General features: G+C 39.7%; 6 protein-coding genes across 6 annotated transcripts; 5 read left to right on the top strand and 1 right to left on the bottom strand.

Moving 5' to 3' along the window:
- The first annotated feature begins 33,764 nt into the window (after positions 1-33,764).
- Positions 33,765-34,604, top strand: LOC123987893. The gene has a single exon (XM_046286210.1). The coding sequence runs from the start codon at positions 33,765-33,767 to the stop codon at positions 34,602-34,604; it is 840 nt and encodes a 279-aa protein (XP_046142166.1).
- A 237-nt stretch (positions 34,605-34,841) lies between these two features.
- On the top strand, positions 34,842-39,116 carry LOC114881864. The gene is made up of 2 exons (XM_046286209.1): positions 34,842-35,013; positions 35,164-39,116. Exons 1-2 carry the CDS (start codon positions 34,842-34,844, stop codon positions 39,114-39,116), a joined length of 4,125 nt encoding a protein of 1,374 aa, XP_046142165.1.
- Positions 39,117-52,645: 13,529 nt separating this feature from the next.
- On the top strand, positions 52,646-53,038 carry LOC123987891 (high mobility group nucleosome-binding domain-containing protein 5-like). The gene has a single exon (XM_046286207.1). The coding sequence runs from the start codon at positions 52,646-52,648 to the stop codon at positions 53,036-53,038; it is 393 nt and encodes a 130-aa protein (XP_046142163.1).
- A 1,987-nt stretch (positions 53,039-55,025) lies between these two features.
- LOC123987857 lies at positions 55,026-56,656 on the top strand. Its single transcript, XM_046286072.1, has 2 exons — positions 55,026-55,388; positions 55,457-56,656. The coding sequence occupies exons 1-2, from the start codon at positions 55,200-55,202 to the stop codon at positions 55,868-55,870; spliced, it is 603 nt and encodes a 200-aa protein (XP_046142028.1). The 5' UTR covers positions 55,026-55,199; the 3' UTR covers positions 55,871-56,656.
- A 255-nt stretch (positions 56,657-56,911) lies between these two features.
- On the bottom strand, positions 56,912-58,449 carry LOC114881448. Its single transcript, XM_029198250.2, has 3 exons — positions 58,319-58,449; positions 58,020-58,216; positions 56,912-57,894 (listed from the first exon to the last, which is right to left on the bottom strand). The coding sequence occupies exons 1-3, from the start codon at positions 58,447-58,449 to the stop codon at positions 56,912-56,914; spliced, it is 1,311 nt and encodes a 436-aa protein (XP_029054083.2).
- Positions 58,450-62,180: 3,731 nt separating this feature from the next.
- LOC123987890 (secreted RxLR effector protein 161-like) lies at positions 62,181-62,582 on the top strand. The gene has a single exon (XM_046286206.1). The coding sequence runs from the start codon at positions 62,181-62,183 to the stop codon at positions 62,580-62,582; it is 402 nt and encodes a 133-aa protein (XP_046142162.1).
- The last annotated feature ends 9,507 nt before the right edge of the window (positions 62,583-72,089 follow it).

The raw sequence follows: 72,089 nt of genomic DNA, 5'->3' as shown, positions 1-72,089 counted from the left end.
AAATATTAGATCCAGAGTCATACAAAGCAACTGTCGGATTTTTATTGATAGAGATTCTTATTTTGATAAGTAGAGTTACTAATCGTTTTTTGAGTGTTCACTATTATCTACAGCATCTTGGATTTCTAGGTTATTTATTACTTTTATGTTATTTTTTTTATTTTGCATATTTTTATCTTTGTTTCTGCATATGTTTTCTGGATGAAATCTATTTTTATCCGACTTCGAAAAGGAGGAGGATACTCAATTTGATGTGTATACATATATATATATATATTTTTTTTATGTATGTTCACCGATTACGCCGAGACGGATGGACCAATCGGAATGAAACCTTTTGCATCTGGTAGAGTATGTCTCCCGATTGGTCCCGTTATAAAAACATTTTACATTTTTTCACTCCGAACGCTTTTTATTGCAAAAAAACGTACTATTTCATGTACGCGCGGCGTACGGTCGCCGATTACTGCGAGGCGGATGGACCAATCGGAACGAAACTTTTTGCGTCTTATAGAGTATAACTCCCCATTGGTCCTGTAAACAAAATATTTTGCATTTTTTCATTCCTAACGACTTTTTTTTCTAAATGTATGTTGGCCGATTATTCCGAGACGGATGAACTAATCGGAACGAAACCTTTTGGATCTTCTAAAGTATATGTCCCGATTGGTCCCGTTAAAAAAATATTTTATATTTTTTCATTCCGAACGCTTTTTATTGCAGAAAAACGTACTATTTCATGTACGTGCGTCGTACGTTCGCCGATTACGCCTAGACGGATAGACCAATCGGAATGAAACTTCTTGCATCTTGTAGAGTATATCTCCCGCTTGGTCCCGTCAGAAAGGCATTTTGCATTTTTACATTGCTAACGATTTTTTTGCAAGAACATAACGCTTGATTTACATTTTTCACCGATTACCGCGAGACGGATGGACCAGTCGGATCGAAAATTTTGCATCTTGTAGAGTATATCCTCCAATTGTTCCTGCAAAAAAATTTTTGTATTTTTTCATTCCTAACGACTTTTATCGCAAAATACGTAATACTTCATTTATATCTTCCGGCGTTTATGCTGCAGGGAATGTACCGATAGCGATGAAACCTTTCACATTTAGTAGGAGGTATATCCGCGATGATCCCACTTGCAAAAATTTATGAAATTTGTTGTTTATTAACAACTTAAATTCGGTCAATTTTTTTTCAGTTTATGGTTATTAGCTAAGCAACAGAAATCTAAAATCACTTTACACTATCCTACAAATACTACTGGTTCCACTAAAAAGTGTGAAATAAAATAATTTTTAACAAAAAAAACATCCGACTTCGAAATGCACTAAAAAGTGTAAAATAATTTCTATTTCATTTATACCAATATTCCATAGTTATTAATAATATCTACTTAATCGTTAAATAGGATACCAAATACATTTCAAAGTTTTTGGAGGCAGCGCAAAATTAAAAATACCTGAATATACGATGCTGCCAATAACGATTTGATTGCGGTATGGCAAGCTTGGTTATTTAATAAGTCGTAAGAAAAAAAATTCGAAACGATATAGGTACGGCAGAAAACACTCATAATTGTAACGATTGTATCAGAAGTTGGTAGCACTTCTGATGTACATGTATACTGCATTTCACGAGAGACCACTGTTGTGAACCTCGCCTGTATGTATGTGTGCAATATCGTGTGAATTTAACTGCAGGCTTGTAATCGCAAGTGCTGAATGAAATGTAATATGGCGACGATGCCATACGAGTATGACTGCAGCATGTCTGCGTTATGTTATATCAATGCCCATAAATTAAGAGCCAAAATTCAAAGGAATAAACAAACAATAGATAAGACATTGTAAAACTTTCAACACGGGTAATCGTGCTGGGGGAGAGTTGGAAATCCGGAGAAATAAGACTGTCACACTTGAAATTTCTAAGAAACTAATTTATTGCGGGCCGTATCTAATTCGTTACTCTTAACGAATATCATGTTGGTTCTTGAAACTGTCGAAGTCTCTTCGACATCCTGCTTATTTACAGAGGGTCGTAAATTTTCTTAAGGGTTGAGTTCCGATAACGGTGCCTTCTCGTCCGCGTATTTCGCCTTCCGCTTCCGGTATTCCGCGTCTTTACGACAAGCCTTTCCCTGCCCTCAAAGTTCCCTTCTGTGTTCCTCCCTCGACGCGTAACTTAAAGAACTTTCCGGTGAACCTTTCCCGACCCTTGAGATTCCCCTCCCACGACAAGCCTCCTCGCGTACTCTCCCGCATAGTTATTGTTACAGCAGACCCCGGTTGAGTCGCGTAACCCGTCCCCTGTAGACACCTGCCACAGGACGATACCGCCGATACGTTCACACTCTCCGTGTCGCACGTTACAGGTCGTTTTCTCCGCACTCTCCCTCAATATCTTCCTTTTCCTTTATTTGCCACAGCGAGTAGCTGGCGCCCAACGAATTTTGATCATTGTGAAGAAAACTAACGTTGTAAATTATAGAGTACACCCACGTAATTGCGGGTCACAATATACAAAAATGAAATATTGCTCGTTTCGTACTTACCACCTGCTTCAATCACTGTTCGTCTGAAACTGAGCAAGAATCTGTGACTTCTAAAGGGATAAAGTTGGTTGGGCACATTCCAGGATCGCACAAATTGTTCTCTATGTTTACATTCCTGTTAGTATGTATATAGTAGTGTAATGACCCGCTAGGAAGAGTCAGCACCTTTTTTCCGTTTCACTTTTATAATTATAATCAAATTTTTATGTTTAAGTTTTGTACAAAATGTTTTATTTAATTTTCATTGTTAATATTCAGTATCAAGTTTAATTTGTATTGTATAGTTTTTGTAATAAATAATTTTCATTAATCGATAACTCAGTCTATTGAATAAGTCGATAAGCGTAGAGTCAGTAAGTCGGCCGATAAAACAGAATATCGATGAATTATCGACGTGCGACCACGTGTGCGCCTGCGCAACCCCGAGGATCTCGCGGTGGTGTGAGAACCTAGAGTAGGGAGGCCGCGTAGAATAAGGAGCAGGGATACTCGGCCGTCACGTGATGGGGAATTCCAGAAATCTAGAGGAACCCTATAATGAAAAAAAGCGCCAAGTCAGCAGAATCTGACTATAAATAGAGGCGTTCCACACGGTATCAGAGCAGATCTTCTCTGACTTCGGTCAAGAGCAGGCAACACTCTGGAAGTAGAGGAAAGCTGGCGCTGAATTGCTTAGGCAAACATATAGCGCGAGAATAGCTTTATCCTTCTCTTCCGGTGGTGACGTACGAAACTTCGGATCTGTGACACCCTCCCTACTCATGGTACGCAACGTGTTATTCAAATGTTTCTACTAAGCCATACTTAAGTATAAAGAGCTAGCGAGGAGCGGAGCTCCTTGAAACGGCCTGTATTTAACACAGCTCTGGCCAGCCCAGAAACCAATTGCGACCTGTAGGAAAAGTCCGCTCGTGTCTGAGGGTACCGTACAAGCCACTGGAGTATAGTTTCCAGTACTAAGCGTAGTTGGCAATTGTACAGAGTGTTGGCTGTATTCGAAGATTAAGCCGCGATATTAATTATTAATCATTAATTATTAATTACTAAATACTAATTCTAATTTTATATATACTAATTACTAATCATGCACTTTCTACTGTATTTATGTAACTGTTCACCTCAAATACGCAAAAAACAAACGGCGTACAGTCAATGATAGAAATATTCATACCCTCTTAATGGCAGTCAACAAATGTACAAAGTATAAGTATGTACAGTGAGTGTAAAAAGTGTCTAAACACCGTTCAAAACAGAATACCACATTTAAAATTGGACCAAATGACGACGTTTTTTATTGATAAGTTATACAAATTAATTTATTAAGATATGTTTTTGTCGTTTTAAAAAATTACAATTTATTGAAATCATGAAAGAAAATAGTAAAGGGTAATTTTTCATCTCTTTTATGTGAGCCTATAATGAAAATTTAAAGTATGTCTTTCGTAGATTCAAATAAGTTATGGGTATGCAGAACATTTCGTCGAGATCGGTCAATGCACTTAGAAGTTACAAGTAATTAAAATTTCTGAAAATCGCAACCTTTCATTTAAGAACGTGACTAGTTATGTTCTTAGATGAAAAGTCGTGATTTTTGGAAATTTTAATTACTTGTAACTGCTAAATATGTATTGTATGCGTCTACTAAGTTGAGACTCGAGGTGTGAAACGCTTCTCCTACTCCTCACCTCGAACCCTCGTCTAGTAGTAGTAGTAGTAGTTTCTACTAGTAGTTGTAACCTAGAGAGCGAATAGCGAGAATGCGTGTGGGTCAACTGTATAAGTGTGGGTGTCTTAGCCTGGCCCATTTGGCTTCGACCAATCCTTAGGAGTCTCAACTTAGTGAACGCGTACAGTACATTGACCGATCTCGATGAAATTTTCAGCATACACATAACACACTTAAATTTACAAATGTCATATTTTTAATTTTCATTGCAAACTCACAATCAGATAAAAAAGTTAAAAAATTTCCTTCTACTATTTTCTTTCACGATTTCAACAAATTGTAATTTTTTAAAACGACAAAAACACATATCTTAGAAAACTAATTTGTATAACTTCTCAAAAAACCTCAAGTCATTTGGTCCAATTTTAAATAAGGTATTCTGTTTCAAACGGTATCCAAACACTTTTTTATTACACTCACTGTACAACCTGTCGGAATACGTTTTCGATCAAACGCAATGTATCGCGATGTACTTTGATAATCCGACTTGCCACCGTAGTAAAAGAGTTGAAGATTATTCAGTTCGAAAAATAATGTAATAGTTATAAAATTATACACTGGGCATTAAACAATCTACATTTGAGCCCAATGAAGAATTTATTGGCAATTATGAAAAATTTAATGTATATAAGAAAACCTGTAAACAAAAATGAGCTTCGTGATGCAAATAAGGCATCGTGAGATAAAATCATAGCAATATAAATATGTGAATCAATGCCAAGACGCATAAAAATGCGTGTTGAAATGTAATTAAATATTAGGTAATGCAAATATTAATTAAATTGCAAGTATTTGTGAATTTATGTTATATTAGATCCACTTAACATTGCCATGAGTTTTGTACTTATATCGCATTGCAACTATGGGTAGACCTACAAAACATGCATCCCGTATGAGGAAGTATCGTGCAAATGAATCAAACGACGCCATGCCATTACGTCTGTATATAAATTGCAAAAGAAATACAGAGGCACGGTGTCATGAAACTATTAACGAACGCCATTTGAGATTATCTGCAATGCGGAAATATATGCGTTCAAAATTATCGCGTGAAACGATAGACGAGAAGAAACGTCGGCTAACCATAATTGATAATCGTTTAAAGAACGAATCTGTCGAGGAACGGTCAAATCGATTGAGATTAATCCATAGACGCTTAGCGAACGAATCTGTTGAGGAACGATCACATAGGCTTAGATTAATCAGTAGGCGTCTAGCAAACGAATCTGCTGAGGAACGGTCACGTAGATTGAGATTAATACACAGGCGTTTAGCGAACGAATCTGCTGAAGAACGATCACGTAGGCTGAGGTTAATCTATAGACGCTTATCCAATCAATGTATTGAAGAACGTGTACATCTAACGCTCATAAAAAATCGTAATCGTGAAGTATTATTAAGTGAAAATACCGAATCAAAAAATACACGTTTAGGAAATATGCGCGAACTAGCTAAAAACCGAAGGAAAGAACGTTTCCTCCAGGAAGACTACTTTGAATCGGCTATTAATATTTTTACTGATGTACCGTGTGCAATGTGTTACAAGAGTTTATATCCGCAGCAACGTTACACTTTACACGCGCAGCCTTTGTCTGGTCTAATTCCTGCAAATTTAATGGCATCAGAGAAGATAACAACATGTTCTCGTTGCCTAATTCATCTTAAAAAACACAAAGTTCCATCACAGGCATTCTGGAATAAAATGGAACTAATGTCTATACCTCAGGAGATAGCAGATTTATCGGAAATCGATAAACAAATGTGCAGAATAATGCCGTTTCTTAAAATCATAAAAATTTAAAATCGCTTCAGTCAGGATTGGTGCAAAGGTCAGGTAATCCTATTTGCCCGCGATGTGTTCGAAGTAGCCGAGCAACTTCCAGTCCAATTAAACCAAACCGATTGTAGTGGAAAGCTACGAAAATTTGGAGCGACAGCGACAATTTAAAATAGATATCGGAAAACTTCGGGTAGCCTTACAATGGCTATTACAAAATAATGCTTTGTACAAAGATGTACAACCATGTTTTTCTAACATTACCAATACTGTTTTACGAAATAGCTCATATCATTGAACAGCCGGCTATTGTAACAAAGGAAATTGAAGTTGCACAAAGAAATACTGAACCAAACAGTAGATTTGTAAATGTTGGTCATAATGTAGCTATTTTACAAGGCTCGTTTCATCAAGCTAGCGATCGCTTCAGTATTGAATCTCGTGGTAAGCAGTATACTGGCATAACTGCAGTTGCATGTGTTGCGTTTCATTCCCTTGATCCTAGTACGTGGTGTACTAGTGATGTCGATTATATGGTTATAGTAGGAGATAAATATTATCGTGATTGCATTTGTAACGACCCAGAGTGAGTACGTCACTGCACCGACTTGTAGGGAGAGCGGTTCCCTTAGAAGGCGACTCGTAATCAATGTGTTAAGGATTTTAGGTTCGTGTGGTGTGCGGTTAAGGAGTGAAATCCAAACACTAATGTGCTAGAAACTGAATGAAAATATGTTTATTCAAGAATAAAAGGTAAGTGAATATTGAAATATAATACAAAATCGCTAGTATCACAATAAGTGCGGCTAGAAATAGGAATACAGTAAGAAATTATAATTAGTTCGCCCTAGATTGGGAATACAATTGAAAAATATGTAATTAGTAATTAATATGTAAGTAAAAATTAATAATTGTAATTAATCGATAGCGCTAACGCGAATGCGGCGTGGTCTTCTTATACAGTCAACACTCTGTTTGTTTTCAACAATAATTATGGAAACTAAACTCCAGAGGTTTGTGCTAGACCATTGGAATCAAGTTAACCCTTCCTACAGGTCGCAATCGGTTTCTGGTTATACCAGAGCCGTGTTAAACGCAGGCCGTTTAAGGAGCTCCGCTCCTCGCTAGCTCTTTACACTTGAGTGTTGGCTTAGCGTAACACCTGTGTAACACGTTGCGCACCGCGAATAGGAGGTCCACTGATCCGTAGTCCTGCACGCCACCAGTGGAATAGTAGAAATTAGCTATAGCTCGCGCTCTATCGCTGCCTAGACAGTTCAGCGCAAGCTCTTCTCTACTAACCAGAGTGTTGTCTGTTTCAGACCGAGGTCTGAGAAGATCTGCCCTGAAACTGTGCGGAACGCCTCTATTTATACTCAGATTTTGCTGAGTCGGCACTTTTTTTCCGCATAGAGTTCTTGGGGTAGCTGGGTTTTTCCCGTCACGTGGTGGTCCAGCATCCCCATTCTAGAATACTACCCCACCGTATGGTTACTGGGGTTGCGCTCGCGCGTGCGCGGTCGGACGTCGATAATTTATCGGTAAACTGTTTTACCGTCCGACTTATCGACTAAACTTTTATCGATCAATTCAACAAACTCGGTTATCGACGAAAAATGAAAATGTTTATTACAAAAATTTATACATATTAACAATAAAATAAAATAGAACACCTTGTATGAAATATAAAAATTAATCAGAATAAAAAGAATGAAAACAAAAAGACATTGCTCTTGATTATCGGGTCGTTACAACTTCCCCCGCGCGTTTGTCTCTTGTCCTCAAGAGACAAATGTTTTTTCTTTTTAGATTGCACAGAGCGCAGCAACACTTCTCTTCGCTGTTTCTTGGAGAAGCTGACAGGACTCCGAAATATCGCATGACTTGTCCATGATTACGTCTTGGGTCCGTCTTCTCCGAATTTCCATAAATTTTCCAGTTGAACTCTGGTATGTTCATTAAAACCAACCTCCACTGTGGTGGTGATGGTGGTGGTGGTGGTGTTGGTGGTGGTGTTTCCTTTATCAACACTTCTTCTTGCGCTGTCATCTTTGAAATTTTTTGCACAAAAGAAATAATTAATGAATGAAATAAATTATTCGGAGTATAATTTTACCTCTCTAAACTCTTTTAAAGCTCTTTTTAGCTTTCTTAATCGTTCGCGTCTTCCTGCGCGACGCACCATTTTCGCTCTCTGCGAGTTGAATTTAGCTGCGCGTGCGTAGCATCGCTCTCTATATCTTTCTCTCTCGCTCTTTGTTTCTGTCTCTCTCTATCTTTTCTTTTACCAATATGGCTGACTTGCGAGTCTGCGCATTAATACTTCGAACGAAATAAAAATGTTCCGATCGAATTGAAATCGTACATGGTTTGTAGGATTTTGGAATGAATGATTTAGGATTTTGGAATGAAGTATTCTTGTTAAATTTAGAAAAAAAAAAGAAATTTATTCGTAATAAATTATAGAAAGGAAATATAAACGGAATAAAATAATTTTGGAAGAGATAAAAGGAAAAAATTAATAAATTAATAAATTAAGAAATTAAGCAGACTGGAGACTATCCATGAATGTGTCCAGATTAAATGTTGCTTGGCCCTCCTCTGGCACTATATATCCTTCTTTAAAGATCTCTAATGTGTCCTGGTCCATATCGGCTATGTTTTGTAAGCAGCTTGAACAGGCTAAAGCTGATTGTAGTTCCGCAAACTGTACTCCGCAGGACACACAGGCCAATTGTTTAAGTGCTTCATCTCTTTGGATGACATGATGTGTGCCTACGTGTAACCAATATTTTCTTAATGTCGGATCCACGAACTGCACACAATTTGGACACATACGCCCCATTTTTAAATTAATGACATATTCGAATACGATTGTATTGTCTCTAATTCATAAAGCATTTACTATCTCCTCCGGTTGTTGGACCATTGTACTGTAAACGAGAATTATTGTTTTATTGTAAGACATTAAGAACCTTAAATCTCATTGTCTATGCTTACTCTTTCTTTTATCAATCTCTTTCTTCACTTCCTTTCCTAATTCTCTTTAATTTCAACAATTTCTTTGCAATAGTTCTGACTGCGCGTGCTTGCTTTTTGGCGTTCCTTTGCAATATGGCGGCAGGTTCGAAATTTTGCATGTGCGCATGCGCATCTTCCGAAAATTATATAGATTGCCATATCGATTTTTATTTTTGATCTATGTTGTAAATTGGTCAATAGGCCCTCTTTAGTCTATCTATGTGAACTATCCTAGTCTTTTTGAGACCTATTTGCAATTCTATGTTATTTTTTTCTATGTTTCTTAATACTTTGTACGGTCCTGTATATTCTTTTTGTAGTTTACTTTTTCTTGGTGGGTTTAATAACATAACTTCTTCTCCTGTTTTATAATTAATTGGTCGTATTTTTCTATCGTAGTAGTATTTCTGTCTGTATTTTGATTGTTCTAGATTTGTTTTTGCTGTTTGCCTAATTTTATGTAAATTTTGTAATAGTTTGTCTACATAATCTGGGTATGTATCTAAACTGTCAGTAGGTGTAAATTTTGATGGTAGTCTTGCTTTTTTTCCATATACCAGTTCATGAGGTGTGAATTTTGTCCCCTCATGAACGCTTGTATTGTATGAAAACATTGCTTGTTGTAGCCATTCGTCCCAGTGTTCTTGTTTAGAGATGTAGTGTTTCAAGTACTCAACTAGAACGTGATGGCTTCTTTCCAGGGACCCGTTTGACTGAGGATGGAAGGATGATGTACGGTACGTCTGGATGTGGAAGATTTTAGCTAGCTTCTTAATAAGTGAGGATGTGAAGCATGTTCCCTGATCGGTGAGGATAGCTTTAGGACTGCCGAATTGGCATATGAACGAGTTGGTGAATGTTCTTGCGACGTCCTCTGATGTAGCTGACACAAGTGGAACTGCGACGGAGTACTTGGTCAAGTTGTCTTGTATGGTGAGGATGTAACTGTATCCTTTTTGCGTCATAGGTAAGGGTCCAAGAATATCTAAAGACACCTTATCGAATGCGTCTGAAGGAGTGTCTGTGATAACCATAGGCTCCTTATTCTTCATCCTTACTAGCTTGGTTCTTTGGCAGCTGATGCATGATCTGATATAATCGGTAATTTCTCTTTTCATGTTTTTCCAATAATACTTGTTCCTGATCCTGAGGTAAGTTTTTCTAATTCCTTTGTGTCCTGCAACTGTGCTTTCATGATTTTCTTTAATTATACTTCTTCTTTCATCCTTAGGTGGAGTTTGGATTGTCCCTTTGCAGATGATGATGTTGATGTTTGAATCTGCAAAGATTACTTGAAGAATTGCTCTTAATCCTTGCTTGTCTGGCATGCTGCATTCCTGGATTCCTTTTTGAACTAACACGTGATGAAGAGCTTTAATTTTGTGTGGTAAATTTTCTTTATAATCTATTAATACTCCAAAAATTAATTTATTTTTAATTTTATATTCTGTGATACTGTCTTGTGGTTTAGAAATTTTAATCTTTTCATTTTCTATTAACTGTTTTGATTGGTAATCTTCAGGTTGTCCTTCTTTATTAATGAATATTACTGCTGTACCTCTTTTCATCCATAACTGGTCTTCGGTTTCTTCTATTTTGAATATGACTGGTTTATTGCTAATTATTTTTGGTTTAATTTGTTTAATTGTAGACGGTTGTTCGGTTTTTCCTTTTTTAATTTTGATAGGTGTGATAGGAGCTGATAATGTGTCACTTGAGGTTTCTTTTTCTACTTTTCTTTTTATTATAGGAGACCTTTCTCTTGTGCTTGAAGAGGAATCGATTCTGGGTGGTTCTCTGAAGATATGTTTAGGTAATATCGTTTCTTCATTGTATTCTTCTATCTCATCTCCAATTATTACTGGTTCTCTTTCTACGAGTCGTTTCTGCGGGATGATGTATTTTTTATCTTGTGGAGGTTGATGTACTTCCACAATGACTTGTTGTTCGTTAGGTTTTCTCCTCTTCCTGATTTCTTCAGAGGAGTATATTTTTGGATTTTCGTTTGTTCTTTTTCTTGGTTTTGGTGGTTCTTCAGATATATCAGTTTCGTAATATTGAGACTCGTCTGAACTTGTATAGTCTTCTTTTATCCTTTTTCTTGCTGTTCTTCCTCTTTGAGATGGGCTTCTCTCTCGTATGTTATCTTTTCAGTATCTTTTCCTTATTTCAACATCTGTGGAGTCATCTCGTGGTCGTGTTAATTGTTTGTGGCTGATTTTCCTTTTCTTAATTTCTCGTGAACTGGACGAGGTTGTTGGCCTTGGTCTTCTTGGATACTGATGCCATTCTTTCTTCTTTTTATGATTTTCAGACTCAGTTGTAGTTGTTGATCTAGGTCTGGTTGGATATTGATGTGCTTCTTTTTTCCTTTTAAATTCCCTAGATTCTGACGTCGTTGTTTGCCTAGGGCGAGTGGGATATTGATGCCACTCCTTCCTTTTTTTGTGCTTGCCTGATTCTGAGGTGGTTGTTGTTTGTCTGGGGCGAGTGGGATATTGATGCCACTCTTTCCTTTTCTTACGCTTCTTCTTTGACCCAGACGTAGATGAGTGCAGCCTTTTCGCATTTATTTGTAGAGCATTTATATCTTCGACAGGATTTCTAGATAGAGCATCAGCGTTCATGTTTTGTCTCCCTGGTTTGTATTTAATTTCGTAATCGTATTCGCTCAATCTTAGTTTCCATCTCATGAGTCTTGATGTTGGATCTGAGAGACTGTTTAACCAGATTAAAGGTTTGTGATCTGTGATTAAATAGAATTTTCTGCCGAAAATATATGGTCTGAAATGATTTATTGCGAATATTACAGCAAGTAGTTCCCTTTCTGTTGCGGAGTATTGTGTTTCCGGCTTATTCATTACTCTTGATGCGTATGCTACTGGCTGATCTTTTCCTATCTCTCCTTGACTTAGGACCGCTCCTACTGCTGTTCCGGATGCGTCAGTGGTTATATTAAATGGTCTCTCAAAGTCAGGATATTGTAGGATTGGCTTTTCGCATAATACGTTTCTTAAGAATTCGAAAGCTTGCTGTTGCTGGTTGGACCATTCGAATTTTTGCTCCTTCTTCGTCAAGTCAGACAATGGTTTAGCTATTTTAGAGAAGTCTTTAATGAAACGTCTATAATATCCGCACAATCCTAGGAACTGTCTGATATTTTTGACAGTCTTCGGAACGGGAAATTTTTGGACCGCTTCAACCTTTGCTGGGTCAGGTTTTACACCGTCTTCTGTAATTATATGGCCCAGGTATGCCACCTCTTTCTTTAAAAATTGGCATTTGTCAGGTTGTAAGCATAAATTTGCTTCTCCAAGCTTCGTCATCATCCTGTTGACCTTTATCTCGTGTTCTTTTAGTGAGCTTGCATAAATTACGATGTCATCGATGAACACGAATAGTTCCAGTCCTTGTAGTCCGTCTAGGACGTTGTTCATCAGACGCTGGAATGTGGCTGCAGCATTTTTTAAACCAAAAGGCATTCTGTTGAATTCGAAATGCCCGAATGGTGTTGAAAATGCTGTCTTGTGCTTGTCTTCCGGATGCATAGGTGTTTGATGAAAACTAGATTTTAAATCAAACACGGAGAAGTATTTTGCGCTTCCCACTTGATCCAGGATATCGGTGATGTTGGGTAGCGGATAGGCATCGCTGATCGTTTTTTCATTTAATTTTCTAAAATCAATCACTAATCTCCAGCATTTATTTCTTTGTGAATCTTGTTTCTTTGGTACTATCCACAAGGGGGAGTTAAATGGTGATGATGAATGTTTAATGATTCCTTTTTCTAGGAGATCATTTACTTGGTGATTAATTTCATCTTTCAACGCATGAGGATATCTGTACTGCTTAACATTTACAGGCACCTCATCCGTCGTGATGATCCTGTGGTAGATTTTATTTGTTACTGGGAGTTTATCTCCGTCTATATAAAACCTGTCAGCGTGCTCTTTTACTATATCCTCTACATTGGTGAGTTCTTCTTGATTTAAATGACCTGTTTGTAATATTTTAAGAATTTGCTGAGCTCTTTTAGGTTCTTGATCGAATGTTTCTTCGTTCTGTGGTGCCTCTTCATACTGTTGCAGCTCTACTGCTGGCATTTCGATTTCGATGTCTTCTGCTCCAACGTTGATCGCATATAGAAATGCTATACCATCACGATTCGTAACTACAGCGTTTCCCATATATATTTGTGGGTGAAGCTGTAATTTTGGGACAAAACCAGTCTTGATTTCAGTGTTTGATACTCTTATAGGTATCATGGTTTTTGTCCTAGATGGTATTACCACTGCTGGTTGCTTGAATGGTATTATATTGTTATTTATGATTAGTATAGATTTGGCGTAATTGATGCTGGCTCCACTGCTTTTGAAATACTCTGTTCCTAAAATTCCGTCTTGTTCTATTGGTAGTTCTTCAATGATGTGGAATACGGATTCAGTTTCTAGTATCTTTACTTTGATGTATCCTGTAGTGTAAATAGAGCTTTTAGTGATTCCATTTAATTGAAAAATTACATCTGTGTTTATAATAATTTCGTTTGATATTGCTTATTTTTTAATTATATTAATGTCTGATCCTGTGTCGACCATGAATAATGCTTTTTGATCACTGAAGCTTTCGCTTAATAGTTCGACACTAGGAGACTTACATATTTCTCCTAAGTTTAGGTACAAGTTTGCCTTTTTACGTACCTGTTGTACTTGAGGAGTCTGTTGGGGTCTCTGGCTCTTGATACGTTCTTGATATGCCTTTTTCCGACATTCCTGAACTGTATGGCCAATGTTTTGGCAGAATTCACAAATTGGAGGTCTTGTTCGTGTCCAATTTTGACCTTGTCTCTGCGTAGGTTGATTCCTATAGGTTTGAGCTGGCTGCACAAAGTCCTGGGGGACTCCCGGTCTTGCTGGTTGGTCCTTAAACCAGCAAGTTTCCAAGGTGTGCCCGGACCTTTGGCAGTGTTGGCAGTGTTTTGCTGGCCAGCGGGCCCTCGACATTGATTGCCTTTGGAACCGCTGACTGCAGCATACACTGGCGTTATGCCCGTATCCATAGCAGTTGTCGCATTGTTCGGCCGTAGTGCACCCCTGTGATAGCTTAGCTTTGGTCTGGCTTTCTATATTTTCTGCCTCGGCTACAATTGCTGCACTGATTGCTTCGTCAAGGCTGTTGAAGTTCTGATTTTTCATTCGGTTATATACTTCCTGTTTTAAACCGGTGAGGAAAGCTTTAATTGTATTAGTTTCCGACGATCGGTTATATCCTTCGATGTTATCTGGGAATTCTAACTCGTTGCAGCTTTTAATTTGTAGTAGAAGTCCTGAGACGCGGCTGCCGTAGTCCACGACTGCCTCAGTTGGACCCTGTGCGATCCTTGCCATGTCGCCGCATAGCTGCATCGAAGTGAAGAGTGGTGCGAACCGTGATTTTATTACGGCAATCAGTTCCTCGATGGTGTCGTAGTCTCCGTTTAGTACCACTCTTGCTGCTTGTCCGTAGAATTTGTTCTTGATTAATTGTACCAATCCATACTCAGCATTAGGAGAGATTATATTCTTCGCTTTGAAACAGCTCTTTGCAAACTGATAGACTGGTATGTTGCGGCCGTTGAATGCTGGTACGATGTCTGCTGCATCGCGAATACTGATCGGTCGGCTTCCTTCAGTCGATCCGTTGGCTGATCCGCTGGCTGATGCGCTGGCTGGTTGATCGGCTATTCCGTTTGGCATCTTGATTCTTGCTTATTGATATAGTATATATGTATGTGTATTATGTATTATATATCTGTTTTTTTTTTTTATATTTTCTCTCTTTTTTTTTATAATTCTTGTTTTTTTTTTGTTTTTTTTTTTACTTTTTATTTGTATTTGTCTGTTTCTAGGCTAACCATTAATGTCCGCAGAGATACGATTTCTCCTTACCACTCGAACAATCCCACCGCTGTCACCAAATTTTTATTTATTATAACTACGTGTAACGACCCAGAGTGAGTACGTCACTGCACCGACTTGTAGGGAGAGCGGTTCCCTTAGAAGGCGACTCGTAATCAATGTGTTAAGGATTTTAGGTTCGTGTGGTGTGCGGTTAAGGAGTGAAATCCAAACACTAATGTGCTAGAAACTGAATGAAAATATGTTTATTCAAGAATAAAAGGTAAGTGAATATTGAAATATAATACAAAATCGCTAGTATCACAATAAGTGCGGCTAGAAATAGGAATACAGTAAGAAATTATAATTAGTTCGCCCTAGATTGGGAATACAATTGAAAAATATGTAATTAGTAATTAATATGTAAGTAAAAATTAATAATTGTAATTAATCGATAGCGCTAACGCGAATGCGGCGTGGTCTTCTTATACAGTCAACACTCTGTTTGTTTTCAACAATAATTATGGAAACTAAACTCCAGAGGTTTGTGCTAGACCATTGGAATCAAGTTAACCCTTCCTACAGGTCGCAATCGGTTTCTGGTTATACCAGAGCCGTGTTAAACGCAGGCCGTTTAAGGAGCTCCGCTCCTCGCTAGCTCTTTACACTTGAGTGTTGGCTTAGCGTAACACCTGTGTAACACGTTGCGCACCGCGAATAGGAGGTCCACTGATCCGTAGTCCTGCACGCCACCAGTGGAATAGTAGAAATTAGCTATAGCTCGCGCTCTATCGCTGCCTAGACAGTTCAGCGCAAGCTCTTCTCTACTAACCAGAGTGTTGTCTGTTTCAGACCGAGGTCTGAGAAGATCTGCCCTGAAACTGTGCGGAACGCCTCTATTTATACTCAGATTTTGCTGAGTCGGCACTTTTTTTCCGCATAGAGTTCTTGGGGTAGCTGGGTTTTTCCCGTCACGTGGTGGTCCAGCATCCCCATTCTAGAATACTACCCCACCGTATGGTTACTGGGGTTGCGCTCGCGCGTGCGCGGTCGGACGTCGATAATTTATCGGTAAACTGTTTTACCGTCCGACTTATCGACTAAACTTTTATCGATCAATTCAACAAACTCGGTTATCGACGAAAAATGAAAATGTTTATTACAAAAATTTATACATATTAACAATAAAATAAAATAGAACACCTTGTATGAAATATAAAAATTAATCAGAATAAAAAGAATGAAAACAAAAAGACATTGCTCTTGATTATCGGGTCGTTACACATTGAAGCGCGAAGTAATCCTAACCCCAACGAAATCAATGTAAACTATTTAGCCGTAACTGAATTATTGCCGCATCTAATATTTAATAATAGGCGAGTCAATATTAACATTGACTATGAAATGTCTGTAAATGGTCACATTGATATTGATAACGGTGATGATGGATTTCCAAATTTAAAAAATGGTTTGATTACGTTTTTTCAACGGTATATGTACGGTGGTGACCGACCGAACGATGTCCGTCACTGCGCCGCGAATGATTGTCGGCGGATCTTACGCGTCTTTCCAAGGTTGTAGGACTTGAAAGAGCCTGAGGGCTAACAGTCTGTCACGACGCTTGTTTTGCCAAATAATATTGAAACACTGTTTATTCTACGATTCCGATCATCATGAACGTTGACCGATTAATACGTCTGACTGAAAAATTTGTGGAAGTGTGATTTCGCGTTCGAACGTCGCCATTTTAAAGTCTCGATTTTTCTCGTTCAGCGGGGAGACCACACTGATTGGCTTTTTCCGAAAAAGCAAACTTTCCAATCAGCGTATCCCTCAAGTACCGAGTCTGCCCTTCCTTACGCCCTTAGCTCGATTTCGTCTAGGAGAGGGTGGAGTGGTACCTGAGGTACTGGAGGAGCTCGAAAATTCGACAACGCCGGGGTTTTTTCATCCAGGTTGGCCTTCGAAGGCCCCGTACCGTTAAATGACCGCTGTCGAAATACCCTTCAGAAAGACTCAATTTATGACGTGTTTTAGCCATTGAGACCGAAACGAAAAATAAAACTCTAACTCCATTGTTGCAAAAATGGAAACTACTATTGCCGGCAATATTACAAGGTTTACTCAAAAATAGCTGTACCGTCGCGAAACCGTCATAAATTAACTTTCGAAATCCTCGTACCACGTGTTCCTCGGAACGGAACATACGGAATTCTTACTGCGAATCTTACATCAATAGCCGTATCATGCAGCAACCAGTCGGAGACCACCTGCTATTGGTTGTTTGATTCCCATGCAAGAGGTCTAAAAGGATATAAAGCACCGTTACGGGGCGCCTCATACTGTATGAAATTTACTACTATTGATGTTTTACACGCTACCTTGCGTCGTAATTTGTATGCGAAAGATGGCAACAATAATGTGTTAAATATCTACTCATTGACACCTCTAACAATAGCACCCGAAAGGAATAGATCTCCTGAAGTAGAAAGGATACAACAACCATCTGTTGCGACCGCTCGTAGAGAATCCGTCGAAACACGAATTATTTTCGAAACAAGCATGTTACGTTCGATTGACGAAGGTGTGCCCAACATCGATAATATCGTCTCTGTCAGTAATAATAATAATAACGCAAAAAATGACCCGATACAACTGGCGAATATACATAGAAAAACAGCGCCCCCTTTGAACCTAGAGAGGGAGAGAAGAATTGAAGAACTGTGTTGGTTCTTTCTGTTTCCGGATGGAACAAATGGATTTAGAGAGTATTGAGACATCCCAATAACACCATTAGATTACTTCCAAGCACGTATTCTGAGCAATGACAAACGGTTCCAATGAACAGATTATCTGTTTTCGCATTATCTGTGGCTGAATATTACAGCGCAAAAGTTAGCATTTCAGTGTCATGTAGAATGTGCCAGAGGGATTAGTAGACAACATATATCTCACAATGAGAAACATAAGAGGATCGGCATCATACTGGAAACGCTGCTGTTCGGAATTAATCGCCATGGTCCGAAGTCTTGGACCGCCCACATGGTTTGCTACGTTCTCTTGTAATGATCTAAACTGGCCAGATATGTTGAAGGCATTACTACTATCCGAAGGCTAATCAACGACCGAACTTGAAAACCTAACGTTTGCAGAACAACTACAGTTGGTTCAGGGACACCCGGTAGTTATCGCAAGACAATTTACGTTACGCGTAAACGCGTTAATGTAGTATTTAAAAAACTCGCATTGCTTAGCTGGCGTTTTTACCGATTTTTCGTATAGAATTGAATTTCAAAATAGGGGAAGTTCACATTTGCACATGCTTATCTGATGTGCAAACATACCTGATTTCCTAACTAACGAAGGCCAAAACGTTATTGAGAAAATTGTATCTTGTTCATTGGAAGTAGAAAATCACGATAGGAACAATATAGTTCAAAAAGTTCAAATTCATAAACATTCTCATACATGTTACAAAGATCGTAATAATCGTTCTTGTCGATTTGGATTCCCCAGACTGATAAGTGAAAGAACGATGTGCTTAGGTCCAGATGACACACTTGCCAACAACGGGCGTTTCTGCGTACTTAAGAGAACCGCAAATGAAGTTATGGTGAATAATTACAACTCAACTCTTTTAAAGCTTTGGGAAGCAAACATGGATATTCAACCATGCGAAAATGTTACAGCCGTCGCATATTATATTGCCAAATACGCAAGTAAATGCGAGTCGCACGACATAGGAAATATTATTAAAGAAGCCGTTTTACGAGCGAAACGCCGGAACGATACCATCCGGAATCAACTATTTTCGGTATCTGTGACAATTCTATCTCAACGTATGGTCAATGCTATCGAATGTGCTTATCGATTATGCCATCTGCCTGTTAAAATGAGCTCGCGAAAAGCTGTATTTATAAACAGCTGTCGACCTGAGCAGAGATATAGAATTCTGCGATTTGAAGAAAATGGAACATCATTTTTCAATAACATATTCGATTGTTACGTAAAGAGACCAGACAATCTAGAGGATTTGAGCTTAGCTGAATTTGCTGTCCGATATGAAACAGTTTGCAGTGGTATGTGGACAGAAGAGGATGGAGAGGCCGAACTTAGAAATGACGATGAATAAATATCAAGGTCGAAATTTATAAAATTAAAGGACAATACCCGAATGCGAATAAGAAATAAACCAGCTGTACTTCGCCACCGATATTATACCCTGAACAGTGACAGAGAAGGATATTTCTATAACTTACTAGTGTGTCACATTCCATTTCGTGATGAAAGTACACTTATGTCCGAAAACGAATCTTCGGAACAATGTTTTCTTCGACGGCAACACGAGTTGAAACCTATGATGGACAACGCAACTATCGAACAATTTACTCACGCAGAGCAAATTATTGAAGCGGCGCTCGCCCAGGCTGCTGCTTTAAATGTTGTACACGAAGAAGAAACCAATGAACATTTAAGAGATCCAGTGAGAATTCATGCTGACGAAACAATACATTACGATCAAGTTGATTTATATGAAGATCAACAACAAGAAACAATTGCAATGCCAGAAGACGTGTTCCTTAACAGTATTCGATGTCTTAATATTCAACAGAAAAACTTATTGAAATCAGATTCTGCAGTAATTGAGAAAGATATTAAAGAAAATGATAATGAAAATACGGAACAAATGTTGCTTTTTATTACCGGAGGAGCTGGTAACGGTAAGTCGTTTATTTTAAAATTACTTGTTGAACATGTTAAACGCTGCTATAATCCTACAGTTGAGACGATGATAAAACCATCTTTCATTGAAGCAGCTTCTTTGACTGGCGTCGCCGCCCGTCAAATATTCGGGAAAACTCTGCATTCCATGTTCTCCTTGCCTATTGAAAAAGGTACTGCAATGACGTATCGGCGACTGACAGGACAAAGGCTCGAACAGGAGAGACGAAAGTGGCGTCACACAAGGTGGTTGATTATTGACGAGATATCAATGGTATCTTATGAGAATTTACGAATAATTCATTTAAGATTGCAAGAATTCAAAAGCAATGATAAACTATTTGGCGGCGTAAATGTACTTCTCTTCAGCGATATCATGCAGTTGCCCCTAGTAAAAGGACACTGTGTTTTGAACAGCCACATTGGTGTACTGCAGAAATTAATTTATGACACCAATTTTCATTCTGCGAACTAACCATTAATATGGGACAAAGAGATGACGTTGAGTTTATCGACTTACTGAATAACCTTCGGTTTGGAGAAGTGACAACTTCTCAACTACAAATACTATGCGAACGAAGAAGAGTTCCCCTAACCGGAGAGTTCGAGGATGGTGCAGCAGTAAGAATATTCCCAACGATAAAATTAGTGGATGAATATAACACAAAAATGACAGATGAATTAGCAAAATCACGTCGAATGTACGTCATTGAATCAATAGATGAGTCCCGTGAGGCAGCTACATATGGAAAAAGGCCACCAGAAAATGTCATACCTGTAAATGTAAATAATTGTGGCGGATTGTTACATACAATAACATTAACTGAGGGATCGCGAATCATGCTGCGACGAAACCTATCAATTTCTGATGGTTTGATAAACGGCGCAATGGGAATAGTAAAGAAAACATGGCGGGCACTTCGATGAGATCAACTAGAACAGGGAGAATTGCCGGATTCAGTACTTATAAAATTTGACGACGAATCCATTGGAAATAGATTCAAAGATATTGATAGTAACATTCCAATATCTCCAGTTTCAGCAATGTTTCAAGCGACAAAAGGTTATGGATACGTCGAGCGCAGAATGTTACCACTTATTCTAAGTTGGGCAGTAACGGTGCGCAAATTACAAGGGACTACATTGAACAAAGCTGTAATTGATCTTGGCAAAAAGAATTTTGCAAAAGGCCGAATTTGCGTAGCACTTAGTCGTGTTAAAAGTTTAGATGGTCTAGTTCTATCTGATTTAGCACCAAACAAAGTCCTCGTTAAACCTCATGACGAGAGAGCACTCGCAGGAATGCAAAGATTGCGACAGTTACTTTTGCAAGGAAACAGTCCAAATCAGCTTCCAGTGCCTGATATGTGAAGAAGCAAACCAAGCCTTTTTTTTATTTGTTTTATTATCAGCGACCAATTAGTAAAGAAACTGATGAAGTTTACTTGCAGGGACAAGTTTGAAAAATCGCGCTCGCTACATTCGTTGCAGAATAATCCTAAAGAATAGGTTTTTTTGCAATAACGATAGTTATTAACAATAAGAAGTTACATACACTTTTGCAAATGGAATTATGGTGGAAAGATATACGAGATGTGAAAAGTTTCATCGCAATCGGTGTATTCCTTATAGAGTAGCGGTATAGAATCGGATTTTGCAATAACAATAGTTATTATTATATGTACATGCATACTGAATTTCGGTCGACGCGAAATGTGTATAGAAACAGTAGAGAATCGGCGACTCCCTGCTGACTCATACAACGGTACAGACACGTAAGCATACGTACAATTGAGTGGTGTAGTAACAATAGTTTTGCACGAATATCTCGGAAACTAAAGCGTTTCGTTTATTATGCATAATGAAAAAGTTGTTCAGAATCATGCCCCCGACAACATATTAAAGGGTCATTGAAATCGTCCTATGTCGAGATTAAAAACTTCTCGTATTTTGCAATAACAATGAAAAAATGAAAAATTTTTTTAATGGGACCAACCGGAAGACATACCCTACAAGATGCAAAAGGTTTCGTTCCGATTGGTCCATCCATCTCGGAGTAATTGGTGAACACACACAGAAAAAAAAAAATATATATATATATGTATATACTGATCGAATTGAGTAACCTCATCCTTTTCGAAGTCGGTGAAAAATGGAACCATTCTAGCGGGTCCTCGGAGAAAGCCGGTAGGTTATTTGCCGTCGTTAAACGGTTCACCAAATGTGAACTTCCCGCTCCGCCAAGCAACGCATCGCGTACAGCGCTTAACGTTCTCTCAATTGCCGCGGATAATCGATCGGCCGGATCAGTACAATGTTCAGCACTTACATTTGGTGAATGCCTTACTGATAACGCAGTGCTGTTGATCCATCGGTGTGCTGCATTGCCGTAGTCGGTCGCCAGGAGGTCCTCTGCTTCGCTGGTGAAGTCTGCGCTGTCGCCTGCTGCGTGCGGTACCGAATTCCCTGCTGCCAGCTATGTGAACCTGGCACCCGACTTTTAAAAAATTAACTTTTTTTTCGGAAAATGGTAGTATATCGTTTGTAGTTGATTGTAGTAAAAATATTTTCGTTTGTAGTTGGATCAATTAATAAATAAACAAAATTGAAAAATTGACCCGCACCCGACATTGAGATATTTCAAATCGGTTTTTTCCATGTGATAGAGAATCGTTTGTAGTTGATTGTAGTAAAAAAAGTTTTGTTTGTAGTTGAACAGTTTAAAAGTTATGAGCAATTGTTTAACCGCGTCAGAGGTAACTTCGTCAATTTTCAAGATTTTTGAAATCGGTCTTTTCCATGCGATTCAGAGTTGTTTGTAGTTGTTTGTAGTGATTTCCCTTTCGTTTGTAGTTGAATAGTTTAAAAGTTACAGCCAATTGTTTATCCGCCTAAGAGGTAACTTCATCAATTTTCATTATTTTTAAAATCGATCTTTTCCATGTGATAGAGAATCGTTTGTAGTTGATTGTAGTAAAAAAGGTTTCCTTTCGTTTGTAGTTGAACAGTTTAAAAGTTATGAGCAATTGTTTATCCGCCTAAGAGGTAACTTCATCAATTTTCATTAATGAAAGGGAAATCACTACAAACAACTCCAAACGACTCTGAATCACATGGAAAAGACCGATTTCGAAAATCTTGAAAATTGACGAAGTTACCTCTTACGCGGTTAAACAATTGCTCATAACTTTTAAACTATTCAACTACAAACGAAACTTTTTTACTACAATCAACTACAAACGATTCTCTATCACATGGAAAACCCGATTTGAAATATCTCAATGTCGGGTGCGGGTCAATTTTTCAATTTTGTTTATTTATTAATTGATCCAACTACAAACGAAAATATTTTTACTACAATCAACTACAACTAGCCCCTACTGCCTGCTGCTGTTTGTGGCTGGTACCGTTGTCGCTGCCTCCTGACGGCCCCGGTTGTCGCCAGTTCCGGGTAGCTCCCATCATCAGGCGCCCCCACCGGGCGTTGGGCATAGGAGGAGATGCCTGGTTGCGGCGTCGCCGGTTGTGCCGCAGGTCTTCTTCCTCGAACCATTATTTCGAAACACCCTTAACACCTTGCGAATTCTCGTAGCACAGTCACCCTTTGCGAGTCCTCGACGCACACTTAACATGCGTATCCTTTATCTAATAACTTGTCTCAGTTTTTCCGGTATGTTAGTTCCCGGATTTCGGCACCAAAAATGGTACAGTAACAATTGTCTCCAATAATATACAACACGAATGAACACCAAGGTGACTTTTTATTTAATCTCCGTTTCAAGAACAATATCCGGCTAGCGAAAGGAGTTGTACAGATTTCTTCCCGTGACATGCATGCATTCGTGCTTTTCGGGGGGGGGGGTCTCCTGATTTTTTAGCGCGGACCTCCAAGATCGGAAAATATGCACGCACCAATCAGAGCCACTCACGCGCCTGATTGGCGCGGCAACAACCGCGATTTCGCGCACCGTACCGATCTATAATGCCGAACCGTTGCGACTCTTTTTTTTCTATCGGAACCCCAACACGCTGAGTATTCCCAAATCCTGTGGCATGCCCACGAATCTCTTTCGATCGCCAGTGATCTCGCAGACAGCCTTCCGGCCACAGTACGAGCTAGCTCATCTGTGTCCGGTTCTTACCTCTCCTGAGCAGCTTGTGCTCCCGGTGCTATGGTAAGGGTCACCACTCCCGGGTAGTTTTATACTCCCAGTATTACGGTGAGATTTGCCACTCCCGAGCAGTTTTGTACTCTTGGTGCTACGGCAAACACAGGTTTGCACACACAATGAGGTACACACTCAAAGCCAAATACGTACCACCGCTTGATGCATCTATTGAAACCCTAAAATTTATGTATGAAATATTTTTTCCTAAAATGTCTTGTTCTCGAGATATTTCACCGGTCGCGGACTTTTTCCTGACCCTGCATACTATCCTGCATTAATCCCCACATGTGTTTTCGAAATATTTAAGTCCGTCCTAAAGGGGTTTGGGATTATTGTCGTCGTGGGGGCGGGAATGTTTGGGGGACGAAGCCCCCCAAAACAATAGAGGAGATCCCAGTTGCAATTTATTCACTCTTGGAAATATTGACAGTAAAGCGCGTTATTCTTTCAAATATCTCGAAAACTAAAAGAGTTCGACTATTATATGTATAGGAAAAAGTTGTTCAGAATGACGACCTTGACAACATATTTCAAGGTGATCGAAATCGGAGGTGGCTCCCTTATTCTAAATATTTACCGCGTCCACTACTAAATATTTAGAAAACGTGCCGTCTAAAACTTTCATTAATCAGTGTTTATAAAACGTGCCCGATATGGGCTAACCGAAATTTCGTTCTGAGAAAAAGATAACGTTGGAGCACTTGGAAGTAAGGGGCGTCGTCCTGCCTCAATAAAACAGTCGTCAACGTACCTCGGTCGCGATCGGTCGAATAGTTTTTCTTTTCTCTACCACTTAGTCGGAGTTCAGTAGTGTTTGCCGCGATTAGTTTTCTACCATGAAGTCGAGTGCTTTTCCGCGATCACGTCAATTTTCTACCCAAAAAAACACCAACGCGCCCAGGACCTTAGCGGTCCCTGAACACAAACGCAAGGTTTTGCCGGCCACAACCAACAAAACATAACGCCCGGGGCCTTGCCTGGTCCACTGATTACAAACCCAGGGTCCCGCCGGCAACCAACAAACGTCTCCCTGCGCAGGGAATCCAACGGATCCCTAGTTCCAGCTCTTCATACACGGACGTCTCCTCGCGCGGAAGTCTCCAACGATGTCCTTGCGACTGGATAACTTTCTAGCGGTGTCCTTGCGACTCGATGACCTCTCCATGCAGGAGTCTCCGACAGGGGCTGCTTCCCGAAACACCACAACACGCGATTAACAAATCGCTATAGAACGTCGAACGTTCGTATACACTATATCATCCATATCACACGCGACACACTCACACACACAAATCAAACTTCAAGGGTTTTTTACGCCTTCGGGCTTTTTCCCTTGCATTTTCAAAATAATCTCTTATTTTAACACCATACTAATCTCGATTGATTATTTATCAAACTGTAACAACCCGCTAAGAAGAGTCAGCACCTTTTTTCGTTTCGCTTTTATTATTATAATCAATTTTTATGTTTAAGTTTCGTACAAAATGTTTTATTTAATTTTCATCATTAATATTCAATATTTAATTTAATATGTATAATGATTTTTGTAATAAATATTTTTCATTTTTGTCGATAAGCGTATAGTCGGTAAGTCAGACGATAAATTATCGACATCTGATCACGTGTGCGCCAGCGCAACCCCGATGATCTCGCGGTGGGGTAAAGTTCTAGAGTAGGGATACCGCATAAATTAAGGAGCAGGGATGCTCGGCCGTCACGTGATGGGGAATTCCAGCTACCTAAAGGAATTCTATGTGAAAAAAAATGCCAAGTCAGCATAATCTGACTATAAATAGAGGCGTTCCACACGCTGTCAGTGCAGATCTTCTCTGACCACGGTCAGGAGCAGGCAACACTCTGAAAAGTAGAGGAAAGCTTGTGCTGAATTGCTTAGGCAACAATAGAGCGCGAGTAATAGCTTCATCCTTTTCTTCCATTGGTGACGTACAATACTACGGATCTGTGGACAACCCACTCACGGTACGCAACGTGTTAACCAGGTGTTTTACTAAGCCAATACTCGAGTATAAAGAGCTAGCGAGAAGCGGAGCTCCTCTGGCTAGCCCAGAAACCGATTGCGATCCGTAGGAAAAGTCCGCTCGCGTCCGAAGGTACTGTACAAGCCATTGGAAAATAGTTTCCAGTATTTAGAATAATTGGCAAATTGTACAGTGTTGACTGTGATAGAAGACTAAGCCGCGTTCGCGTTAGCGTTGTTATTATCAATTATAATTAATTATCATTTATTACTAATTATTAATTTCTATTTACATATATTAATTACTAATCATATACTTTTACTATATTTCATTATCTAGGGCGAATTTATTATAATTTCTTATTGTATTCCTATTCTAGCCGCACCTATTGTTATATCAGCGATCTTATTTTATATTATACTCAGAACTATCATAAATCAATTATCAAACACTTACCTTTTTGAATAAATAAGCTACTATTAGTTCTAGCACATTAATGTTTGGATTTTACTCCTCAACCGCACACCACACGAACCTATAATCCCTGATTCATTATTACGAGTCGCCTTCTAAGGGAACCGCTCTTTCTACAAGTCGGTGCAGTGACGTACCTATCGTTGGGTCGTTACAAAACCGACATCGACAGATCCTAAACATCCCTTCGAAACGTCCGGTAATTACGGTCCTTTCCCAAATCATTACCCTGATCGTTCTCAAGTGTTTAGTAAACTCGAGATCTAAAATCAAAGGGGGGAAAGGATTTAAAAGAGCTGACATCGAGAGGACGAACACTCTTGTTCAAACCTTGGACGAAGCAAGATCTAACCTCTAACTTTCTAAAGATTTTATTCAACAAAAAGATTGGAACTGTTCATGTTGAAGAGTTTCGATCGTACAAATACTAATACATAACATTGTAGATATTTTGTTTATTTCCTTCAATATAATCTCCAAAGAACTCAATACAATGTTTACATCGATTACATAATTGTTTAAAGGAGTTTGGGAACTGTTCTACTGTAATTTCTTTTAATTGCCTTGTAACAGTTGGTTGAATATCAAACATATTTGGAAATCGTTTACCCTTCTATTACAACTTTAATTGTGGGAATAAAAAAAAGTCTTGGGGGCCAAATCAGGAGAGTAAGGAGAGTGGTTAAGCACAGGAATTCCTTTTTTAATTAAAAAAGTTGTTATGGTTACTGATGTGTGTGCAGGTGCACTGTGACAGCATGATAAAGCAGGACGCGGAAAACACTCCTGTACGTTGCGAAAACGAACTATCGTCTGATGTTCACTAGCAGACGCTGCAGATCATATTACGACGTATCTATTTCGACCATTCGCATAACATTGTTGCCGCCCCGTATGTCAGCAGAAATTCAGCCTTATTATTTTCCTGCGGCACTGTGCGCCTGGTTTATCAAGCATGCAGTCATGTTAGATTTCTTCAACACACAGTAATCGAAATGTATGGGAGCACGCAGTGTGAAAACAGAAAAGTTGGATTTGTTTTAATTTTTGTGTATCCAACACAGCGTGTGCTTACGTGCTTGATAAACCAGGCATTAATGTCGTAAAATTGAAAATTATATTATAAAATTATATTTTTATCACTTTTATTTCTTGACATTTCTTTATTTTAAAATTTTCAAGTGTTATAAAGACGAGTAAACGACGGGTGCTTCGTGAAAAAGAAAATATGGAAATGATAAAAACTTCAGATAGTGATAGTGATCAAGTTATGTGTTACAAGGCGTAGAACTCACTGTAAGACATCGTCCGTTTTGCCTTCTATGTACCTGGTAAAGATAGTAACAACGGTAAATTCATGAACCGATGAATTTACTATACCAATTTAGAAGCACGGTCAGTCATGTTCAATAGCACATTGCCAAATTGCTAGAAACTTCTTAAGTTGGTCGGAGTGATATTTTGTCACGTATCGAAGCAATTACCATGAAACTTCAAAAGGTCCAACATTAAACAGACCTTCTACAGAACAAGGCCCGTAAAGTCAGAACGTTCATTTAGGACACTCTTATTGTCCACAAGCTCGCAACAAGCGATTTACAATCCTTTACGGGCTCTTCTTACATTTTTACACGAGTCTATAGCTGAGCTACACAAAGGCCCAGACCTTCCTGTTGGGACGGCTTCGCGTACCTTCTTGACTTTCTCCTCTTTGTCTCAGGCGAACCCCCCCGCCGTGCATGGGTATTATGAGTTCTACCAACCCCAACAGGGGTTCGAACCGTCTTCTGCACTCTGGTCACCGGACATCACCGGTCACCAAGACCATATATCAAACCCCGCGTAGGGGTTTCTGGACCCACAGTCGCCCTTGCCTGGGAGATATCGCCGGTTCTGTGCAAACACGCACCTTAAGACTCCCACGTGCACCGCAGCTGCTGGGTCTTTGACGGGCTTACATGGGACGTGTCCAGCGAGCTGATTTGCTGAACCGTTCAGCCTATTGCCATTAATTAAACCCCAAACGTTTACTAATTGGTCACTTTGGTGTACGCCTCCCTTGCTGGACTATTTCTCTGCGGCTTCTAGAAAACTTCCTTGGGGACTTAGAGGAGACTGAATTCGTCAGTCTCAGACAGAACTTGCTTACGAACAGCCAGCCTTTACGATTCTATCGATACGCTCCGACATAGCTTCTTAATATCTGTTTTGAGATAACTCTGAAGTACTATCTGACATACACATATAGACGTTTGTACAACACATCTACGAATTAAACATACCTATAATTCAGTGTTCAATCAATTTATTCTCCTTACAACGGTAAAAGGTTGTAGGGAAGTACGACACTTCGTGGTGGTGGTAATTCGCGTTACAAAAGACGATCGGTCATTTTACCACGAGTTCGTGCTGAAAAACATTATGTATAAAGTAAATAATAAGTGAAAACGACAAAATAAAAAAGTTCTTCGCAAGATTATAGACACCAACGAAACTGAAAATGAAATAAAGGTTGACGATGGAGCAGGAACCAGTTCTAATGTGGAATCACAAGAGATAAATATGGATGAAAGTGATGTTGATTTCGGATCAGTTGATACAATAATCGATGATGATTGTTTGCCGAATACGACAAACCGTGAATACATTTCAGATGAAGTTAATATTAATGAACATAATACTGATGAAGTGCTTCGAAATCTTGCTCTACAAGAAACAGATGAATTAAATAAAAGCGGCAATGAGCAAATAAATGATGATGAATTTATGAATGACTGGACTGAATATATGAGCAGACATAAAACGTTTCTATTCATTGGAAAACATGGTTCACAAAAAATGATATCACCTAATTCTACTTCATTAGAAATCTTTCGACTTATTGTAGATGAAAAAGAGATAAATTACATTGTCACCGAAACCAATAGATTTCCCAAGCAAACTATAAATGCAAAACTAATAACTTACCAAGCAAGGAACACTAAATGGATTCCAACAGATGCAGGAGAAATGGACAAATTTTTTGGTTTAATGATGTGGATGGGGCTGGTAAGGCTTTCTACTCTTCCAGACTATTGGTCAAATCAAGGAATTTACCAATAGCAAGTTCCACGTACTATTATGTCTCGGAATCGATTCCAAATTATACTAAAAATGTTACATTTTAACGATAATGAATATAAAATAATTTTTAACAAAAATAAAATCCGACTTCAAAATGCACTAAAAAGTATAAAATAATTTCCATTTCATTTATATCTGTATTCCACAGCTATTAATACAATCTACTTAATCATTAAATAGGATACTAAATATATTTCAAAGTTTTCGGAGGCGGCGCAAAATTAAAAACTTTTCCTCTACTAGGAAGATCCTAGTTCAGGTGTCGGCAACCAGTGACAAATGACCCATTTGATAATTTCAAGTAAACAATATTCAATGGGAATCAATATACCCATTACGAATTAACTATACTGCAGTTCACGAGTGACCGCACTCAACTCGCGCAGCTAGTGACCTATTGAGGTCTAGGGAGATTTTTAATAGTGCGTGTGATTCCCCTTTACAGCTTGCTTCTCACTTTGCGTTCACATCATTTTTTCCCGGAAAATAATAGAATTTTCATTGCATCGTGAAACTTTACAATATCATCACCGGTTTTCAATTATCGTACGTCATATATTTCTGCCCACCATTTATATGATCGCAAAGTATAATAAGAAGCAAGCTGAAGAGGGGAATAACACACGTCATTAAAAATCTCTCTAGACCTAGTGAGCGGCGCGAGTTAAGTATGGTCTCTTGTGAACTGCAGTATAGTGCATGTCCATCAGGAGTGCTGACAATTTCTCATACCATCGTTACAATTACAAATGTTTTCAACCGGACCTATAATTTTTCTCTTACGACTTATTAATTACCAAGTTTGCCATACCACAAACAAATCGTTATTGGCAGCACCGTTTGTTCGGGTATTTTTAATTTTGCGCCGCCTCCGAAAACTTTGAAATATTTTTAGTATCCTATTTAATGATTAAGTAGATTGTATTAATAGCTGTGGAATACAGATATAAATGAAATGGAAATTATTTTATACTTTTTAGTGCATTTGGAAATCGGATTTTTTTTTTTGTTAAAAATTATTTTATTTCACACTTTTTAGTGGAACGAGCAGTATTCGAAGTTTACTTGCAGGGACAAGTTTGAAAAATCGCGATCGGTATATTCCTTGGAGGGTAACCCTAAAGAATAGGCTTTTTATTATAATAACAATAGTTATTAACAATAAGAAGTTCCATAAATTTTGGGAAATCGAATCATCGCGGAATGATCTACGAAATGTGAAAACTTTCATCGCAATCGGTGCATTCCTTGAACCAGAACGTATTTTGCAATAATGAAAACCGTTCGAAATAAAAAAATGCGAAATGTTTTTATAACGGGACCAATCGGAAGACATATCCTACAAGACGCAAAATATTTCATTCCGATTGGTCCATCCGTCTCGGAGTAATCAGCGAACGCACATTTAGAAAAAAAAGTCGTTAGGAATAAAAAAATGCAAAATATTTTTTTACGGGACCAATGGCGAATTGTACTGTACAAGATGCAAAAAGTTTCATTCCGATTGGTCCATCCGTCTCAGAATAATCGGTGAACATACACCGCACGTACATGAAATAGTACGTTTTTCGCAATAAAAACCGTTCGGAATGAAAAAATATAGAATGTTTTTTTAACGGGACCAATCGGGGTACATACTTTAGAAGATGCAAAAGGTTTCGTTCCAATTGGTCCATCCGTCTCGGAATAATCGGCGAACAAAGGCAGAAAAAATAACAATAGTTTTTTACGAATATCTCGAAAACTAAAGGTTTCCGTTAATTATGCATAATGAAAAAGTTGTTCAGAATCATGCCCCCGACAATATATTAAAGGATCATTGAAGTCATTCTATGTTGAGATTAGAAACTTCCCGTGTATTTGCAATAAAAACCGTTCGGAATAAAAAAATTCGAAATGTTTTTATAACGGGACCAATCGGAAGACATACTCTAAAAAAAAAATATATATATATATGTATATATATATATACTGATCGAATTGAGTATCTTCCTCCTTTTCGAAGTCGGATAAAAATAATCAAACAGGCGATCGCCTTAGAAAAATTCAGTCGTTAATTAATATATTGGAAAAAAAATTTAAGGAATTATTTTATCCGGGTGAAGATATTGTCATTGATGAAACCTAAGTGCCATGGAGATGAAGGCTTATCTTCAAGCAGTGTAAACCAAACAAAGCTCACCGTTATGGTATAAAGTTATTCAAATTATGCTCAGTTGATAGTTACATGTGGACCTTAAAAATTTTTCCTGAGTTCCATCTCTTTTTCCATCTTCCGAAGGTCACATAGGATTAGCAAAACAGCTTTGCCTCGAACTCACTGGAAGTCTTCTCAATAAAGGTAAAAGCCTTTATGTCGATAACTTTTGCACGAGTTATGATTTAGCAAAAAGCTTATTGGAGCAAAAAACTCATGTTACTGGCACTCCAAGGGCTAATAAAAAAGATATTTCCAAGGAAGTTCTTCTTCCTAAACTGAAACGAGAAGAAATCATTTCTCGTAAGGATTCAAACGAAATTGTTGTTCTAAACTGGAAAGATATCCATGATGTTCGGTTCCTCTCGACAAAGCACACACCACATCTTGTTCCAACAAACAACTCGGAGATGGACGCACAACCATGCAACAGTAACGCGCATACTGACACAACACAGTATCTTCCATTATCTTAGAAAAGACGAAAATCTTGAAGAGCTACAACAAAACCAATAGCAATACTGGCTTATAATAAAGCGAAAGCTGGCACTGATCTATCCGATCAAATGGCTTCACAACCCTTCGCAAGGGTGTAAAATGGTACAGAAAACTTGCTATCGAACTAATATTAGGTTCAGCAGTAGTAAATGCGTGGATAATTTACAAGCATTTAATAAAGAAAATAGAAAAACATAACAGTCATGGGGACTGTCGACAAAAGTGAAAACTTAAAACTATGAAATAACAATGGTTTTTTTTTAATTTTCAAATTAATTGTAGTATCAAAAATTAAAATTTCATAATTTGTAAATTAAAATTATTAACATTAGTCTGGTTTTCACATCTATCGGCACTCCAAGCAACAATTATATATATTTTTATATGGTTTATTTATTAGTCAAAACATATGATGGGCTGCGCAAGCCCAGTACAAAATATTGTTTGAGAATCCGCTCAGCCATGATGGCGCTCACGGTCGATCGATTTATCGATCGGGAGTTGCCCATCTAGGTAACGCGTGAGCAGGGGTCTTCTCGCCGGCTCGCGCGCAACGCCGCCATTATTGATCATCGATCACCGCAAGCAACAAGTGCTCATCAGATTTGTTCAGTAATTTCTCAAAGTGCAGTTCAAACACCAGATCAAGATCACCGAAACGTTCACTGTCGACTCAGGATCTATCGCAATTGTGCAAGCGAACAGGATCACCAGGTAATGTTCACCTACAAATAATTCATTGAAGCGTGAGCCGCCAACCACGTGTCGATCAAGCACGAGATCACGGGCACCATCACAGCCGCGGGCCGAATTAATATAATTAACGGCGCTGAGAAGCTCGCCTTTCAAAATTGTAAAAGCATTGTTCATGTAACACCAAGCAGGTGACAGATCAAATCAATAATCTATATGTCTCGACTCATGTAAAATCATTACTTACGACGAATCATTGTAATTGAAACCCGTTCAGACGATTCATTTTCTTCCATGTAAAATTCAAAGCGGATCATTGTACGGTTCACCATCAATTGTCAGATCATCTTGTTTATTTCATTTTAAACGTGACTCAAATAAATCAATTTGTGAAACCGACCCAGCAAGTGAAATTCTTTCCCAGCGCAATCCTTCCAGGAATTCCATCAATCCTGAACATTTGGTCCTTCGAGCCGGATTGCGCCCATGCTGGACTCGGTTTTCACAAAAATTGCTCATTGATCATTGTTCGTCTCAAGTCTTTGTCTCGTGTTCGTAACGGTTTCGGTGGTCGGCCATCTTGGCATTTCTCTTCCATTCAAATTCACTGACACTCTCGCCACTCACCAGGTGGCGCTCAGAAGATCGATCAGCAGTCGATAAAGAAGAACAGATCACCATCTCGACACGTCAGATCACCTAGACAACGCTCTAAACAATGGCTCACCAAACGAAGCCCTCAGACAAGTGGAGTGAGATGGAGAGCTCCAAGGAGTCATTGGAGGTACCCGACAAGAGCTCATCGGGACGATCATCGCCAGCTCAGACTGCGACGGAACCGGCACGCCGCACACCGTCGCCGCATTCGCATGCCACACGTGCGAATGCACCCTCCACGCTTCCTGTCGAGCTCCAGCTCAAGGTCCGCACGCAACAAGGACGGCTCCGCTCTATGAAGCGCCTGCTCACCAAGTTGCAGGAGAATGCTGGCCAGCTCACTAAGGAGGAATTGGACGACCTCAAGCAACAAGTCGACGAGGCCCTGAAAGCGTTCAGCAAGGAGCACGCTCACTTCGAGGTGGTCTGGCCCTCCTCAATGACAGATCACCCCTATTTTTCTGAAGAGCTCCATGAGAAAATGCAGGACGCTCACTCCGACGCCAAGTCTCTGATCGCCAAGGAGAGGGCCAGGCTCACGGCTCAACGACCGGATCAACAGCCTGATCAGCCCAGCAAAACGCCAGCTCAATCTAAGTTGCCGGATATTGCACTGCCTAAGTTCAATGGCAGTTACACCGACTGGCCCTCATTTATTGATCTGTTCACCTCAGTCGTGATCAACCGAGAGGACTTGGACGACGTCCAGAAATTTTATTACCTCAAGGGATGCCTGCGAGGAGAGCCGCTCAAGATCATATCGAACCTATCGCTCACCGGATCATCGCTCAATTCAGCCATCGCCCAGCTCAAGAGCCGCTATGAGAACAAGCGCCGGCTCATCCAAGCGCACTTAGATCAACTGGCGTCGCTACCTGCTGGACCGCCGACCATGGCAGCCGAGCAAGCAAAGAGCCTGAGCCAGCTCATCTCAACAGCGCTGGAAACGAGAAACGCGGTGCTCAATTTGGTGGATGCGAGAACACTGGGCGACTGTATGCTGGTGCATCAGGTTAGCCGCAAGCTGGACCGCACGACCAAGGAGAGGTGGGAGTCGTCGCTGGGGGCGACGACTGAGTTCCCAAGGTTCGACGCGCTGGTGGAATTCGTCACCGCCCGTGTGAGGACCTTGTAGTCGCTCAGCGAGGACCAGGCGAAGGCAGCTCAACCCAGAGCGGCACCAACGCGACAGACAGTGCAATCCACGCAGCTCCGAAGGCCAGCTCACGCAGCAGTAGCTGCAGCGCCAGCTCGACAGACAGCTCCTCGAACGGCACCCGAGAGGCCCGACTTAGAGCGACCATCGCCTTTCGAATGCTGCGATTGTTGCGGAGGGCAATATTACATTGTTGCATGCGCACTCTTTAGGAGCATGACGCCCAAGGTGCGAGCGCAGTGCGTTGAAAGCAAGCGCCTGTGCTACAACTGCTTGGGCAGGCACAGCGTCCGCTCGTGCAAATCTGCTCAAAAGTGCAAGCACTGTGGAGGGCAACACCACACGATGATCCACGAAGGCGAGCCGCAGACAGCTCAACTCCAAGCCGGTTCATCTAAAGCAGCCTCCTCATCCGCTCACACCACCGAATAGGCACTCGGTGCAGAAGTCAAACCGCCAGATCATCGGACGCTCCTAGCAACCGCTCAAGCTCTGCTCACCACATCAACGACAGTTCATCAAATCCGCATCTTAATAGATCCAGGTTCCGAAATTTCGTTCATCTCCGAAGAACTCACCCGTCTGCTCAACCTTCGGAGACACAGATCATCCATCACAATCATTGGTGTTGGTGGAACAAAATCAACTGAAACAAAGGGTGTGGTCACTGTCATACTCCAATCGATGCATTCACAACAGACTGTCTGCATCCAGGCTCACGTGCTCACAGCCGTATCGACAATCCTGCCATCGTTCTCAATGAGAACTCCGGATTGGCCTCACATTAGAAAATTGAGGTTGGCGGACAATGATTTCTTGACACCACGACCAGTCGATTTAATCATTGGAGCGGATTTCTACGGAAGGATCATCAAGCCAAATATCATCAAGGGCTCACCAACAACACCAATTGCTCAACTTTCCATTTTTGGATGGCTCGTCATTGGCCCAGTCAACGAATCACATTCAAATACTCATTATTCACATTTTGCAGTTGCTCAAGACGACCAGAGCAATCTGCAAGAGCTGCTCACCAAATTCTGGGTTCAAGAGGAATCACCAATGGATATTCCAAGCACGCTCACTCCGGAGGAAGAAGAATGCGAATCACATTTCTGTGCGACTCACGCTCGTGATCACACAGGAAGGTACATCGTTCGCATTCCACTCAAGGCACCAGCATCGCTCTTAGGCAATTCACACAAGATTGCTCAAAGATGTCTACAAAGCACGTTGCGACGACTCTCCAAGGATTCAACATACAACCAGCTCTACGTCGAGTTCATGAAAGAGTACGAAAAATTAGGACAGATGGTAAAGGCTCCAGATCACCAAAGAATTTCATCAAGAGGGGCTGAGAACGTCGGGCCTGATGGGGAGATGACCTTGGCACATGATGCATCGGCATCAGGAGGGTTGAGGGTCTCTTCTGACGGTTCAACACCTCAGACCTCTGCTCATCTTCAACCATATTATTTGCCTCACCATGGAGTTCTACGTCTCGACAGTTCAACAACGAAGCTCAGGGTTGTATTCAACGGATCAAAAGCTACGACATCAGGCAAATCAGTCAACGATTTAATGCATACTGGTGCTAATTTGCTCTTGAATGTTACAGATGTTCTAATTTGGCTTCGCCATTATCACCACATTTTTGCCACAGACATCACAAAAATGTATCGCCAGGTAGCAGTTCACAAGGATGATTGGGATCTCCAGCGAATCCTTTGGATCGATGAAGACCGCAATGTCATCCCTTACCAGCTCACAACTGTCACGTACGGTACAAAGGCGGCTCCCTTCCTGGCGACACGAGCACTCATGCAACTTGTTCACGATGAGGGTCATCGATTCCCTCTGGCAACGCCTTCGCTCACACATGGCAGATATGTGGACGATATCTTTGGAGGAGCAGACTCAATCTCGGAACTTGTGGAGGTCGCTCAACAGCTGATTGCATTGTGCAACGCGGGCGGATTTCCACTCGCAAAATGGCATGCGACTCACCCAGATCTTCTACGGGCTGTTTCGTCATCCACACAATCGTCAGCTCCCATATCATTTGACGACTGCACTACCAAATTACTCGGTATTCAATGGATGCCTCAAACTGACGCATTCGGCTTCTCATCAACTTTGACTGATCAACCAAGTAAGTGTTCAAAACGCCTCGTATTGTCCGAAGTGGCTCGGATATTTGATCCATTAGGTTTCGTCTCACCGATAATAGTACGAGCAAAAATGCTATTACAAGAACTCTGGCTACACAAAATCAATTGGGACGACCAATTACCGTCTCAAATTGTATCACGATGGTTCATCATCAGAGAAGATCTCAAAGGTTTGGCCAAACTGACAATTCCAAGATGGTTCAACACATGGAACAATTCAACTGTAGAAATTCATGGATTCTCTGATGCTTCTCAACTTGCCATGGCAGCAGTGATTTACATCACTGTCAGCTCTCCGTCCAACGACTCAATGACGTCACTTGTCTGCTCTAAGACGAAAGTTGCACCACTGAAGAGGCTCACGATACCCAGATTGGAGTTGTCGGCCGCACTCCTACTGGCAAAACTCACAAAATATGTTCAATCAACGCTCAAGGTGAAGATCAATGCAACGCACCTGTGGACGGACTCTCAAGTTTCGCTCATATGGATCAAATCGCAAGCATCACGTTGGAAGGATTATGTTCGGAACAGAGTCATTCAGATCCAAGAACTCACTCCAAATGCGCATTGGAGGCATGTTCCAGGTACTTCTAATCCAGCCGACTGTGCTTCCCGAGGCATTTCGACAGATCAACTTCAACGATTCGAGCTTTGGTGGAAAGGTCCTCCATGGATGGCTCGAAATCAAGATCATTGGCCAGAGCAAAAGGAATTCTCAACTTTAAACAGCGAGCTCGAAGTGAGACCCAATGTCTCACTCTTTGCTTCAGCTCAAAAGCTAAGTTATCATTGGGATCTCATTTACAAATATTCATCTCTTATTAAGCTGTATAGACTGACTGCACTTTGTTTCAGGTGTGCCTCACGGCTTAAGAGAAAGCTCGAAACTCCTCCTGTGATCATCATACCATCCTGCGACATGGAGAAGGCGCAGCTCTTCTGGATTCACGCGACTCAACACTTGTATTTCACCAGCGAAATCAAGACGCTCAACTCAGGCTCAACCCTGCCTGCAACTCACCCCTTCAGTCGCCTCACCGCCTTCATCGATTCACAGGGAACAATACGAGTAGGAGGAAGACTCACAAACACAGCGCTCAGCAGGGATGAGAAACATCCAGCGATCCTCCCACGGGACGCTCACCTGTCGAAGATCATCATTGAAGATGCTCACAAGCGAACATTTCACGGAGGAACGCAGCTCACGCTCGCATACATTCGACAACGGTACTGGATCATCGGTGGCAGAGCTCCTGTAAAATCTCACATTTTGAGATGTGTCGTGTGTGCTCGTCAGAGGGGGATTCGTGCTCGTCAGATGATGGGTCAACTACCTCTCTGTCGAGTCACACCATCACGACCATTCGCTCACACCGGTGTCGATTATGCAGGACCGATCACAATGAAAAATTCAAAGGGAAGAGGCTCGAAAACAATCAAAGGATGGATCTGCGTGTTCGTATGTTTCTCCTCATCAGCTGTTCACCTCGAGGTTGTCAGCGATTACTCAACCGAGGGATTTCTGGCAGCCTACAGAAGATTCTCATCACGAAGAGGGATCGCTCACAAGTTGTACTCTGACTGTGGTACAAATTTCATTGGAGCACAGGCAGAGCTCAAACGCCTGTTCACGTCAAGTTCACAGGAGCACCGACAGATCGCATCGATTCTGTCAGCTGACAGCACTCAATGGATGTTCAACCCACCAGCTGCTCCTCACATGGGAGGAAAATGGGAAGCTGTGGTGAAATCAATCAAGTACCATCTCAGGAGAACAATTGGTGAGCTCTTACTAACATTCGAAGAGTTTTCCACTCTCCTCACACAGATCGAAGCGGTGCTCAACTCAAGACCATTGGAGCCGCTCAGTGACGATCCCGACGACATCTCTGCGCTCACCCCAGGACACGTCCTCATCGGTTCAGCGCTCAACACGATACCAGAACCATCACTGCTCGACGTCTCACCAGGTAGATTGTCGAAATGGCAACTGATCCAGCAGAGGGTTCAACACTTCTGGTCTCAGTGGTCTCGACACTACCTGCAGAGACTTCAATCAATCTCAAAGTGGCATCATCCATCGAACGACATCAAGACAGGCTCGTTGGTGCTGCTCACGAACGAGCATCTTCCACCGAGCAAGTGGCCACTCGCAAGAGTGACCGAAGTTCACCCCGGCAAGGATGCCCTCACCAGGGTTGCAACCTTGAAGACTGCAACCACGACTCTCGTCAGACCGATCACCAAGCTTGTCATCCTGCCTGTTCACCATCAAGCTGAGCTCACCTCTGCAGAAACATCATCAACGAGTTGCTGATGGCGGGCGGAAATGTTTGAGAATCCGCTCAGCCATGATGGCGCTCACGGTCGATCGATTTATCGATCGGTAGTTGCCCATCTAGGTAACGCGTGAGCAGGGGTCTTCTCGCCGGCTCGCGCGCAACGCCGCCATTATTGATCATCGATCACCGCAAGCAACAAGTGCTCATCAGGTTTGTTCAGTAATTTCTCAAAGTGCAGTTCAAACACCAGATCAAGATCACCGAAACGTTCACTGTCGACTCAGGATCTATCGCAATTGTGCAAGCGAACAGGATCACCAGGTAATGTTCACCTACAAATAATTCATTGAAGCGTGAGCCGCCAACCACGTGTCGATCAAGCACGAGATCACGGGCACCATCACAGCCGCGGGCCGAATTAATATAATTAACGGCGCTGAGAAGCTCGCCTTTCAAAATTGTAAAAGCATTGTTCATGTAACACCAAGCAGGTGACAGATCAAATCAATAATCTATATGTCTCGACTCATGTAAAATCATTATTCACGACGAATTTTCTTACGTGTAAAATTCAAAGCGGATCATTGTACGGTTCACCATCAATTGTCAGATCATCTTGTTTATTTCATTTTAAACGTGACTCAAATAAATCAATTTGTGAAACCGACCCAGCAAGTGAAATTCTTTCCCAGCGCAATCCTTCCAGGAATTCCATCAATCCTGAACAAATATAAATACAACTTAATTTAAATAATCATTAATATACACTTATATTATTTATACATAGTATTTGTATTTACATAAATTTCAATGAACTTAATTTTCAACGTTATTTTCATTGTTTGCATTGCATGATGTATTGCAGAGGTCAAATATTTAAAAAAATAAAAAATAAATAATATCGAATTTTAAAACGCAAATATTGATACGAATATTGGAAATATTTGAAAATAAATGCTTTGTTTTTGTTATTCGTTTTTCTATATAAAAATATTAACATATTTAGTACTTATTGGATTTCTCTCGCGAACGTCGAAGTGACAAGACGTGTTGAGAGCATCCTTCCGCATAAGTAATAGATATTTGATAGATTTTGAAAGGACGCCATGATACCTCATATGGGTTTGAAATAGAATTTCATAAGAATTTATTGTTTAAATTTATTCTAATCAATTATTAACGTTTATTAATTCCCTCTCGGGAAACAGTTGCGTTAAGAAGTGCTAAGAGATCGCTCATCAAAATTAAGAATAGCTGTGCAAAGAAGGATTGGAGAAGCAGAAAGCAGTGTCAAGGGAGGCAGAAAAGGCAGGAAAAGGCAAGAAGGGATAAGTAAAAGAGAGGGAAGAGTGGAAAGAGGAAAGAAACACAAAAAAGAAAAGGTACAATTGGAGATTAGGATTAAAGAAGAGGATACAGGAACATCAGAAGAGGCGGGAGAGAGCGACATCTAGGACAGCAAAGGGAACAGAGGGAGAAATAGAAGCGCAGCCGGTAAGGAAGAAGTAGCGGCAGAGTTAAGGGGGTAGACACGGCACGTGACCTCTCCGATTCGGGATGTCGGTATTACAGCAGTTTTTTTTATCCGACTTCGAAAAGGAGGAGGATACTCAATTCGATGAGTATATTTTTTTTTTTTTTTTTTTTTTTTTTTCTGGCTTTGTTCACCGATTACGCCGAGACGGATGGACCAATCGGAACGAAACCTTTTGCATCTTGTAGGATATGTCTTCCGATTGGTCCCGTTGAAAAAACATTTTGCATTTTTTCATTCCGAACGCTTTTTATTGCAAAAAAACGTGCTATTTCATGTACGTGCAGTTTATGTTCACCGATTACTCCGAGGCGGATGGACCAATCGGAATGAAACTTTTTGCATCTTGTACAGTACAATTCCCCATTGGTCCCGTTAAAAAAATATTTTGCATTTTTTTATTCCTATCGATTTTTTTTTCTAAAAGTACGTTCGCTGATTACTCCGAGACGGATGGACCAATCGGAATGAAATCTTTTGCGTCTTGTAGGATATGTTTTCCCATTGGTCCCGTTGTAAAAACATTTCGCATTTTTTTATTCCGAACGGTTTTCATTATTGCAAAATAAAAACGGGAAGTTTGTAATCTCAACATAAAATGACTTCAATGATCCTTTAATATATTGTCGGGAGCATGATTCTGAACAACTTTTTCATTATGCATAATTAACGGAAACCTTTAGTTTTCGAGATATTCGTGAAAAACTATTGTTATTTTTTCTGCCTTTGTTCGCCGATTATTCCGAGACGGATGGACCAATTGGAACGAAACCTTTTGCGTCTTCTAAAGTATGTCCCCCGATTGGTCCCGTTAAAAAAACATTCTATATTTTTTCATTCCGAACGGTTTTTATTGCAAAAAACGTACTATTTCATGTACGTGCGGTGTATGTTCACCGATTATTCTGATATGGATGGACCAATTGGAATGAAACTTTTTGCATCTTGTACAGTACAATTCCCCATTGGTCCCGTAAAAAAAATATTTTGCATTTTTTTATTTCTAACGACCTTTTTTTGTAAATGTGCGTTCGCTGATTACTCCGAGACGGATGGACCAATCGGAATGAAATCTTTTGCGTCTTGTAGAATATGTCTTCCGATTATTCCCATTATAAAAACATTTCGCATTTTTTTATTTCGAACGGTTTTCATTATTGCAAAATACGTTCTGGTTCAAGGAATGCACCGATTGCGATGAAAGATTTCACATTTCGTAGATCATTCCACGATGATTCCATTTCCCAAAATTTATTTAACTTCTTATTGTTAATAACTATTGTTATTATAATAAAAAGCCTATTCTTTAGGGTTACCCTCCAAGGAATATACCGATCGCGATTTTTCAAACTTGTCCCTGCAAGTAAACTTCGAATACTGCTCGTTCCACTAAAAAGTGTGAAATAAAATAATTTTTAACAAAAAAAAAAATCCGACTTCAAAATGCACTAAAAAGTATAAAATAATTTCCATTTCATTTATATCTGTATTCCACAGCTATTAATACAATCTACTTAATCATTAAATAGGATACTAAATATATTTCAAAGTTTTCGGAGGCGGCGCAAAATTAAAAATACCCGAACAAACGGTGCTGCCAATAACGATTTGATTGTGGTATGGCAAACTTGGTAATTAATAAGTCGTAAGAGCAAAATTATAGGTCCGGTTGAAAACATTTGTAATTGTAACGATTGTATGAGAAATTGTCAGCACTCCTGATGGACATGCACTATACTGCAGTTTACAAGAGACCATACTTAACTCGTGCCGCTCACTAGGTCTAGAGAGATTTTTAATGACGTGTGTTATTCCCCTCTCCAGCTTGCTTCTTATTATACCTTGCGATCATATAAATGGTGGGCAGAAATATATGACGTACGATAATTGAAAAGCGGTGATGATATTGTAAAGTTTCACGATGCAATGAAAATTCTATTATTTTCCGGAAAAAAATGATGTGAACGCAAAGTTAGAAGCAAGCTGTAAAGGGGAATCACACGCACTATTAAAAATTTCCCTAGACCTCAGTAGGTCACTAGCTGCGCGACTTAAGTGCGGTCACTCGTGAACTGCAGTATAGTTAATTCGTAATGGGTATATTGATTCCCACTGAATATTGTTTACTTGAAATTATCAAATGGGTCATTTGTCACTGGTTGCCGACACCTGAACTAGGATCTTCCCAGTAGAGGAAAAGTTTTTAATTTTGCGCCGCCTCCGAAAACTTTGAAATATATTTAGTATCCTATTTAACGATTAAGTAGATTGTATTAATAGCTGTGGAATACAGATATAAATGAAATGGAAATTATTTTATACTTTTTAGTGCATTTTGAAGTCGGATTTTATCCGACTTCGAAAAGGAGGAGGATACTCAATTCGATCAGTATATTTTTTTTTTTTTTTTTTCTGGCTTTGTTCACCGATTACGCCGAGACGGATGGACCAATCGGAACAAAACCTTTTGCATCTGGTAGAGTATGTCTTCCGATTGGTCCGGTTATAAAAACATTTCGAATTTTTTTATTCCGAACGGTTTTTATTGCAAAAAAACGGGAAGTTTCTAATCTCAACATACAATGACTTCAATGATCCTTTAATATATTGTCAGGGGCATGATTCTAAGCCACTTTTTCATTATGCATAATTAACGGAAACCTTTAGTTTTCGAGATATTCGTGAAAAACTGTTGTTATTTTTTCTGCCTTTGTTCGCCTATTATTCCGAGACGGATGGACCAATTGGAACGAAACCTTTTGCATCTTCTAAAGTATGTCCCCCGATTGGTCCCGTTAAAAAACATTCTATATTTTTTCATTCCGAACGGTTTTTATTGCAAAAAACGTACTATTTCATGTACGTGCGGTGTATGTTCACCGATTATTCTGATACGGATGGACCAATCGGAATGAAACGTTTTGCATCTTGTACAGTACAATTCCTGACTGGTCCCGTAAAAAAAATATTTTGCATTTTTTTATTCCTAACGACTTTTTTTTCTAAATGTGCGTTCGCTGATTACTCCGAGACGGATGGACCAATCGGAATGAAATCTTTTGCGTCTTGTAGGATATGTCTTCCGATTGGTCCCGTTATAAAAACATTTCGCATTTTTTTATTTCGAACGGTTTTCATTATTGCAAAATACGTTCTGGTTCAAGGAATGCACCGATTGCGATGAAAGTTTTCACATTTCGTAGATCATTCCGCGATGATTCGATTTCCCAAAATTTATGGAACTTCTTATTGTTAATAACTATTGTTATTATAATAAAAAGCCTATTCTTTAGGGTTACCCTCCAAGGAATATACCGATCGCGATTTTTCAAACTTGTCCCTGCAAGTAAACTTCGAATACTGCTCGTTCCACTAAAAAGTGTGAAATAAAATAATTTTTAACAAAAAAAAAATCCGACTTCCAAATGCACTAAAAAGTATAAAATAATTTCCATTTCATTTATATCTGTATTCCACAGCTATTAATACAATCTACTTAATCATTAAATAGGATACTAAATATATTTCAGTTTTCGGAGGCGGCGCAAAGTTAAAAATACCCGAACAAACGGTGCTGCCAATAACGATTTGATTGTGGTATGGCAAGCTTGGTAATTAATAAGTCGTGAGAGAAAAATTATAGGTCCGGTTGAAAACATTTGTAATTGTAACGATTGTATGAGAAATTGTCGGCACTCCTGATGAACATGCACTATACTGCAGTTTACAAGAGACCATACTTAACTCGCGCCGCTCACTAGGTCTAGAGAAATTTTTAATGACGTGTGTTATTCCCCTCTCCAGCTTGCTTCTTATTATACTTTGCGATCATATAAATGGTGAGCAGAAATATATGACGTACGATAACTGAAAACCGGTGATGATATTGTAAAGTTTCACGATGCAATGAATATTCTATTATTTTCCGGAAAAAAATGATGTGAACGCAAAGTAAGAAGCAAGCTGTAAAGGGGAATCACACGCACTATTAAAAATCTCCCTAGACCTCAGTAGGTCACTAGCTGCGCAAGTTAAGTGCGGTCACTCGTGAACTGCAGTATAGTTAATTCGTAATGGGTATATTGATTCCCATTGAATATTGTTTACTTGAAATTATCAAATGGGTCATTTGTCACTGGTTGCCGACACCTGAACTAGGATCTTCCTAGTAGAGGAAATGTTTTTAATTTTGCGCCGCCTCCGAAAACTTTGAAATATATTTAGTATCCTATTTAATGATTAAGTAGATTGTATTAATAGCTGTGGAATACAGATATAAATGAAATGGAAATTATTTTATACTTTTTAGTGCATTTTGAAGTCGGATTTTTTTTTTGTTAAAAATTATTTTATCATTGGGCCTGGTGGAGCCACATGCGTGGTCTGTTACGAACTTGATAGGTTTAATTCTCAGCTAGCGTGCGTGCAACACGATCTAGGAAGGCAACAGCGCCTCAAGTATTTTTACAAACACATTCAAACGCTCATCTCGCCAGAGACATCGTGACGATCCGCCTGAAGAACGAAAGCGAAACATTGGAGCGTGGTTAGAGTGAGATGTACGGTGATCATGCTATCCTTCTTTCAACCTAAATGATAGAATTGTCCCGCTCCGGTAAATTCTGACTGAGCAAACGCGTGGATTTTATATAGCGCACCGTAGCATCCCTCGCTGCTGAAAAATATATGCCTACTCTGAAGAACCGAAGGAACGTGCTATCCGAGAATAATTTTTAGAAAAAGTTATTAGCTTAAATAAATTATTAGTTATTAGTTTAAATAAATGTTTTTTAATTCATAAAAGCATACAGGGTGCGTCACGCAATTGGGACGGGTTATGTCTTGAATTTGGTAAGAGATTGGAAAAAGCTGTTCATGTAAAAATTCAATGGTATGATAATGTTTATTTTTCTATGACTTCATTTTCTTCGTGAATGCAACAATGCACTAAAAAAATGCAGATGCACTTTTTGTTTAAATAGAATTGCATTTCTTTCTTTACTCGTATCAACTCTTTGGAAAATTCTGGATAAAAAAGTAGTATTAGAACTAATAAATGGAGGGGCCTTGGCTCCTTCTCTCCTTCTCTCCCCTCGCTACTATTCCCTCTCACTATTACCTGTCACCTATATCTAACAGTACAATGTTTAGAAAACTAATATTTCGTGGGATATCTCATATTTTTCATAAGTCATACCATTCAACTTTTACATCAATAGCTTTCTCCTATCTCTTACTAAAAAGATATACTTCGTCCCAATTGTGTGACGTTTGTATTTCCAAAAACCTATAGTAACTTTGTTTATCGAAACAAATAAAAAATACAACGGAGTGTTAGTCAATATTCTGAGTGAATGCAAATAATTTAAATAAATAAATATCTCATTTACAACTAATGTATGAAAACATTTGAAGAATTATTGCAAAGGGGAGGTATATTTTTCTCTTGTTATACCTTCTCTTTGAGCGAGGTTTGTTATGGGGCGCTGTGAAAAATCCAGGCGGGCGGCAGTAAAAACTTAGCGGAAAGGGACAATCTCATTATTCAGAATGAGAGAAGGACAGCATGAATGTAGTGCGTCTCACTCAGCGTTCGGGCGTTGTTGCCTTTTTCGCTTGCCTTCGCAGCACAGTTCGAGTGACGTAATCAAACTGACGCTTGATTCTGGCTACGATTCCAGATCGGCAGCCTTTCTGCTTAGACGCCACCTTATAACTACTAGTTGAACTAAATTTGTCACGTGACTTGCTCTGTATTATCCAGATACTGGCGGAACTCGTCTGTAGGAATGCTTTTACGGGAATACACTTTTCGTCCTTATATGAGAAGATTTTAATCTAAATAAGGGTTTATTCTAAAGAGGAAGGTTCAATGCAGGACGGTCTGGTCACCGTTTGAGTCACAGAACTGTTTTTTGACCTAAAAAATACTTGGAATCTGCGGATATATTTTGTCGATTCTTCCTCTACTTTGGACACTCATATTATTAAATATCGAGACGCTCTCGTTGAACCATGACCAGACCGCCCTGCATTGGACCTTCCTCTTTCGAATGAGCCCTCAGCCAGTCCCAAATCTTCTCATATAAGGACGAAAAGTGTATTCCCGTAAACCTCTTTTTAGGCCCATTTTTGCCGGTAATGTCACCTCGCTGCATTACCCGTGTCTACCCCCTTAAGCAACAAAGGGAGAAATTGGAGACGAGAAGGAGGGAAAGAGCGAGTAGGGGAAGCAAGAGAAAGGGGGAAGGAGAGGAAGGCCCTCGATTGTAGAAACACTGTCAAGAGAAAGAACTCAGAGTATAGGAAGTATGACAAACCTGGAGGAAGTATGACAAACCTGGAGGAAGTATGGAAAAGGAAAAGGGATACAGAAAATCAGGAAGAAGCAGAGAAGGAACAAAGTGGGGGAGGTAACAGTAAAACAGACAAATAGATGTTTGGAGAAAGCAAGCTGACAGGGAGATCACCGGAAAAGAAGAAAGAAAGAAAGGAAGAGGAGGGAGGGATAAGAGAAGTAACAGAGCTAATCAAAGAAATGGGCAAAAACTTAGGAGGAAAGATAGAGAAGATGGATTCAAATATGAAGTTACTAGGGAAGGACCTAAGAAGAAAGATAGAGCAACTAAAAGATGAAATGAGAAGAAGAGAAGAGGAATGGATGGAGCAAAAAAGGGACCTGGAGAGGAGGATGGAAAGGATGACGAAGAAAATGGAGGAGATAGAGAGAAAACAAGCGGAGGACGTGAGATGGAAGATAATAGAAGAGAAAATGCTCAAGGTAGCACAAGAAGCAACAGGAAATAGAAGAGAGTAGTCTGAAGAGGCTAAAATAGAAGAGAAACTGAAGGAGATAGAAAGGAAATTGGAGAGGAAAGAAAAAGAAGAGAGAAGGAAGAACATAATAATCAGAGGAACACAAGCGAAAAGAGAGGAGATGAAAGAAAAGGCAGAGGAGATCTTAAAGGTTACGGGGGTAGAGGACGCAATAGAGAAGGTAAAAGCGGTGGAACCAGTAGAAAGGGGAAAATAAATATATATGATGCAAATAAAAGTAAAGACGGTCGAACTAAAGAAGAAAATAATGAAGAACAAAAGGGCGCTAAAAGGCAGGGAGGAGAGAATGGAGGACGACCTTACGTGGGATGAAAAGAGGACACTGTGGACATTAAGAAGAATTGCAAGAGGAGAAGGAGAGAAAGGAAAAAATGTATGGGTAGACTTCAGGAAAATAAGAATAGAAGGGAAATGGTGGAAATGGGATGATGAAAAAGGAGTGCTAACGGATAGGGAGGGGAAAGAATGGAAACTCGCTCAGGAAGGAGAACAGAAGAAGGGGGAAGAGGGGAAAGGGACATAGAGCTTGATAAGAGAGTGGAGGACGTAAACCATCAGAAGGAAAAAAGAGAAGAAAAGAAAAGAAGAAAGGCAGAAGGACTAGAAGAAGAAGCGCTCGAGGAGAGCAATAGGGAGCAAGAGAGAAACGGAACAGAAAGAGAAAGGAAGTCTGAGAAAAAAGAAGGGTCAAGAAGAGAAGAAAGGAAGGAGGATAGAAGCTGGACAGTATTCTGGAGCAAGATTCTGGAACTGCGCAGGAGTATTGAATAAAGACGTAGAATTTTGGGAGACAATAAAGAAATGGGACGTGGTGGTACTTATAGAAACATGGCTGGAAGATAGGACAAGATAAGGAACAGGATGCCAAAAGGATACAGGTGGGAAGCGCAACTAGCAAGGGGGATCATAGTGGAGGAGGGGAAAGAGGGCATAATAACGGCAGAATGCAAAGGAGGAAAGCTGAACTGGAGGATTGTGGGGGTATATGTAAACGGAGACATGGACGCAAAGATAAAGGAACTCAGACCCTGGTTAGGAGAAATAGGGGGAGAGAAAAGGACGATAATAGGGGGCGATTTCAATGCGAGAACGGGAGAGGAGGGGGGAAGCAAGGCAGAGGATGAGGACGAAGAAAGAGAGGAAAAAAGAAGATCCAAAGATAAGAAGATCAATGCGGAAGGAAACAGATTACTAGAGACTCTGAGGGAGACAGGCTGGACTATTCTGAACGGAAATATAGAAGGGGACGAGGATGGAGAATTTACATACACAGGGGCCAGAGAAGACACGGTGATAGACTACGTCATAGTCAAGGAGGAAGGAAGGGAAGAGATTAAAAGGATGGAAATTGGGGACAGGACAGAGGCAGACCACCACCCCCTGATAGTATTATAGAAATGAGGGGGGGGGGGGGGGGAGGAGAGCAAACCATAGAAACAGAAAGGAAAAGGAAAGCAGCACCAAGAAGGGACTAGTCGGAACAGGGGAGGAAAGAATTCAGAGAGGGACTAAGCTGGAGGAAATCGAAGACCAAGGAATTGAACGACGACATGAAACTAACGTTAGAAGAGCTCAGGAAAGGGCTTGAGAGAGGAAGAAAGAAAGGACACAAGAGCAAGAAAAAAGGATGGTGGGACGAGGAATGCAAAGAGAGAAAAAAGGAAGTTAGGAAGGTACTAAGAGAGTGGAGAAGAGGGAGTGAAGAGGGAGAAAGTTACAGAAAAGCAAAGAAAAAATACAACAAAATGTGTGAAGAAAAAAAGAAAGAAGAAAACGAAAGGTTCATAAAAGAGGTTGAGGGAGTAAAAACGGATAAAGACGCGTGGAGAATAATTAACAGGGAAAGGAAAAAGAGAGGGCAGCCACAATCGAACATAAAAGATGAGGAATGGAAATCTCATTTCATGAACTTACTAGGAGGGACGGAAGAAAAGGTGGTGATGGGAGGAGAAAGGATAGCAGAAGAGGACGAAGAAGAAGAAATAAGTAGGGAGGAGATAAGAAAGGTAGTGGCAAAATTGAAGGACGGGAAAGTAGTGGGTGGAGACGGGATACCAAACGAAGTCTGGAAATACGGGGGTGAGGAAATATTAGAATGGGTATGGGAGACCTGTAATAGAGTTTGGAAGGGAGAAGGCTGGCAGGAAGAATAGAAGGAGAGGATAATTGCCCTAATTAAAAAAAAAGGAAATGGAAGCCAGGCTAGAGACTATAGAGGGGTGACCCTGATGCCAACACTGTATAAGATATACGCGGCGGTATTAACGGAAAGACCGAGGCAAGAAGTAGAAAGTAAGAGAATGATCCCGGCCAACCAGACGGGGTTCAGAAAAGGAATGGGAACTATGGATAATATATATGTGTTGAATTACTTGGTAAATAGGCAAATAAAGAAGGAGAAGGGAAAGGTGATTGCGTGTTTCATTGACTTGAAAGCCGCCTTCGACTCGGTAGACAGAGGTGTACTGATGGAAACACTAAAGGAGAAAGGAGTAAGGAAAGGGATCAGAGAAAGAATAAAGGAAGTTCAGAAAGAGGCCAAAAGCAGAGTAAGGACGAATGAAGGGCTAACGGAACCGTTCTGGACAGCGAGAGGCTTAAGGTAGGGGTGCCCACTGAACCCGATACTATACAACCTGTTAACAGCAGACCTGGAAGAGGTGATGCGGAAAGGAGGGATTGGAGGGATAAAACTAGGGGAGTGGAAAATATACACCCTTGCCTACGCAGACGATGTGGCTCTCCTGGCAGAGAAGGAAGAGGACATGGCGGCGATGATAAGGAGATTGGAAGGTTATTTAGACAAGAAGAAATTGGAGCTAAAGCGAGAAAAATCAAAGGTAATGAGATTCAGGAAAGGGGGAGGAAGGTGGAAGAAGAGGGACTGGTTATGGAAAGGAAAGAAAATGGAAGAGGTGAAGTGCTTCAAATATCTGGGATACGTTTTCAAAGGCAATGGAGGAAGCGAACTGCACATAAAAGACAGGGTGATCAGAGCGAGTGCCCCGACGAGACAAGTCTGGGGGATCGGAAAAAGAAGATTCGGAAAGGACTGGAAGAGGAGGCTATGGCTATGGGACAGGTTGGTATGGTCGCTAATGGCGTACGGGGCCGAAGTTTGGGGGTGGAAGGAGAGAAGAGAAATGGAAGGGGTGCAGGAGAAAATCCTAAGATGAACGCTGGGGGCGGACTGGTGCACACCGAGATACATGATAAGAGAAGAGACGCAAAGATCGAAGCTGAGTCTCAAAGCTGGAAGGTTGGCCTGGAGATTCGAAAGGAGGATGTGGGAGGGGAGAGGAGGGAAACTGGCAAGGAAATACTGGGAGGAGATGATCTGTAGAGAGCAAAGTGAGAGGCCAAAAAGTAAATGGGAAGAGGAGAGGAAAAAATTCTTCGAAGAAAGAGGGATGAAACAAGCAACGCTAGAAGCAAAAAGGAGGGAAGGGGAAATGGAATTCGAAGAGATAGAAGAGGCAGATATACGGATGCAAGAAAACGAGAGATGGAACAAGATATTGGCCGCAAGTTACAACAAATGGTACAAAGAGATTAAAGAAACGGGAACTCCTAAGTAGGTACTTAGGCAGTTTTCTAGGTAGAAAAAGGCTGGAAAGAAGAAAGGTGGAAAAAAGTAGTCAGATTCAGAATGGGAAACGAGATAAACGAGGCTAAATACTGGGAAAGTGAAGAGAAAAGGAAATGCAGAATCTGCGGGTGGGAACAAGAATTGCGGGAGCACGTATGGGAAGGATGCGGAGCAAACAAAGAGAGAAAGGAAGGATGGCAAGAAAAAGTCAAGGAACTGCTGGGAGAAGACGAAGAAGGAGAACATTGGATGAAAGAAGTAGAGAAAGAAAGAACGATGAGGGAAAGACAGAGACGGTCGGAAGGAGAGGGAGCGACGGTACCGACAGAGTGATGCAATAACAGGAGCGAGAAGAGGAAGAGCCTTCACATTAGCGCCACTGGGAACAAAAAGAAAATCAGGTGACAATACTGAAGAGGCACATTGCGAAAAAGCATGCGCACAAGTAAGAAGTGTTGCGTGTCCGTTCGCGGTATATAGGGATTTTCGGGGATTTAGGCGCAGGTAAGGTGATTCGTGGAGCGCGGAGGCGCTCCGCTCGCAAGGCGCGAGAATAAAACAAATAACTATAGTTCACAGCAGTTTACGATTTGAATTTCCACAATTTATTCAAACTGTTTCAAGCTAAGGTTTTATAAAATGCCTCGGAATTCAGCGTGAGAATAACGTGTCAGGATCCTGGATCCTCCCTCAGGATCATCCCTCGTCCAATGGTGGAGAAGTTCACCCCGTCTTGCGTGGGCCCCTTCTCCTAGCTGTGGTCCACCCTCAGGCGCGTGGAAGTGGAGGCGCTCCGCCAAGACGCTAGAACGTTGCAGCGCACATGTGCTACGAGAAAGCGTGGGACCCAGAGAAAATAGGAAAAGACAAGACCTTGTACTTGCCAAAGGCAACTCTTGAGGAAATTTACGACCCTCTTAGAGTGCATGAAAAGACAGGATATCGGAAAAGACTTCGTTACTTTTAAGGACCATTCGTGACTTGGTCGAAAACAACGAATTAGCTATGGTCTGTCATAAATTAGTCTTTTAAGAATTTACTAAGTGAAACTATTCCATTCTCCGGATTTCCGGCCTTCTCTCAGCTCGATCACCCACGTCGAGGAGTTTACAATTTTGGCTTTGTTTATTTTATAATATGAGCGTACACGCAGATGGTTTAAAACTCCGCTCTTAATTTATAGCCATCGATACAAAAGGTCCTCGAAGAACATTCGAGACATATCGATACAATAGCCTACCGATAAATATTCCCATCTCAATGTCGCCATACCACTCTAGACATATTCACGTGATAACGTTTCACGTTACAGAAGCAACAGGTACAAGGCAAACGGAAATTATTAAGAAAGGTGAGGCAGGAGGAACAAGAAATTAAAGAAACAACGGAAAAGTAAAAGAAGGAAAGGAAAGGATAAAGAGAAATAGTGAAGATAAGAAAAGAACAAGAGAAATAGGAGAAAGGAGAACACGCTTATAAGATATCAGCGGGTAATGCTACGCAAACACGTGGTCAGGCGTCTGTTAATACATTATAATATGTTCTCGCTTGCAGCCAGAGGCACAAAAGGAAGAAACCAACAAAGGCAGGGAAACAGCCGGAAGATGGAAAGCACCTGGAGGGAAGACGTGCTGAAGGAACTGAGAAAGATAGGAAAGAGTGTGGAAGAAATAAGAAAAGAGCTGAAGCGAGAAATGGCAGGAAGGGAACAGGGAAAGCAAGGTACAGAGGAAATAGACGACAGGGACAATAGAAAAGGGGCAGAGGAAGAAGACACAGAAGATGGGAGAAAAGAGAGGAAGGGCAAAAATGGAGGTAAGGGCAACATGTTTAGAAGTGACTTCAAAGAGCAGAGTGAAGAAAAAGTAAAAGGGGAGGAAGGAGAAGAGACGCTGCTGAAGAAAAAAAAACGAGATACTGACAAAGGAGAGAGAAAAAGGAGAGATGGAGAATGGAACGGAAAAAAGAGGAAGAGAGTGTGTGGAGGAGGATGGTGAGGATAAGAGGAAAAAGAAGACAAAGAAGCATAGGGGGAGGGGAGGGGAGGAGGGGTGGGGAAGGATTGGAGGGAGAACTGGGAAAAGAGGATCGAGATTGAGAAAAAAGAAAGAAGGAAAAGAAGTCTGGTGTGGAAAGGGGTGGGAGGAAAAGACGCAGAGGAAAGAAGCAGGAGGGTTAATATAATGTCCCAAATAGAGCTAGGGAAAAAGGTGATGATAAGGAAGCAAACGGAACTGACAGGAGAGGGTGGGAGGAAATTGATCCTGATGGAACTAGAAGAGGAGGAGGATAGAAATGAACTACTAGGAAAAAAGAACGAAATATGGGAAAAATGGAGAATTGTAGTAGAGGAAGACCTATCTAGCGAAGAAAGGAAGACGAAATGGCGAATCAAGGAAAAAGCCAGAGAAGAAAGATTCAAAGGAAAGAGGGTGGAATATAACAACAAGAGGATTTGGATAGAAGGAATAGAATGGAGATGGGCAGAAAAAGAAGGGAAGTGGAAGAGTGTATAGAGACAGTAAGGGAAAAAGGAGGGAGGGACAAGAAAGAAACAGAAAACAAAAAGAGGAAAAGTGCGAGAAAGGGAAGCAGGAGGGGGAAGGCAACGTGTAGAGTCATGACAAAGCTGGAAAGACTTCGGTAATAAAGAGGAGGTGTCAGCCTACCAAGAATCAAATAATTTAATTTAGTGCAAACGAGCTTAGGAGTAGGGCAAAAATATATCAAGTGATTTTATAGTTTTATAGTTTATATTTTGTTATATTTTCATAAGTGTAGGTTTAGTTTAATTTTGATTATTTATAGAGTTCTTTTTGTTTGTAGACATACTGCCTAAGACTCAAGCCCCGTCTTCCTTCGTTTTCTCTCACAAAATAACCTCTTTTTGCTTTTATTTTCATTTTCAATTTTATTGTATGTTTATGTTGCAGTTGGTTACCTGCTTTGGTTAAAATAAGATTTATATTAGATAATAAGTAAAAATAATTTGTTGTTTTGTTCTGCGCTATAATAATGCGTGTATATAGGATAAGAGATAGTCAGGAAAGTAAGGAGTGAGAGTACAATTGTCAGAAAACGAGAAATGTATTACCAGGTTTGAGATAAAGATACTGTGGAGTAAAAGGAGTAAAAGAGCAAAGAGCGAATAAGGAGATGGTATAAGGTTGTAAAGAATAATAGGCTGTAATAGCAGGACAGTACGTCCGAGTGTAAATTGTAGGTTGGGAACGCTTCCGATAAAGCGCCCCGCGAACCCGATAGGGAAGCGGTACAAATAAATACAATACAATACAATACAATTAGTACTTATTGTTGTACTGCACAGTGATCCTACAATTAAACAATTAAAATAATAATCAAACTAAAACGCAATTTAAACAATGCACAGTATACACACATTGAACTTTCCACTAGTAGTCAATTCAACTTTACTTGTACAGATATACATACACAGAACTAATGTTGCACAACACGTCACCCTTATAGCGCGTGCGCCAGTCTGGTGCCAGAGCAGTAGATGTTATAGATATACAGGGTGTCCCAGAACTCCGTTTGGTCCCGTGAAGGCGTCGTAGCTGGGGTGATTCTGAACAACTTTTTCTGTTGTGAAAAAGTTATTTGAAGGTTCGTTTTTGAATTATTAAGGCAAAACACTGCGTCGCGCACCCCGTTGGTATAGCACAATAAAAAAATTGAAATGGTTGAACATTTTTAGTTATTGTTTATAATGAATACAGAACCTAATCTCTTGTAGCCTGTCATTATGTAAAAAAGGAAATTCTAAATATTCTAAACAATAAATAAAAATGTTTGAAATGGAACAATTAATAAAAATTTAAAAACAATTTAAATGAAACTTACCCATTCGTTCCTAAATTAACCTGCTATTGCTGAAAATAGATAATAGGGAAGAATACCATTTTTCAGAAATATTTTTATTCGAATTTTTATATTTGGTTTTTATTGTAATTTTTTGTTTGTGATTTTTAAATGCAAAAATGACTGAGAAAAAAATTATTAAAAATAATGATTTTTGAATCGACCAAAAACGCGGTAAAACCACGTACTCGCCGGTGACGTCATATGGCATATAACCCCGAATAAAGCGTATACGTTTACATAGCGAACTAACGAAATGATTAAAAATCTGCAACTATGAGTAAACAACAGACGTACTGTTGGTGCTTTGTACCATTGTGTTTAAATACACAACTCAAAAATCCAGAAAAACTTTTTATTCAAGTACCGAGAAATGAAAAAGTGCGGAATTTGTGGTTCAAGGCAGCTCATCGAACAGATCAACCAACAAACTCAAACTACTACTGTTGTGAAGATCATTTTAACGTAAATATTAAGAAAATAATTATGATTATAAACTTAAGCTTAATAATAAACAATAATAAAAAAAATAGTTACAGGAAGACATGGAAAATTATACCCGCTACAGACTGATGGGGGGTTCAATTAGAATGAAGCAGGGTGTGGTGCCACATATTTTTGATTGCCATCCTGGTCGCAATACTGCCAAAAGTTCTGAACCTCGACCTGGCTTCGTAAAATTAAACAGACAAAGAACAGTTGCAGAGATGTTGGCAGATGAGAATTGTCCTCTGAATTTTAATACCGATGCAGGACCATCTTCCAAACAACTGGAATATTTACCTGCACCTCAAGAAAGAACAGCAGAAACAGTTACTGCAGTAATTAAAAATAAGGAACCTGAGCAGACTCTCATAAAAAAACATTTTAGGAGCAAGGCAATAACAGCTAAACCTTCTACGTCTACAGCAGGATGTTTAGCAAAACCAATTATGGTCGATAAATAATGTTCGCCAATAAATCTGCCTACCACATCTTCTAGTAGTGCATGTGCCACTATTACCTCCAAATCTAGTCTTAGTCATAGTGAGTATTACCCATCACCAGGAGAATTATCAGATTTAGCAGAGGAACAAGATTTGGAAATGAAGCAAGCTGCCCTTCGCTTAATTAATTATTTTATATCGACTGATCCCAAAAATTATATTGGTATCACGAAGCAATGGCTATGGATCATTGAAGATATACAGAGAGGCACTGAAATACCAAGTGACAATATTAAATTGACACTCATGAAAATTAAAAAGAATGATACCTTCAAAAGATTAGGTGACCAATTTGGATTGTCTGCAACTGGTGCAAGTAAAATATTTAAAAGAAGTGTCCACAAAATTGCACATGTCCTAAAGACATTAATTTATTATCCTGATAACATTTATTTCAACGGGATATGGAGGCAGAGTTAGTGATGTGGAGTTGTTTGATCAATGCAAAATAATGGATGTGTTGCCAGATAAATGCCAAATAATGGCGGATAGAGGATTCAAACAAATTCAAATAAGCCTACAAAGGAAACAAATTGAACTTGTTCGACCTCCGTCTGTCTCAACTCAGCAGAAATCTTCAAAAGAAGAAGTATTATTAACTAAACGCATTGCGAGTTTAAGAATTCACGTTCAAAGAGTGATCAGAAGAATTAGAGAATATGCACTGCTGGAACCACATGCCACTATTGATCATTATACAATACCATATATAGATTCAGTAGTAAAAATAGCATCTGCCTTAATCAATTTGCAAAACCCAGTTATTGATACATGATATATGATAATGCTGATAACTTTATTTTATGTCTTAATAATGTAATTTATGTAAATATATTATTTTTTCCTTAAACAAAGATATCTTGTTACTTATATCTCCTAGTACCTGGAAATGAATGGTAATGGTAAAGTGAGGTAGAAAAGAAAATTATTTTGTTTGCAATGATACATTTTATTTTGTACAAAAATAATTTGTAGTTATTGACAGTTCTGTAACTTTTATTTTTAAATGGAATGTTGCATTTTTGGATAAATATTTTCTTTCCAAAAACTCATTGTTTTATTTACTAAATCTGCTGTATAATTTTCATCAAAATCTACCCATAGTAAATTTACTTTCATGTTTCTTTCAAATTCTGGATCTGCGACACAGAATAATCCTTTTTTTGTTTTTGTAGCAAACATTTGTACTTGAATTTGTGCTTTATATTTAGAGGTTATTTGGTTATTTGATATATATTGGGAGAACGTTTTGTCTGAACCGGGGCATTTCACCTCAACCACAAAATCTTCTCCCATTGCATCTGGAGAGGCTCCTAGCATTGGGCATTGTGGTATCAATATAATACCACATTTCTTTAATTTTTTATTTATTAATTTCTCCACTTCTGCAATCACGGTCTTTTCTAAATTTTTTCCTCGTCGCGTTAAGGCCGAGTCAAATTTCTTAGCTGCACCAAGAATTTTATTGGTGAAACTCCCATCTGTAGTTTTACAATGAGCTGCTTCATGCATAACAGATGCAGTAATTCTGCCATAGCGGATCTCATACCACAAGGAACTTTCGCTTTGCTGCCTTGTTTCTACTTCCGTTTTGGAAATCAATTGTGCTGTCATTTTTGACATAGCAAATTGTATGAAATCATTGGCAGCACTTCCTCCATTCTTAAGGAATGCTATTAGCAAATGATGTAACGATAGTGAATAACATTCTCGCTCTAATAATTCGAAGTTGTGTCTCGATAGCTGGCTATCTATCTGCTTTTCTTCAGCTTTCTTTAAAACATTTTGTAAGAATGTAGAGTTGTCAGGTAGAACAGTGCTCGGAATTTCTTCCTTGCACAATTCTGTCGCTTCTACAAATTTCTTTGTTGTCCCAACTGTTCCTAATATTGGTTTATTCCAATAACATTCCACTTCTGTTGGAGAACGCTGCTCACTTTTGCGGTGTAGCCACATTAAAAATGCTAATGCATGTTTACATCCTCCTAAAAGAAGAAAGACAGTTATATATTATATACCATACAACATTTTTACAGATATTAATACAAACAATGTTAACATGTCTGACAATACATAACTTACTGTTTTAAGAAGAAATATAGGATATTACCTTGCGATGTAGCACAATCTTCACAATTTACTTGTTGTATACTTTCATCTGCTTCGTTTACCACCAAAGGCACTGTATATCCCTTACTTTTGACTCGGTGCTCTGGACATATTTTGCCTTTTATTGTGCAGATAGACGACTCTCTCCGTAAGCAAACGTAGCCTATTGCACTGTCTCCGTAATTTTCCCGACTAGATCTATATTGACAATATTTTTGAGCGCATTAAAAGCTATTAAAATCATTGTTATTGATGTTACAATTATTTATTGATCAATATGTGTACTTTATTATTACTTACAATGATGCTTTCACTAATCGTATCTCAGCTGCATTGTACCTATCATCGTTTTCAACAAATTCAGCCACCATAAACACATCGATGTTCGGTAAATTTGTTGAATCAGCTTTCACGAATCCCGGTTCAATCATTTTACTTTAATATATGAAGCAAATAATAATAAATAACTATTGAGATGGGCTGAGTTCGGCGCATTTCTGGCGACGGGTGTACAGACACGCGCACTTTGCGCGTGGCTGTACACCAGACGAGTCGGGCGTTCTCGGCTGCCTTCGTGCCTCGGGGGTCGCCACGAGTGGCGGAGCGCGCGCGGGAAGGCGTTTCGATTTTGTTTTTATAAGTACGTGAAGAGCACATGCCGCGTGTGTCTAATACTAAGCATTCTTATATATTGAAATATATCTTTTCCTTGCAAACTGCAAAGGTGTTTAAAAGTGCAAGTAACTTTCACCCGCTTCACACCCATAATCCTGCCTTAACAGGTTATGGGCCCAGTCCACGGTTAACTGCGAAAAATTGTGTGAACGCTGTGAAAGGAATAGACGCACGTGGCGCGGGACGCGAGTCGGCCATTGTCTTTCGAGTGCCGGTATTACAGTCGGGTTCGCGATGTCCGTCGGAATTACGGTGAAGGGTATGAAGCCTTTCGATGGAACGAATTTCCAGGGCTGGAAAGCTCAAGTGAACGCGTTATTCATCATGAACCATGTACTAGACATCGTGGACGGCACGAGGGAGGAGCCGGCTGCCGGAAACGAGCCCGCGCAAAAGAAAAACCTGAAGGACGATGCAACTGCGAAATATCTAATCCTCTCCAACCTCGACGAAGCTCAACAGGTGTGTGTGCTCTCGTGCATTTCTGCGAAAGAAATGTGGAACAAACTGTGTCTAATTCACGAGCAAAAGACTGTGACAAACAAGTTGGGCTTGCTGCAAAGGTTTCATGCGTATCGGATGAACGAAGCGGATACGGCGGTACAGCACGTGGCCAAGGTAACGAACATGGCAAGTCAGCTAAAGGACGTCGGAGAAAACATATCGGTCGCCACAGTGATGGCAAAGATTCTCGCGAGTCTGACCGCGAGGTTTAACACGCTGCAAGTGGCGTGGGACAGTGTCGATCCCGAACGACAAACTCTCGACAATTTGCAAGAGAGACTGATCGGGGAAGACGCGAGGCTCACCAGCGACGAAGACGCTTCGGAAGCGTTGGCTGCGACAAGTAAAAACCGACGTCCGCAAGGTGCGAAAAACATCGAGAACAAAAAGGCGAAAAATAAAAAGGGACCACAGTGCTACAAGTGCCAAAGGATGGGACATTTCGCAAGGCAGTGTCGAAACAAAAGGAAGCCGCGTGATGATGGCGGAAAGTCCGGTGACGGGGAAAAATCAAACGATGGCGAAAAACCCCGCGACTGCGCATTTGTAGTAGAGACGGGCCATGGTTCGGCTACGAAGGATTTGAAGCACGCCGGAAACGCTCGTGTGCTATGGACACAGAGCCATGTAATGGCGGCCGACCAAAGCGTGGTCTGGCTCGACAGTGGCGCGTCGAGACACCTAACTTACCGACGTGACTGGCTTACCGACTACAAGAAGGACAACACTGGCGCTACAATATCACTGGGTGATAATCAGACCTGCAGTGTCGCTGGCGAAGGCACGGTGCGAATTGAAAGACTTATCGACGGTGTGTGGTACGACGCGCGAATCGAGAAAGTGTTGCATGTTCCGAAATTGCGAAAAAACTTATTCTCCGTCGGAGTGTGCACAAAAATGGGACTCGGAATGCAATTTAAAAATAATCGTGTCGAAGTGGTGAACAATGGTGAGGTGCTCGCGACAGGCATGAAGCAAAACAACGACGTGTATCGCATGTTCTTCAAGGTCGCGAAAGAAGGAAGCTCCGAAGAAGCGAACATAGCCACGACGAATCTAACCGTGTGGCACGAGCGACTGGGACACGTCGGAAAGCGCGCGATACGCGAATTGGTCGAAAAACGGCTAGTGAGTGGAGTGTCAATCACGGACAAAAATGACGTTTTCTGTGAACCGTGTCAAATGGGGAAACTGCACAGACTGCCGTTTAATAAGAAATTGGAGCGTGACAACAGAATCAAACCCGGGGAAAAGATGCACTCGTATGTCTGCGGACCGATGTCAACAAACTCGGTCGGAGGATCGAGGTACTTCCTAACCTTCAAGGATGAAGCGACCGGCTATAGGCACGTGTACTTCATGAAGAACAAATCCGAGGTGTACGAAAAATTCAAGATCTTCGAGAAGATGATCGAGAACAAGTTCGGGCGGAAAATGAAAACGCTGCGCTCGGATAACGGTCGGGAGTTCTACAACAAGGAGATGAACGACTACCTCGGAAAATGTGGAATCCAGCGAGAGGCGACGGCACCGTACAACCCGGAACAAAACGGCAAAGCAGAACGCGACAATCGAACAATAGTTGAAAGTGCGCGCACAATGATAATCGCGAAAAACCTGCCGCTGAGCCTGTGGGCAGAAGCAGTGAACTGTGCTGTTTATGTTTTAAACCGAACCGTGTGGACGAGTGGTGACGCCATACGAAGCCTGGACTGGGAAAGCTCCAAATCTAAAGCATTTACGAATCTTCGGTTCGGATGTGTATGTGCATACCCCCAAACAATTCACGCAAAAATTCGACGCGCGAGCGAGCAAGCAGATTTTCGTCGGGTATACAGGAGAATCGACGAACTACCGGGTGTATGACCCGCAATCGCGAAAGGTCAGCATAGCCCGTAATGTCGTGTTCAACGAACAAGTTGGAGTGCCGTTTGCGAAAGCAGAAAGGAAGCAAGAGGAAAGTGAGATGATCTTTCCAGGCTCGAAAGACGAGAACGAGTACGAGAACGGGAATGCAACTGATGCCGAAGGGGACGATAGCGACAACGCGGAACGAGCAGAAGAGGACAGCAGCGACGCCGGGGAACAAGGGAACGTGCCAGTGCGAGACGGTCAAAGAGTTCTTAGGGATCGCTCCAAAATTCAAACTCCAAGCAGGTACCGGCACAATGCAAACGTTGCCGAGTATATTGAACCGATGACGTACGAAGAGGCAATGAATAGCACTGAAGCCACGCAGTGGGCGGGTGCTATTCAAAATGAGTTCAAAACACACGAGGAAAATAAAACGTGGAAACTCGTGAAAAGAACACCAGAAATGAGGCTGATCGACTCGAAATGGGTGTTTCGAGTGAAGACGGATCCAGACGGGAAGTCCCATCGGTTCAAGGCACGACTGTGTGCGAGAGGTTTCCTACAAAGAGAGGGTATCGACTTCGGAGAAACGTTCTCTCCAGTAGTGAGATACGACTCACTGAGAGTGCTGCTGGCGACAATTGCTGCGAAAAATCTCGAGGTAGCGCAGTTTGACGTTCAAACTGCATTCCTGTACGGAGAGTTAGAAGAGACGATATTCGTGAAAATCCCGAAGGGGCTGAAGGTGAAGGAAGATCCCAGGAACGTCGCGTGCAAGCTCGAGAAGTCCCTCTATGGCCTCAAACAGGCTCCAAGGTGCTGGAATCTGAAATTCACGAAATTTCTGAACAAGTACAATCTAAAAGAGTGTGAAGCAGATAGGTGCGTGTTCATCGGAAAAATTAAGGACGATGTAGTGTACTTGGCGCTGTTTGTTGATGACGGTCTGGTTGCTTCGAATAATGTAGAAACTCTTAAGATAATAATTTAGCGACTAAGTGAAACGTTCAAAATAACGGTCAAGAACTCAAATGTATTCGTCGGGTTGCAGATAGAACGCGATAAGGGGCGCAAAACGCTAACGATTCATCAGAGCGCGTACACGCGAAAGATAATTAATAAATTCGGAATGGCAAACGGGAAAGCCGTGAGTGTGCCACCGGATCCGCACGCAGCACTGCTCCCAACCGGGGAAGACGACAGAAAATTGAGTAATGTGCCTTACCGCGAGGCAGTCGGGTTGTTAGTTTTCTTGGCGGCCGTATCAAGACCGGATATTGCGTTCGCGGTAAATTCGGTAAGCAAATATCTGGGCAACCATAATGAGACACACTGGCGAGCAGTAAAGCGGATATTCGCGTACCTCCAAGGAACGATTGATTATGGAATCAAGTACGAAAGCGGCGGTAGCGAAGCAATGTTAATAGGGTTTTCAGACGCTGACTACGCTGGAGATATCGAAACGCGAAGGTCCACAACAGGATATGTCTTCTGTCTCGCGGGTGGAGCCGTCACGTGGTCGTCGCAGTGACAGCGACTGGTGACGTTAAGTACAACGGAAGCCGAATATGTGGCTGCGTCAACGGCTGCGCGAGAAGTAGTCTGGATAAGGAGGTTGCTATCGGATATCGGATGTCCCTGTGATAAGGAAACGATTCTATATGTCGACAACCAAAGCGCAATTCAACTACAGTAAAACCTGGATATACGCAACAAAAGTTTGTCTGGATATATGCAACATCGCTATCCCCTCCACTTGGGGGGATCCCCCTAAGCCGAACCGAGCCGCTCGGCGAGGAAACCGTGTAATATGATCCGACCGTAAGATCGGTGTGACTAATACTAATTGAACGATAAAACTTTTTTATTTTTAACTTTTTCTTAATGAAACTTTTACTAATGCATTTGTGAGATTTTTCTGATTAAAATGGTACCAAACACGATATGATTTGGCTACATATGTATAAGGCAGGCCGTACACCAAAGATACATGAAACACGCAACATGCAACATGCAACACGTCGCATGTTGTGTGCGAACGTAGAATAGGTAACGCGGCACGGTACAAACGATTTGTACGGACGCAGAATCGACACCTCGCTTGGATATATGCAACATTAAATGCACAGAATCGACACCTCGCTTGGATATATGCAACGTTTAAATGCCCAGAATCGACACCTCGCTTGGATATATGCAACGTTTGAAACCCGAGTCGACGCCGCAACCGGTTTTCATTTCCAATCCTCCTTTGCTTTTCGCCAACTGTTAACATCAATTTTATCAAGTAATTATAATTCAAACTATATCGTGTTTGGTATCATTTTAATCAGAAAAATTTCACCAATGCGTTAGTAAAAGTTTCAGTAAAAAAAAGTCAAAAATAAAAAAGTTTTATAGTTGAATTAGTATTAGTCACACTGATACGTTTCGGCTCTTTCCTTTGATCATCGGACCTCTCTCTTTCCACCACTGTCTGTCCTTTTCTACGTTCACGCTTGGCTGCTCGTCGCGTGTAACCCGAGATTCGACACCTCGACTGGATATATGCAACGCCTGGGTCCCAATGTTTGTTGCATATATCCAAGTTTTACTGTAATTAGAAATCCAGTATTTCACAAGAGAACAAAACATAGGTGTGCGTTTCCATTTCATCCGCGAAAAGGTAAACGAGGGAGAAATTAAGGTCGAGTATGTTCCGTCCGAGAGTCAACGCGCGGATATATTTACAAAAGCGCTGCCGCGGAACCGCTTCAAAAATCTATGTTTCAAATTAAACATGACGATGATTCGCGAGAAACGCTTGAACGGCGGTAGTATTGAGATGGGCTGAGTTCGGCGCATTTCTGGCGACGGGTGTACAGACACGCGCACTTTGCGCGTGGCTGTAGACCAGACGAGTCGGGCGTTCTCGGCTGCCTTCGTGCCTCGGGGGTCGCCACAAGTGGCGAAGCGCGCGCGGGAAGGCGTTTCGATTTTGTTTTTATAAATACGTGAAGAGCACATGCCGCGTGTATCTAATACTAAGCATTCTTATATGTATACAGTATTGCCTCGAAATAAGCAAGTGGCTCGGGACCGAACCGTTGCTTATTTCGAGGGAGGTAGCTATTCGGCTTGACTTTGTTCTCAAAACGGGACGATAGAGAACGCGAGAAACGAGTGAGAGATCCGAGGTAGCGGCAAATCATATAGTGATCGGCCGAGCAGCGATGTTATTTTTTGAACAAGGATAGAAAGCATTACAGTAAAACTTGGATATATGCAACAAACATTGGGACCCAGGCGTTGCATATATCCAGTCGAGGTGTCGAATCTCGGGTTACACGCGACGAGCAGCCAAGCGTGAACGTAGAAAAGGACAGACAGTGGTGGAAAGAGAGAGGTCCGATGATCAAAGGAAAGAGCCGAAACGTATCGGTGTGACTAATACTAATTCAACTATAAAACTTTTTTATTTTTGACTTTTTTTTACTGAAACTTTTACTAACGCATTGGTGAAATTTTTCTGATTAAAATGATACCAAACACGATATAGTTTGAATTATAATTACTTGCTAAAATTGATGTTAAAAGTTGGCGAAAAGCAAAGGAGGATTGGAAATGAAAACCGGTTGCGGCGTCGACTCGGGTTTCAAACGTTGCATATATCCAAGCGAGGTGTCGATTCTGGGCATTTAAACGTTGCATATATCCAAGCGAGGTGTCGATTCTGGGCATTTAAACGTTGCAAATATCCAAGCGAGGTGTCGATTCTGGGCATTTAATGTTGCATATATCCAAGCGAGGTGTCGATTCTCCGTCCGTACAAATCGTTTGTACCGTGCCGCGTTACCTATTCTACGTTCGTACACAACATGCGACGTGTTGCATGTTGCATGTTGCGTGTTTCATGTATCTTTGGTGTACGGCCTGCCTTATACATATGTAGTCAAATCATATCGTGTTTGGTACCATTTTAATCAGAAAAATCTCACCAATGCGTTAGTAAAAGTTTCATTAAGAAAAAGTTAAAAATAAAAAAGTTTTATAGTTGAATTAGTATTAGTCACACCGATATTACGGTCGGATCATATTACACGGTTTCCTCGCCGAGCGGCTCGGTCCGGCTTAGGGGGATCCCCCCAAGTGGAGGGGATAGCGATGTTGCATATATCCAGACAAACTTCTGTTGCATATATCCAAGTTTTTCTGTATATACATATATCCCATCCTTCTTCTACTAACCGATGTCACTGCTCAGTCGAGCGTGAAATTTATTACCCTAAACATCGGCTTCGCGCTTTCATGGACCTCTCACTCATTTCTCGTACCTCTCACTTTGCGGGCGACTTCAAAGAAAGAAGAGGGGATAGCGACTTGCTTATTTCGAAGTCGAAACCACTTGCTTATTACGAGGCAATACTGTATTGAAATATATCTTTTCCTTGCAAACTGCAAAGGTGTTTAAAAGTGCAAGTAACTTTCACCCGCTTCACACCCATAATCCTGCCTTAACAATAACAAATAATATTTGGATTATAACTGGTTGTAGCGTGGTGTAGCGTGGTGTAGCGTGGTATAGTCAGGTATAGCGTGGTATAGCGGTACTTTATATGCCTTCTGACGTCACTGATGCATGAGCCAATCAGAGAGCGTTTTCGCGTCACGTGAATTTTTTAAAAATTGTGCATCTTTATTATTTATTTTTAATTATTTAGCAGAATAAAAAAAATCATATTTTAACATAGACGACTCTAATATCATCTGTACTTTAGAAATAAATAAAAAAATTCTATACTTTGGAGATTGTCATCTTCCCTATTCCTATCTGGGTCACTGTGTCCATCCTAAACATTCGAGGAGGGAACGAATTATGAAGAACAGCTGATCTCCAGACAAGATCATTGAACCCACTCAACCACACGGTCACTATCACCTTTCACAGAATTTTCTTTCAGGTAAATAAACATTTTTATTTACTGTCACATTACTATTGCACTGGACACAAATGAAAAACATGTAATATTCCACACTACTTCGTAACGTGTTCACGACGTTATTGGCGACGTTATTAGACTATCCTTGTTCCTCCTACATGAAGAGATAAGCAGAGCGTGATAATCAAACTGTCATATTAATATTAAAAGGGTTGAAGTTCTACGATTTCGTAGTTCAAAGATTTTTAGGTGAAAAGGCAATTCTCATGATTCTTTTTTAAAAATATTCTTTGTAAAATTATACAACGACGGATACAGCCCGATTTTACAATTTGGCTCTCGACACATTATAATAAATGTTTTTGTAGAAGGAAATTTTTGTACAATATCTTCTAAAAAACGCTCTGTACGTCAATGGGTCTACTTCTCCTGAATGTAAATATCATAATTATTATCTGTTTGTTTTAAAATTGAATCTGGAAAACGTGAATTACTTTTCGGTGTTTCACTTCCACTCCACATCACTCCGCTTGACATTTAAAGATGTATTTCAACATGACAAGGACTAAAAACAATAAATAGACAGAACAGGTAGAAAATTGAAGACCTAATCCATTCGTCACATCTCTTTTTTATTATGTTATTCCTGCATGCAAAATAATGAGCGGTATTTTGTATGTAAAACGACGCTTCCTCGACACATATTCGATGACTGTACAAATCGCGTCGAGTTTTTATCTAAATTATCTACTTCGGTACAAAGATTTTCAACGAACACATGGTTTGCATGTCGCGTAATGTACAATAGTTACACTATTTATCGTGTATTCAACGTTTACGTAGTACCTCAGCGTAATCTACGTGTATTGAGGACAACAAAGTCATCCTTAAATCAACGATCAATCTGATCTAAACCCCTTGACCTTTTTAATAAAAAACTGATTCATTTAATAATTAACAAAAAAAACTTTGACTGCCAGCTTTTTCATGCAGAAATTTTATGTTCAATAAGCTTAAACTGGCGCTAAAAAGCTGTAAATATTTGAAAATTTATAACTTTTTTTTGCAAAATTGTCGTTCTAAAATTCAAAAATGATTTAACCGATTCACTTTTATCAAAGCAGAGATTTACGTACACCTTTCCTTCAAGTGATAAGGCTATAAAAATAAAGAAATTATTTAATTTGTGTTAATTATTATAAGATTTTAAATTTTAAACTAATGTGACACAAGCATTAGCCTAACTAGGTATGTTTGGCGCCCCTGAAAATTTGGACTAGCCCTCTCCAAAAATATGAACCTTTACCATTTTTAAATTTTAAGATTTAGAAATTTCAATATTTCAGATTAAAAATTCTGAGATTTTAGATTTCCTGCATTTCAAATTTCAGATCCTGAAAATTAAAAAATTCCAGATTTCCAGAATTCGAAAATTTCAACATTTCTGAGAGACTTGGCCCATCCCAAATTACGCCAATGAACACAAGTGTCATTTTACAATATTCTTACGCCATGCAATCATGTTAGACTTTTTACATTTTGAAATCGGCCATTTAATACCCAACAACCCTAACATAAATTGTATAATTCATTTCAGACAGTCGTGTACTTTTATGTTAATGGTCAAAGGGTTAATTGTTTCTTCTTTCAAACGAATCAACATAAAGATCTTTCAAACCACCATTGAACGTCGTCGATGGAATTATTGAGCCGACAATATTGAATTAAAAATATGTACAAACGATAACAACGGTAATACACATTTTTTAGAGACCTGCATATATGTAATTATATGTTATGTGTATAATACTTCACAATATCAACAGCTACACCTTACACACTAATGATTAATTCCTTAACTGTATAGTAAAATATACTGTATACGCTATTGCTTGATCTGAGGTAACTCTCAATAACACCCTATCATTACATTTATTTGTTCGCTATTATCGTTATTCATTATTATTAGTAGCATTTAACTATTACTATTAGTATTATTAGGCCGAATGCATTGCTGGAGAACGAAAAACTCTTACAACCATTTCGTATACCTCGAAATGTAGTTTTAGTGAAGATAAAACCATCATTAATGAACGTATCACAGATAAAGTAACGTGAACAACACAGAACTTTTTGCATTTGTACAAATTTTGTTGTTTTACATTAAAGTATGATTTAGAAATAAGTAACGCAATTGGGGGGGGGGGTCAAACGGTTGACTCTCTTTTAAGAAATTATAATAGTCTTTTTTAATAAATACTAGAATATTTTCAAAATTTTCAGGAGATGGAACATTTAAATTGGAACATTTAATTTTATGGAAAAAATCGTCAGGATAAAGTTATACTATTTTACGGAGCACATATAACGGTAAGATTATATTCCAGGGTATTTTTTCCATAAATAATGGAGATAATTAGATGTTCTCATTTAAATTGACCACCTTGTATAGCTAATAAATTTAATATTAACCCTCGAAGGTCAATTGTGACCTTAAGTTAGAAAACACATCCAAGAATTAAATTTGTAATTTTTAAAAGAACAGTGTAAAATTTAAGAAATGAAAATAATATAAACTACAAAATTAAGTTAAATCTGAAGCTCTCTTCATGAGCTGCCATCCAAGGGTTAAATAAAATTTTTAATCGCCAATAAAAGGTCTTTTTCTTCTATATTGCCATTTTTCTATTAATTTTATCTTAAATTAACAGTTTTAATACAGAATGAACTGATTTTAATCTATACATAAATTGATTTTGTAGAAGGTAAACTCAGGTAAGTGTAAACTTACTTAGCTAACGTTCACATGTTCTGAAAGTGAATCAAAAATGTAATAATAGATTAGGAATCATACAGACAAATAATAGGCTAATAGAATATTACTGACAATATATACCTATGTTTCATTGCATTTCATACAGAAGGATGAAAAAACATCACGAACAAGTAAAGTTTACTCTATGCTCACAAGTTATATTAAAAAAATAAATATGATGATAAGTGTGATGAAAATTTTTGCAGTGAAACATCCGTGAACAAAACTACAGATTAGTTGAGTTTCACATTAAAATTGGTTGTTCCGTATTTCGACATATTCGTATTTACAACGGACAAATTACAAAAAGTAACCTAGTAAACATTGGCTTAACTAGGAATCAGGTTTGGCCAGGCCTTTATCTTAATCAAAATAAATACTTACAATTAGACTAAAATACATATAAAATAAAATATAGGTATGACAATATTCATGAAATTATGAATAAGAAGAATTAATACATTATCTACCACTTACAAATAAAATAGCTGAACACTATCTCCTTATGTAACTTAATAGTAACTAAAGATTAAAAGTTGTAACATTTACTTTGAATTTCTTTTAAATTAAAGGTACACCTAACTCTTATTATTTCAACTAAGTGATAGGTCAATGTATCATTAATTTTTCGTCAACAACCGGTAAAGTCGAAAAGCCTATAAGAAGAAAAGTTCCATTTAAAGGTTTCCTTCTCGTTACTCACATCTTCACGCACACAGCTGCAGTATGCACCCCCTTCGAGGTATCGATGACCGAAAAAGGCTCGAGTCCATTCATACTAGTGTGGCGGCATTTCCTTCGAGTACACTAGCGAGAGAATCACCCTGTATAAGCACGTTTGCTATCACCATGCGAACCGACGACGGATGCTGAACATTGCTGATCGACTCCGATCGGAGCTGTAGGTAGGTAAAGTGTTAAGTAGAAATGGTGTGAACTGCAAGTGTGAAATCACTTGTGATTCGATTCGATCACGTTCGTTCTCAATTACGGTGATTTTTCACAGTGATTCTGATTCTGATTGATGGAGAGCATAACTGTTCTTTTCACATATTACGCTCTTAGACCATGCATATGATCTAAGGTTACAGAAAAGAAAAAGGAAATATAAATTTTTAATTTATATTATAGGTAGCTATTTTTATATAAGCTATATTGAATTGAATCAAGATCAAGAATTACAATCACAGCGAGCAATTACTCAAAATAAAAAAAAGAATCATGATCACGGTCGTGAATAAAGTTAAACCACGGTTATGATCGTGATTCTGCGATCACTGATAAATCACAGCTAGTAATTTTGCACGCCATCTCTAGTATTAAATTAGAATTATGTAATATTAAATACTTGTCATTTTTAGTCAAGCTAGAGGAGCTGGCCTACCTCAGATAAAAATCCTAGTTATGCCAATGAATAAATAAAATTGTAGATACAGAAAGATTCGGCAGTCGATTTTTAGTTACACTTATAGTCGCAATTTTTTCGTTCCTCTCGACACGAAACAGCGATTGAGGTTGTACGACATGATTGCATATCATTGTTCAGCGTTCAAATCACGCAATGAGCAGTTTTGCTGGGAATATTCACAGATGAGATTCAGGCGATTGGCAAAATACATTCGATATTCCCTTTATTGTTATCTCTGTAATACTGATAATGCAGGGGCTTTCAAAGATCTTTCATGAAATCTAACGTATATGTAAGTACCTACATTTTCGACTTTTAACCCTTAAGCATTGCCGTAACTAGTTAAGGGCCGGGGGGCCTCCTTAAAATCTGGACTAGCCCCCTCCTCCCTCCAAATGTAGACTACACCATTCTAAAGTTTTAAGATGCTGAAATTCCAGAGTTTCGAAACTTCAGAATTCAAATATTTCAGATTTCCTACATTAGAAATCTTCCAAATCTCAAAATGTACAAATTTCGTAATGTCTAGAATTTCTAGAATTTTTAACTTTCGGACATTTTAAATCCCAGAATTTCAAAATTCTAGACTTCAAAATTTCGAAAATTCTAAAACATCAAAATTTCTAAGGGACTTGGTCCATTCCAGAATAAGATCCAAGTTACGTCAATGGTCTTTAAGTAGGCATATGACAAAATCACACAAATGAGCACGTGAGTTCATTAGTGAATAAAGTTTTTCTTTTATAATCCAAGTAATCCAAGAAGCATAAAAAATTTAAAATTATACAAAAACAAAGACTCATTTTTACATATTAAGAAACTACCAGCGGTCAATTATTTCTTGAAGTGGCTATCACTCCGTGCGTCTATTAAAGGTGATTTTAACAACTTAAATTTAGTTATTACCTATTTGCAACGAAAAAAATCCTTTCGTGACCAGATTTTTTGCGTTAAACTATAATAAAAATTAATAAAATAACTTGAACTTAAACGGTTTTAAAAATCTATGTCTTATAATAAATTATTTAACTATACTTAGTTATTCCTTATTTTTAATTTAAAATTTTTTATTTTGACTGAATAAATTTTTTTTATAATTTTATTATTCTTCTTTAAGATATTTAAAAATTTTTCACAGCATGTTAGTTTTTATTTTCCTGGTAGTTAAATAGTATATTTACTGTTATAGTTGATTTTTCAGGAGATCAGTATTTCGCTTATTTCTTACTTAATATTTTCTCTCCCTTGGATATGAAGATGGTTACCTTCTCAATATTATCTTTAGGTAAATATGTACTTCATAGAAATATGTATTTCTAAACATAATTGTATATGTTTATGCCCTTAGCATTGTTAATCACATCCTCAGTGACTGAAATATTGTATGTACATTAGGTTGGCCCTTAGTTATAGAGCTTCAAACTTTTTTTCGACATTTTCATGGTCGCACCCCCCAAAATTTTGACACTTAATGAAAAAATGATAATTGCAAAATTTCAGCATGATTGGATACCAGGAACCCGTGCCGCAATCGAGTTGAAGTTTTAAAATTTGTAAGATTTCAGGTTAACATCGGATATGTTTGGGGCCCTTTATTTTGAAAGTATCAGTGACTATTATGTAATAAAAATATAATTTTTTACACGTGTAAAACTGACATGTGTATTCGGCTTTTAACAATATACACAAAATTATTAAATTTTAGCGTTAAACTTGATATGTAACGTAGCGTTTGAGCCACCGGATAATGTGACTGCTGGGCAACTGGGAGCTGTATACAATTTGTTCAACAGTTGGTAAATTTTCTAATATTCTTGATTGTATTGTAAGAGATTCAGACACAAATGAAATATCTGTAGTATCGTGTACAATATTTTCTGTCCCACTACTTGATGA

This window comes from Osmia bicornis, chromosome 6 (genome assembly GCF_907164935.1).
Source record: "Osmia bicornis bicornis chromosome 6, iOsmBic2.1, whole genome shotgun sequence".
Taxonomy (NCBI): Eukaryota; Metazoa; Arthropoda; class Insecta; order Hymenoptera; family Megachilidae; genus Osmia; species Osmia bicornis.
This window is presented reverse-complemented; position numbering and strand designations above follow the sequence as displayed.

Bases quoted from the DNA above. Each gene is read 5' to 3' on its own strand.
- LOC123987891 (XM_046286207.1), top strand. From the start codon at position 52,646: ATGGAAAGCACCTGGAGGGAAGACGTGCTGAAGGAACTGAGAAAGATA.
- LOC123987890 (XM_046286206.1), top strand. From the start codon at position 62,181: ATGGCAAACGGGAAAGCCGTGAGTGTGCCACCGGATCCGCACGCAGCA.
- LOC114881448 (XM_029198250.2), bottom strand. From the start codon at position 58,449: ATGATTGAACCGGGATTCGTGAAAGCTGATTCAACAAATTTACCGAAC. The intron at 58,217-58,318 runs GTAAGTAATAAT...TTGTCAATATAG, and splicing joins CGATTAGTGAAAGCATCATT to ATCTAGTCGGGAAAATTACG. The intron at 57,895-58,019 runs GTAATATCCTAT...TTCTTCTTTTAG, and splicing joins AGATTGTGCTACATCGCAAG to GAGGATGTAAACATGCATTA.
- LOC123987857 (XM_046286072.1), top strand. From the start codon at position 55,200: ATGAGTAAACAACAGACGTACTGTTGGTGCTTTGTACCATTGTGTTTA. The intron at 55,389-55,456 runs GTAAATATTAAG...TAAAAAAAATAG, and splicing joins GTTGTGAAGATCATTTTAAC to TTACAGGAAGACATGGAAAA.
- LOC114881864 (XM_046286209.1), top strand. From the start codon at position 34,842: ATGACGCCCAAGGTGCGAGCGCAGTGCGTTGAAAGCAAGCGCCTGTGC. The intron at 35,014-35,163 runs GTTCATCTAAAG...GCATCTTAATAG, and splicing joins GACAGCTCAACTCCAAGCCG to ATCCAGGTTCCGAAATTTCG.
- LOC123987893 (XM_046286210.1), top strand. From the start codon at position 33,765: ATGAAGCGCCTGCTCACCAAGTTGCAGGAGAATGCTGGCCAGCTCACT.